Below are 72,089 nucleotides of genomic sequence, written 5' to 3' on the forward strand. Positions count from 1 at the left end.
GTAGAGGATGCATCTACTTAAGGATTGTTATACTAAGAACAAGAAAGGGTACATCTCTTGTGGATCAGTTAAAGTGGAGGGTACATCCACTTGGTTATTCAAAGAGAACAAGGGAGGTTACATCTCTTGTGGATCCTTGGCTTGTAAAGGATTTTACAAGTTTGAAAGAAATCTCAAGAACCGCAGGTTACTTGGGGACTGGATGTAGGCACGGTTTGTGGCCGAACCAATATAAATCTTGTATTTTTCTTCTTCTTCCCTACACTCTTTAATTTCCGTTGTGTATTTTTAATTGTTGCTTTTACTGTTGGTTAAGTTATTGTTTCTATTCTTTACTTTCTTAACTTAGTAGTAAAAGCCTAATTGAATCTAGTAATATTAAGAAGGATAATTTTTAATTAGTCAAGACACATTAATAATTAATTCAACCCCCCTTCTTAATTATTCCAAGGCCACTTGATCCAACAGATGCCCCACACCTAAGGCATTTGGACATTTCATTGAATTCATGCCTGTACAGTATGCAATCATTTGGGCAAGCATGAATCTTCTGATACTCCATTCCCATCGGACACAATATCTTATTGGCCTGATAGTAACTTTTAGGCAACGTCTTTTCCTCTGGAAGCAGATCATGCACTACTTGAAGCAGTGAACTAAAGCTTTTGTCACTCCACCCATATCTGGACTTGACATTAACCAAACTTAACACCACCGACAACAACGTCAAGGAATTCTTGCACCTCGTATACAAAGGCTTCTGTGAATCACTTTGCAATCCTTCATACATAGGGGCATGTGCTTGCTGAAAAGACTCTTGTCCAAGGTCACAAATCATATCCTCCAAGCGATCTCCCATTTCTACATCAAACGATTCAGATTGGGACCCACTCTGCATGTTTGTCAATTCACCATGTCATATCCACGTCGAGTAATTCTTCTTAATCCCATCACACAATAGATGTTCCCGTATGTCGTCCAGTATTTGTCGTCTTCCGTTCAAACAATTGATACAAGGACAATAATATTTTCCATATTTATCCGGTCGACTTCTTTCTGAAGCAAATTGCAAGAACTACTTGACGCCTTCCTCATATTCTAGGCTGATGCGACTTTCATTCATCCAACTTCGATCCATCTAAGTAATAACTCCATGATACTCACAAAGTTATTCGATGCATGAAAATCTCACTTTTTTATTAAGGTGTGGCACTATCCCATTCAGGAAGACCGTCTTTTATGGTAGCTTCATACGTTAGGGTTAATTCTATTTTGTTAAATTTGACAAAATTTTGGCAGCATTTCGCATTGGTCTCCAAGTACACGGCATGAAATCGGTGAAATTAATTTCTCGATAGTCAAGTATGCACTCAGAGAACAACTAGAAATGCATTGTACCAAAATTTCATCAAATTAAACAAAATAATTTTAACCTTAGCGCATGAATCTACCATAAAAATATCAGTCTCCTTAAACTGTCCAAACAGACAATTCAAGATTGAATACAATGATTAATGCAAACTGTCCGCAAGAATCATTGCATTCAGTCTCAAACGGGAATCTAAGATTATCTCATCATGAACACAATTTGTATATCATATATCAATTGTCTTTAATGGCAGTGAACAAGTAATAAAAACATTAATTGGTAACAAACATTTGTACCTGTGATGATGAGCAACACGGTTCAAAATGAAATGAACAATCTAACAAATAACTTAATGACCACCTACATCAATCATCAAACAGATATCAATATGTGACAATGAGTAGGCTTAAAGTATGACAGATATCAATTGATGTCGTCAATGTCTCAAAACCATAGGTCTAACTAGCATACATAGTAGTATGGACAGTCCTACAATGTGAATAAGTCAAACAATTTCAAAATTTGATTGTTGTAAGTAGTTCTTCAAGATAATCTTCAATTCTTAGGACCCCTCCCTCTTTGTTGGTTTCTAGGTATTAGACTCCTAGGAATTATTATGATTGGGCTATTGATTATAGGGCACTGCAAACCAAGATGTGTGTTTGATTTTCAAGCAAGTTAATGTGTCATGATTTTGAAGCAAGTTAATGTCTCATCATTTTCAAGCAAGTTAAAATTTCTAGTGCTTCATCAAATGATTATAGCTATTTACTTTTTCTAAAATTTGTTGCAAGATCAAGTTTTCATGACCTGCCAGGATTATATATTTGCTTTCTTTGCTGTAGTTTTCTAGGCAGTCAGCTAGTTTATATATTTGCTTCCTTGGATGACAGGAACAACTGTAAACCCACTAATTCGAGCTACATATTCATCACAAGCTGCAAAGCAGAAACTCACTCTGCAAACCAGAACATTTGAAGTGGTATCCTACTAAGCTTGGATGAAGGTAGAAGCTAATTGACTATATTTTTGTTTAGATGCAGATGATTTATCTAATGCTCCTTATGCTTTCAATAGAACTCAGATTATGAGAAAGAGATAGAAATAATTTAGACTATGACTAAAGAGGAGTATTTGGCCACTTTAAGGAGGTAAATACTTGTGATTTACCTTGAGAAGGGGTAGAGAAGTAACTGCAGTTGTATATTTTATAAGACATAGCAATAGTACTATAGTAGTGTTTGCAGTAGATAAAGTTGTATAGAATTTGATATTATATATGATTTTTTTACTTTGGTTATTTTGAAATTGATTTTACAGAAAGAGCAGTGGATATTATAAGACACAGCTTGCATGCTTGGGACATGCATGCAAGCTGTGTCTTCTCACTAGCTACCTAGGTTTACAATATAGCTATCTAGCTAGCTAGTAAACTTCACAATCTAGCTGTCAACATTGTAATTGGTGCTAAGCTCACAATTCCAGTGTTACGTGCTTGTCCAATTCGAAATCAGACAACAAGAGGGATCACCTCTTTGCTGGTTTAGTTGGTGAAGTATGGTGACACTATTAAGTCCATAAGAAGCTTATAAGAATTGGCAAAGGAAAAAAAGTAATGATAATTTTGTTATTGCATTTCACACCTCAACTTGATATTTTATTCTCATACTCATTCTACATTAACTAACATTCATTCATTTTCTATATGGGACCTATAATTTCTTTTTTGTTCCTGTGCTCTTGTGTGTAGAAGAATGTCTTGCAGTGAGCTCTCAATTTTTGTTGGTTATACAATTGCCTTAAATTGGTTATACAATTTTTATTGGGACTGTTTCTAGCATAACTGATAAGAGGTTCAATCTCCATGTCGTTGAGGAACATAGAAGTTAGAACACATGACATGAATAAAGATTAAGAGCCATGTTAAATAAAGGAAGAACTTGGTTCAGGTTTAGCATTTTAAATATGGCAATGTTAGAAACTGGTTCAGGTTCAGGTTCAGCTCAATGTTGCATGTTGTTATTGATGAACAGAAAGAATGCATAATTTGAGTTGTGACTGTTTGGAACATGCAGAATAGCAAATGAAAGATATAAGGCACAATTTGAAAGTTCTTGAGGAAGAAAATGAATCTTTAAAAGTGAAACTTTGGCAGGCTTCAAAAGAGGTTCACCTAGCTCACAATAGAATCCAAGATGCACATAAATTCGATCTAACCATGATTTTTTTTGGGCCATGATAAAGAGGTTGATAAAGATGCACCAGTAGAAGTTGATACTGGTTCTGGCAGTCATTCTGGTACTTAGGATATTATTAAATGTAATGATGAACATGTTGGAAAGTTAGTATCAAATGACCTGGTAGATGATAGTCAACAAACCTCTGCCCTTGAAGATTCTTGTAAGAAAAGTGAACTAACTGAACCTCAAACAACAACTTCCAATGAGGAGGACCAAAGTCGTTCTACTTTGAGTAAAAGACTAAGAGCTAACAACTGTGCTTCAAATTTGTTTGGCTTATTCTATGCAATTATTGTTTGGCACTAATAAATCATTTATTTACTTTTCTTAAAATATGCAGGGTTTGAGGCTTCACTTTGTGGTCATCAACTTAAAGCGGATATGGGTTTGGTTGCTGCTGCCGAGGTTTTGAAGAACATCGGATATCTGCAGAAGAATTTAGAAGTTCTGCATTATCCATAATTAAGAATGAAAATCTTGTTATGAAGTTCAGAGAGAGGTATCTACTGTGGGAAAAGGTTGCTCCTCTTGTACTTGGAATAACTGTATTTGGTTTAGACTTACCTGTTGCGCCCAAAGATACAATTCTAGTGGGACTGGATGATGCAGTGAAGGCCAAGAATGATGCTCCTGGACTAGCTTCATCTGAACGCAGATGGAGACTTTGGCCTATGCCTTTTCGAAGAGTCAAGAAAATTGATCACACTGATAGTGTATCAAGTGAGGAGGTATTTGTAGATTCTGAGTATCATTGCCAAACTTCTGTTGTCAAGCCATCTCCAACATCTGCTATGCCCATTTCCAAATTCATTACTATTTCACAAGTAACCACTACCATTGGATTTGCTTCTCCAAACAAGGCTAATTCCTATAGTGTTCATGGAAGTGCATTAGGTGCTAAAGAAGTGGATGCTACAAGGAAGAATCTTGGATGGTCATACGAGCCTTTCCATGTGCCAGAAGATGTCAAGAAGTATGGATGGGGAGTTAGAGATATCTCTGTTTCCTCTTAGTCTGCTGAGATTTTCATGATCTAGAATGAAACTTTCTTTATTTTTCCTTAGGCATTGGAGTCGCCATACCCCTGAGGGAGCTAAATTTGAAGTTGAGTGGAATGCCAAGTTTGTGGAATATGAGAAGAAATACAGTGAGGAAGCTGCAAAGCTGAAGGCTACTATTACTGGAGAATTACTAGCTGGTTGGGAGAAAGCACTTCCGGTGAGTAAACTAACAAACTTCTAGGTTTCTCCTAATATTTATTTTGAGTTATATCTCCTTAGTAGTTGAATGATGTGTAATCCAATTTTACTGAATAGTGGTGATTCGTTTCCATGGTTTGTTATAATCATTAACTTTCCTAATTACAGTTAAAATTCATATTAAGTACATTGCATCTTCACTCATCATCTATCTTTTTGCTTCATGCATGTATAGCCTTCAAACTTTTAAGATAAATAAAACTTGACTTCCATCATTTGTTTCTGGATTATTGACTACCCTTCTAATTAAATTTCAACTTTCAGACATACACTCCAGAAAGCCCTACAGATGCTACAAGAAATCTGTTTCAGCAAAATCTAAATGCCCTTTGTCTTCACTGACTACATGAGAGCTGCCATAAGGATTTCTGCACTGTGTGAAGCTGGAGTTATTTATGTGATGACTCATGATTCGATTGGACTTCGAGAGGATGGACCAACTCATCAGCCAATAGAGCATTTGGCAAGCTTCGTTCTACTAATGGTAACGAAACTGCTAGATCATACAAAGTTGCTATGGTTAACAGGAAGAGACCCTCAATTGTTGCACTTTGTAGGCAAAAGTTGACCTAACTTCCAGGAACTTCTATTGAGGGAGTTGAAAAGGGTGGCTACATCATTTTAGACAACTCATCAGGTAACAAGCCTGATGTTATTTTGATTGGAACTGGTTCGGAGTTGGAAATTGCTGCTGCTGCTAAGGATCTAAGGAAGGAAGGAAAAGTTGTTACAGTTTTTTCTTTTGTTAGCTGGGAACTTTTTGATGAGCAATCAGATGAATAGAACGAGAGTGTTCTACCTGCTTCAATAACAGCTAGAGTTAGCATTGAGGTAGGATCAACATTTGGTTGGCACAACATTGTTGGAAGCAAAGGAAAGGCCATAGGCATTGATCGATTTGGAGCAAGTGCTCCAGCAGGAAAAATATACGAGTTTGGTATCACCAAGGAAGCTATTATTGCTGCTGCCAAAGAACTTTCGTAGATATATTTGTTGAGTTTCTTTTATCTCATCTAGAACTTGTGGTTTTCACTGGTAGCTTTGGGTTACTATTACATGACTTGTTTTTTGAGATATCACTTTAGCAACAATAAGGAAGATTAGATTATTCTTGCATATGATTGTCAGAGGAACCACTTACATTAAAGGATGAGTTGAATTAATGAAGTTGTATGAATTTGTAGCAACTATTAGAGATGAAGGAAAGAAGAATGACAAAAAACTTGAATGGATTTCTTAATTGAACAATTAAGGTTTAGAAATGCCCAATGGGCACCGCTATGTGACAAAACTCCATATTACTTCTAAAATATAGAACAATCAATCTGTAAATAAACTAGTGACTATTTATGGAAAGAATGAAACCTACAACATATTTCAGAGATTGAAAATGGAGCTACGGGAAATTGGGATATTAAAATACGCAAGCACAACATATTTCATTACCTTGGAGCTGACCAACCCACCTTCACCCTCAATTTCTCTAAAGGTGATTTGATTCATTACAAAGTATGTACATTTCTTGATCCTTGATTACATACCTTATACATTAAGCCTAACTACAGATTTCGTTGGCACTTACAAGTTCTAGTCAAATCATTGCTCAATATTATTCTTAGTTACAAGATAACAATGCCTACTTCAAATTCAACTTAGGTTGCTATAAAGAGGAAGGAAAAAGAAATATCAACATCCACTTAATAAATGAAATAACACTATGCACAAACCAAATTACTTAACATCCCAAAACTTGTGTAGGTGAGTACCTTATGAAGAGGCCAACTAGCTTGTGACAGCTAATAACCCAGAATTGAAGAAATTTCTGCATATATAATTCAAGAAATTTTGTGTCAGCAGTGTATGTTGTGTGAATAAAGCTTCAAATAAGGTAATGAGGTTGACAATCAAGCTTCATATGGTTCTAGTCACATCATTGCTCAATATTATTCTTAGTTACAAGATAGCAATGCCTACTTGAAATTCAACTTATGTTGCTATAAACAGGAACAAAAAAGTAAAATGAACATCCACTTAATAAATGAAATAACACTATGCACAAACCAAATAACTTAACATGCCAAAACTTGTGTAGGTGAGTACCTTATGAAGAGGCCAACTAGCTTGTGACAGCTAATAAGCTAGATCGAATTGAAGAAATTTATGCATATATAATTCAAGAAAAAGATCAAAGCCTGTGAGGTTCTGAATTCCCTATTTCCACCTTGAGGGCAAGGTGGAATTTCAAAGGGGAACAATTGTTAGGATGTAAGGACAACTGTTAGTTAGTTAGTCTATAAGTTATTTAGTGAGAATAGTTAGTTAGTTAGTCAGTATTGGAGTTTGGCTAGATAAATAAGGAAATCAGATTGAGGAGGGTATTCGACAAATCAGATTAGGGAGTGGGAGGAAAGATCCTTATTCAATTCTCCACTTTGTGTTCAATTTTCAATGGTAAAATTCTACTCTTTTTTATTCTTTCCACCTAGGTTCCATCTTATTTTCTGAGTTCCTACCAGGTAGTGATGTGTTATGCCTATACTTTGCCCTGTTACTAATACTATAACAAATCGAACATGCGTGGTAGTCATGATAATAACAAATACTCTCATTGTCCAAGACCCCAAGAAGTAAGCCTACATGAATTCACATTCATTTAAATTGGGTCTCCTTTGAGGTATGTTACAGACCTGGAGTATTAGTAACACAACTTTTCCTATTCATACACTTACATATAAGAAAAGAAAAATGCCTAAAATTAATTCTAAATTTAAATACAAAATATTGGCATGCTTGCTAGACTAGAGCATCGAAGATTTCAGCAAATAAAAAATTAGTCTTTATATCCTCTTGCTTCCTATTCGAAGTGGCTTAGTTTACAATTCTCAATACCCTCCAAATCATGATGACTACAAATAAACCCTTTCTTTTCCTTGTTCCTCTAATTATAAATATTGCTTTAAGTAGAGACATGGTTCTAATCTCTTAGATAGACTATCACATCCTAAGCCTAGGAGTACCACCAAAGACAAACTTTAAGGCAATCCTTACTTCTCATATAGTTTTTATTTCATTTTTAGTGAATTCAATTTATAGTAACAACTAACAAGGTTTCAGGTTAAGCAATCCAAAACAAAATGGGATAAAATGGACTGATATAAATAAAAACAATTGATTTATGACTGGATTAATTGTTGTTACATTGAAACTGGGATCTTCTTGTAATCTTCAGTATCTAACTATACATCCCATGTGGTGGCATCAAAGTCTCTGCAACTGGCAGAAACAAGCATCTTCTTCTAACACTTAGTAGCAGCCACAAAACAAATTTCCAGCCTTTCTTTTAAATACAACAAAAAACATTTAAAAAAAGGATATCTATATATGTATTTTCAAGTGTATTTAAACCACTCATTTCTCACATTTAGGTTGGCATACAAAACAGAATCGACCAATATTTCATTCAAAACCAGTATATAAAGACATAATAAGAGACAACGAAAGGAGAATAAAGATCGAATGCTATCCCTTCAAAGTAAAATCTGAGAATTGTTATAGCTATCAAAAGTTGAAGACAAAACTTACAGAATCAAAAGTGCCAAAGAAAGCAACCTACGAAATAACGAACTCAGGAACCTGCGAACCCACCAACTCATTAACTCGCGAACCCACCAACTCACGAACACACGAACCCACTAACTAGGAGCCAAGACAATGTCTAAAACCTACGAAACAAAGAACTCACCAACCCAAAGTTAACAGTCTATAGGGATAAGGTTAAAGCAACATGAAGGTTTGCCCACGTACCTAAATCACAGTAGTCACGAATGGAACTCGTCGAGCCTATGTGAACCCAAACACGAACCTCAATGGCAGCTTGAGTGAGGAGGACAGACAGGTCTTTTGAGCCTGAGCGATGAGGAAGAAAGGGAGAAGGAATGGTAGCTTGAGTGAAGAGGAATTATAGAAGCAAAGCTTCATGATGAATCAAAGGTGATTCAAAGATGTTTTGATGATAACAAAGACGATAACAAAAGATGATGACAAAGGTGATGACAAAAGGCTCAAAGGTCAATCAAAGGATGAGTTCAAGATGTTCAAGAAGGAATCAAAGAACAACTCAAGTGAATCAAAGATCAATCAAAGAACAACTCAAGTGAATCAAGAACATTTCAAGAGTTCAAGATAAGAATCAAGAAGAATTCAAGACTCAAGAAGAAAGTTTAGAGTTAAGAATCAAGATTCAAGGTTCAAGATCTCAAGAATCAAGATCAAGATTCAAGACTCAAGATTCAAGAATCAAGAGAAGGCTTAATCAAGATAAGTATGAAAAGGTTTTTCTCAAAAATTGAATAGCACATGGTTTTTCTCAAAACATGTTTACCAAAGAGTTTTACTCTCTGGTAATCGATTACCAGATTGTTGTAATCAATTACCAGTAGCAAAATGGATTCGAAAAAGTTTTCAAGTTGAATTTACAACGTTCCAATTAATTTCAAAAGTTGTAATCGATTACAATGTTTTGGTAATCGATTACCAGTGCCTTTGAACGTTGAAATTCAAATTCAAATGTGAAGAGTCACATCCTTTCACACAAAAGCTTTGTGTAATCGATTACACTGATTTGGTAATCGATTACCAGTGTTTGTTTCTGAATAAATCAGAAGATGTAACTCTTCAAATGGTTTTTGACTTTTTCAAATTGGTTTTAAGTTTTTCTAAAAGTTATAACTCTTCTAAATGGTCTTCTTGACCAGACATGAAGAGTCTATAAAAGCAAGGCTTTGTTTTTCTTTTTCAATTAATTCATTCATACTTTTACATTCATTCAATCAATCCTTTGCAAGCTTTGAATCTCTTTGAACTTCATCTTCTTCTTTGTACTAAAACCTTTCTGAAGTTTTCTAGTTTTCTAAACCTTGAAAACTTGTGCTATTCATCCTCTTCATTCTCTTCTCCCTTTGCCGAAAAGAATTCGCCAAGGACTAACCGCCTGAATTCTTTTTGTGTCTCTCTTCTCCCTTTTCCAAAAGAACAAAGGACTAACCGTCTGAATTCTTTTGTGTCTCCCTTCTCCCTTGTCAAAGAATTCAAAACAACACAGTCTGAGAATTCTTTTGATTCTTCCATTTCCCTAATACAAAAGTGTTCAAAGGACTAACCGTCTGAGAATTATTTTGTATCCCCATTCACAAAGTATCAAAGATTTAACAGCCTAAGATCTTTGTCTTAACACATTGGAGGGTACATCCTTTGTGGTACAAGTAGAGGGTACATCTACTTGGGTTTGACTGAGAACAAGAGAGGGTACATCTCTTGTGGATCAGTTCTAGTGGAGGGTACATCCACTAGGTTCAAAGAGAACAAGGGAGGGTACATCCCTTGTGGATCTTTGCTTGTAAAAGAATTTTTACAAGGTTGAAAGAAATCTCAAGGACCGCAGGTCGCTTGGGGACTGGATGTAGGCACAGGTTGTTGCCGAACCAGTATAAAAACTCTTGTGTGTTTGTTTTCTTCTTCCCTACTCTTTTACTTTCCGCTGTGCATTTAATTTCCTCTTTTACTTTCTGTTAAGTTTCTCTTCTACTCCTCATTCTCTTAACAATTTAGTAAAAGCCTTAGAAGAGTAATTTTTAATTAGTAAAGGTTTAGGAATAATTAATTCAACCCCCCCCCCCTTCTTAATTCTTTTGAGGCCACTCGATCCAACAGGAATGACAGGTCTTTCTAGCCTGAGCGATGAGGAAGAAAGGGAGAAGGGTTTTGGTAACTGATCGCGTGGTGGGAAAGCAGATTTTGGGGTTTTAAGTTATGAATAAGACAACATCGGTTTCTTAAACAAAACCGATGTTAACTTTACAATGTTAACATCATTTTTTCAAAATCCGATGTTAACTTTCTACAGTTAACATCGATTTTTCAATAACCGATGTTAAGATATTAAAGTTAACATCGGGTTTTAGAAAAACCGATTTAACATCAACTTGTTAACATTGGTTGTTTAAAAACCGATGTTAATTAAGTCAACTTATTTACCAAAATGCCACCATGCTTTTATTTACATCGGTTTTCCGAAAAACCGATGTTAAGCTTGCGATGTTAAATCAATAAATTGTAGTAATGAATCTTCATACGATTCGATAAATCCTAGAAGAATTGTTTTACAAAGAAGATCTCAGACACAATAAATGAGGTCTTAAATGATATCACTCATGTCATATCAAATCATGACTCCATTTGCCTATCATCTAAAATATCAGAGCATATTTGATTTTTAACGCATGATTTGAAAAAAAAAATCAGATACGAAATATCAAACACATAACACAACTTTTAACTTTTATGTTTATTTACATCTTATCAAAATAATTAAGAGTCATGATTTATCTTTAAAACACAAATATCTTTTTTACTCAACAAAATTATACCATGACACTCTTCAAATTAGACATTTGAAAACCAATCTGCTTAGTCCTCAGTCCTCTCTTCTCACTCCCAATCACCAATTGTAATCTGAAAAACTAAAATGTAGCCCTCATCATTGTTTTTCTGATGATAAGACAAAAATATATATCATTATACAGAGTATATATGGGGTATTCTTACATCAAGCATCACAGTATATGACCAAATTTCAGCCTCCCCTTGCTAACTGTTATAAAGGTATGAAAAATAATGCACATGTAACCACCATTCGTTCTATATATGATGATAACATATGCTCTGATTTCCCTTTTACCTATGATATTAAAGTCCTAATCTTAATCCAAAACTCATATATGCTTGCAAATTAAACTATCTGTAATTTTTTGTTGTTATCAATCTACAACTTCGTTTTTACACCAGAAAATAGAAATGCCATGTCAATGTCAAACACAACTGAGAGTTTCATTTTCACATTTTCTTCTTCCTTTTGGATGTTCTTGGTTCGATTGGAAATTGAAATGAACCCGTTCCAGAAACGCCTAGGAGACCATGTCCTTGTTTAAGCAATTAAAAACATAAATGGAGAGTTTTTTTCATTGACTAGTCAACTCAAGTTCTGGGTGATCACGTTACCCTAATTTGTTGTTCCCCATTTTGTGTTCCCATTATTTTATATTGTCCTATATAAATAATAATAGACTTAAATATATTTTTTTTATTTTTAATAAATATTTGAATTTATGTTTTTTCAGTAATAATTTTTTTTCATTAAAATTTTAATAAAATAATACTTTTATTTTTTATCCTTGATATTTTATTTTATTATATGATAAATTAGTAAATTTTATGTTTATTTTCTAATAAATTAAAGAATTTTGTTTTAATCTTGACTAATAATAAATGAAAAAAAAATTATCAAGTAACAGATACAAAATTTACTAAATTATGAGAGACTAAAAAAGTGTCAAAAATAAAAAATAAAAAAATTATTTTATTAAGGATTCAACATAAAAAATTATTAGAAAATAAAAATAAAAATAAAATATTTATTAAAAATATAAAATATAATTAAGCCTAAATAATATCTATAAAGATCTTGGATGAAACTTTTCATTGCTGCTAATGCTGGTTAATCATTTGCTTATTTTAATAAGCAGTGACCTCACTCGCAGCTCACACAAAATTGTACATTGGTATTATTGGAAAGAGTCGTTTAAGATTTTGTTAAATAGGTTGCAACTAGCTCTTGTATCAAAAGGGCTACACCCTCAAAATTAATTAAAATATCCCAAGAATATAATAGTAATTTTTTTTTGCACTATGGCATTGTTGGAAATCTTTAGATAACATGGTATTGCGTGTAGAGACTGGCACAGACTGAGAAGGTCGAAAACAAAAGAACAAGGCTTTCTTTCTCTCTCTCTCTTTCTTGTTCATTTTCTCTCACTTGAAACATGCACACGGTGCTCTGAAAGTTCTAACCCCAAAGTTGGGAACACACTGGGACGATATTATAGCATATCTCTAGAAAGGTGATTCTTCTCACTCTCTCTCTCCAACACACTATTTAAATACAACTATAGCCCTCTTCTTTCTCCCATGCAACTTGTCTTAATTTCTTTCTCGATCCCCAACATCACTAGCTAGCTCCTTTTGTACACACTCTACAACCCCACCTAGCTACATCACTTAATTAGTTTTCCCATATCTATAACCAATTTCAAATTCTCACCCTTAACTAGCTAACTATATTTCATAACTGATTATTACCAACTCACTACATATTATTGGCTAGGATTCACCATTAGACTTAAAAGTAGTTGATTTATTATATATATAAGATGTCTAGCAGGAGGTCACGGTCAAGGCAAACAAGTAGTTCAAGGAATATCACCGATGATCAGATCAATGATCTTGTCTCCAAGTTGCAACAGCTTCTTCCAGAGATTCGCGATAGGCGCTCTGACAAGGTTCCTCCTACATACATACATTTTAACTTCCTTTTTTTTTTTCTGAATTATCCGGCCACAAGATTCTGCCTCTCTTTCTGTGTTTAAGCACACATTCACACGTACCTAACTCTAATTTTTCTTTAATTTATCTCTATAAATTAGTATACTATGATGCACAGATATGAGTGCAATTTGCAACTGATAGTTTGTCTACTTTAAAGAATAAGAGAATCGGTGTTACCATGTTACTAGTTTTAATTTTGTTTTCATTATGGTTTCAAATTGTGAATGCGGTTGTAGTTGTGAGCATTAGGGCTGTTGCGGTTCTTATTGCGGTTATTGCAGTGTGAATCTATTTTATGTTAGCACTAAATATAATTCATGGTCAATGACTCATTTTAAAGTTTAAACATTCTATACAATCTATATCTCTAGTTCTTCCCCTCTAATTTCACCTCTACTAGCTCAATTCTATTTTACTATGTATCTAACCCTTCAAAATTCTCTAAGAAACTACAAAATGAAGATAGGGAAAAAATGAAAACCTAATTGTACGAGAACTATGAAGTATGTCGCGGCCTGATGCGGTCCGATGCAGCTGTTTCACCCGATGTGTTCCGGCAGTTGCAGCGTTGCGTTGTGGATCTTTCTGTAATTTTCAAAAACAATGCAATGGGGTAGTGATGCTGTTGTAGACACTACCACAAAAGCAATATTGCTGCCGCATCAGTGATGCAATCAGCACTTTGAAACTATGTTTTACTTTTTTTTATTGCCAAAAGTGGAAGGGATTTGAATCCGGTACTTCCTCCTCCTTCTCCTCCTTTCATCCTTAAGCTCTTCCTTCTCCACCGTAAGTGAATCTTATATCTCTTTCATTTCACTGTGTTGCAAGTTAGCTGATAAAATAAATGTTGCAAGTTAATTGCAAGAGCTAGTTTTGTCATTTTGATAAATACAAGCGGTAATTATTTTTTAGCCCTTTAATGGGTGTCTCTTACAATTTTTTATTTGAATTTTACACAATTTCAACAAAGTAAAGTTACCCACAACTTATATACAATACTTTGGTCATAGGTCGACCTGAGGTCTCTAGCATACCAAACATATTCTTACCTAGATTTTCTTAATTACGAAAGAAATAGTGCGATAATTGCCAACCTGAATACTTCTTGAACTTTTGAAATACTTCTTTCTTTACATTTTGCTAATATTTGAACCCGTTTCTAGTTTTTCTTACTTGCGAACCTGTCCGGATAAGTTGTTATCTATCTAAGGTTAATAAAAGTTAAACAGAAAAAAAAAATCTATCATAAAATGTTACTATATATGTAGTGAATTTTGATATATATGGCAGAACTCTATTAATTAAGTGAATTTTGAATGCATTATGCAGGTTTCAGCTTCCAAGGTGTTGCAAGAGACATGCAACTATATTAGAAGCTTACACAGGGAAGTGGATGACCTAAGCGAGCGTTTATCTGAGCTCTTGGCTACAACTGACACAGCACAAGCTGCAATAATTAGAAATCTACTAATGCAATAGATCGGTGCAGTAGTTAATTTATCGCATAATTCATAGTTAGCACTTCAGTACTTGTGAACCGATCCAGTCAGTAGTCGCGTATTTCTTATTCTCTTTTTGTTTCACTTTTTTTTTTCTGGTTTTTGTCCACTAATATGCATGATTACTGCTTTTGCAAAGCCCATTTTCCTAAGATATTAAATAAAAGTCTGAGTTTGCGCTTTGCTAAATATAAATTTTCTCTTTCTAAGCCCACGCAGATATTAGATGGACAACTTAATTTTTTAATTTTTCTTAAATTTGACGCTATCGTTTTTAATTATTTACCATGGGAAAATGCTCCTATAATTTGGACAGCAATATATATAGCCTCGTGTGCGGAAATGGATATAACTAGCTTGCAAGAGGAATGCTAGAAAAATCTAAGATGATATCCAATAAACTCTAACTATTCATAAAAAGAGTTTTAATTAGAAAAAGAATTTTAAAGAGAGTATCCCTAGTATTCCGTCAGTTCTAATGCTACTAACTAAATAATAATGTGGTAATTAATTATAAGTTGTTAGTCGGAGTTATATTAAATTTAGTCTTTTTAAGTAAAGTTTTATGGTTCAAGTTATAAATAAAAAATAGTAATTAAAAAGAGTGATCCCCATAAAGATAGTCATTCATATTATTTGATTACGATTAGTCATCAATAAAGTTGATAGATATATATTTTATACTCATATCATGATAAAAAAATAAAATAATGATGTAGTTATTAGAATCTAAACTCTTAAATGCTGAAATGGATAAAAATCACCATAGAAAATTCATTTACTCTAAAATCATATCAGACATCCCGTAACCAATAGACCTTGTTCCAAATTTTATCTCGGCTGAAGTATATGAAATAATAAATATATTATATTAGTTTAAAATAATCATATCAGATTAAGGAGTAAGTATATATATTAAAGGGAGTAATTATGTATTAAAGGATTTCTATCAATATTGCTTTTAACTTCTTAAGTGACATACTCAAGACTCTAAGTCACTGGAAACAAATTATACAAATTAAATCAGGGGTTTATATATATAACACGGAAGAAATAAAATACAAAAAATATAAATTTTACATAAAAAAATTGTAAGGAAAAAAATTCACTTGTAGATTTTTAAAATTAAGGGAATGCAAGTACACCCCTGTCCTTTGTGTAGTGCCAATCCTTCTTATCATTTTTCTATAAACACATAACAGAAAAACTCAAATTAAACTCCTCTTATAATTAATGATTTAGACAACTTAACTTTTGAAGTTAAGTTGAACTTACTTTGATGTCAATTCTAAATATAAATTATAAGGACAAAAGATATATTTAAGTCTAACCTTATAGAAAACAACAAAAAAATCAACCATTATGTCATTCTTGGTTGATATTGTAATTAACAATATTTCTTGTGTATCATCACATTATGACTTATTAACTTTTTTATTAAATTAAAAAATTTATAAATTAAAAAATTTATTGAATATATAAATATTTTTAATTTTATTTTATACAATTTTACATATCTTAATTTTGAATAATTTACATATTTTATTTTAATAATATGAATTTATTTTAATATATAAACTATTTTTATTCTAATTATATAAATGAATATAACTACATGAATTAATATGTAAATTATTTTAATTAATTATTTATTTTAATTTATGTAAATTGCTTTCATTTTAATTATACAAATTAATAAAATTTTAATTTATAACTATCTAGATAACTTACATAATGATATTTTCATTTTAACTATAAAAATTGACTTATATGCCAATTTATTTATATAAATTATTTTATGTAATTTATACAAATTACCTAAAAAAATTAATATGCAAAATAGTTTATTCTAATTATTTAAATTAATAAAATTTAGTATTTAATTTTTTAGATAATTTACACTAATATAAATTTAAGCATTTTGTATAAATTACATAAGATAATTTTATAAAAAAATTATGTATTAGTTTACTTAATTTATTTTTAAGATTATTCATCAAAAATTATTTTAATTTATAAATTTTATAATTAGATAAAGAAATTATTAACTCATGATGTGATAATACATGAGAAATATGAGAAGTATTGTTTATAATATTGATCAAGGATAAAATCACTTAATAGTTTGTTTCTACTAAGACATGTTATTTTTTATCCATTTAACTTCTTATTACATAAGTATCATCTCAACAGTGTGCAAAAATGTTATGTCAACATTAATATATTATATCAGAATCAATGTTTGATCATAGATAAGGATCAAAATCACTGATTTTGAAAAATAAAAGGACTAAAAATTTCAATTTAAAAATAAATGACCAAAATTACGGATTAAATATTATATTCTTAAAAGCATTCTCATTCTAAAGAAGATAAAACAGTTTTCCAAATTTCTATTTATTAAATTTAAATTGAACAAAAGTGTATTTTAGCCTTAAATTTAAAGGTCTTGGTTTTTTCGTGGTGTTTCCTTTTAGACCGTCTAGCAACTGTTGTTCAACTTATCATTCCAAATCCCACTCGCTCTTGCCCATTTTATAAGGATTCTCTTGAGGACAGAAATCATACGTTTCTATCTTGCTTGTTCGATCATCTTCTATTTGGAGAGAAGTGTTCAGGTGGCTGGGAATTTATATTGTTTTACCACAGCATGTAGGCCATCTATATAATCAGATAGGGCATTCTATTAGGGGAGCAAAAATTAAGAGACTCAAGAAGGTATTTTGGCATGCAACTTGCTGGAGTCTATGGAATGCCAGAAATAATGTGATCTTCAACAATGCAGAACCGAAACCTGGAGGGATATTAATTAGCTTCTAGTAAATCTTTCACTTGGCAATGGATTGCATATAAAAGGGGTTTCGTTGAAGACCTTCAGTTCTCATCATGTTGTTTGAATCCATTGGGATGTTTATGATGGTCATATTTTGTGTTTCCTCGTTGATAGGATTCTACGTTCCTGGAAGTTTTATTTTTTGGTTGATTAAAGGGGCATATGAGATAGGATAGAGCATGCATGGTGCCTTAATGTGCATCCTTCTCTGTGGGTTTTGATGTATATCCTTCCTTCTTGTTAATATAATTATATCTTATTTGCCTTGAAAAAAAAAAGTAGTTTTTAATTGCTAGCATATGTCTAACCATATTGAATTAACCTACATCTAAAAAATGTGAAAATTATAGAAATATTCTCCAAGAGTTAGGGTCGGTTAATACTGCAATTAATATTTAATCTATTTATTTTTTATTAGTTTTTGAAAATAAAGGAAAATGTAAAAATTCTAAAAAAATGGGTAGTTACAACCACCATTATTTATTATTATGTATATAAATTATTTAATCCAAAAAATAAATAAATAAATAAAACTTAAAAAAACCCTAAAAAATGTTAGAGGCAATTTAAACCGCCATTAAACAAAATAATCCACAACAAGAATTTTAAATTTATGTCAGTTTGTAATAGGGTTGTTCACATGTAAGAATCACCAATGAATCCAAATTGACTTAAATCGACCCAAACAGTTTGAGTTAGATATTTAGTGTATTTAGATCAAACTTAAACCAACCCATTCAAATTCGTTGACTTTGGGGTTGGGATATGGATTTTGATTATTGAACCTGTTGATCTATTCATCTGACCCATGAATCTGTTGTTTAATAAATTATTATTATTAATATTATTATTATTAATATTATTATTATTATTATTATTATTATTATTATTATTATATGATACTTTTAAATTAAAAAATCGATGTGGTTTGATGATTTGATGAAAGATTGAAAGCTTTAAAATGAATATTGCAACTTGCAATTAAAATGGATGTAGTTGACACTACAAGAAAAAACATTTTCTACTACAGCAAAACAATGACGATTCTTCAAGAGCCGTCTTAATATGTAAGGCAGTGACAATTTTGTAAATATGGGGTCTTAGAAATTACCCTTCCACGACGGTTTTACAAAATCATCTTAAAAGATTGTCATTCTAAGACGGTTTTTACAAAACCGTCTTAGAAGTGAGTATGTTTTTAAATTTTATATCTCCCTCTTGCTCGCTTAAATGTTTGCTCTCCCTCTCATTCTCTCTCTCTCTCACTCTCTGTAAGCGAGAGCCACAGAGACCTCTCACTCTCACTCTTTCCCTTTCACTGGTTGTGGTTATTAGTGTTGCACAATCACAACCAGGTATTCAGATCCCTCTTTCCCTTTTAGATCTGAACATGCATCGTCTCTCCCATGGCTTCAAAGCACATCCTTAAGGAGCTCAAGGACTTGCAGAAAGACCCACCAACTTCTTGCAGGTACCCCTTTTCTAGTCATTATGGTACTTCCCTATCAAGTTTTATTCTTTCCACTTCCAATCCCTAATCTATGTGTGTGATTTGTCTCCTTGTTCTATTGGTGTGCTTCTCTCTTTTACATTTCTTCTCTATTTATTTTATTACTAATTTTTTGTTTTACCTTCTTTGATCTCACACTAATTAAGGTCAAGTGGAAGACGAATTTTATAATACACAAAATTATTTTTGTGCAGTCAAATGTTATTTTTTTTTTCTTTTTATGGTAAGCTTTTCAATGATTTCAAATATATTTTGAAGCAGGTCAAGTTCAAGGTACAAGGAATATGTGACTAGCTTGTTCACTGGTGTTGTCGTAGTAGCCACTACCACCCTTTGACACCGCCAAGGTTTGATTTTTATCAACTTTTAGGGAACCATTTGGTCTTAATTAGAGCCTCCTTTGGATACATTATTTGATAATTATTTTGTTTCTATGTGTTACTGTTTACCCCTTTGTTCAGTGTTTTTGTTGTTCTGTCCCGTGCTTTTTTAGGGATCTTAAAAATAGTGCTTTTGGGTACTTTGGGATGTAGGGTTGAAAATTAAAATGGTGGGTGGGATGCTCTAATTTCAATTGTCCATTGTTCTGAACTAGTGTGAAACAATTTTGGGTCTCAAATTTTCATTGGGTTTGTTTTTCATTTCTATTTTTTGAGTTGACACTTAACGTGATTAGTGTTATATAGTTTTGTTATTGTTCATGGGTTTATTGGTTGGTAGAGCAGCTAAAGATAGTGTGTGGAATTGTGTTGAGCTTGTCAGTATTACTTAACTAGCTTAATGGCCAAGTTCTACTGTTCGTGTCCTTTTAACTAAAAAATAACAATTGCTGGTTTTGAGGATATATCAACCCTAAGAGATGATAGTATAAAGGCCACGCCTTTTGAGGTTATATCAACCCTAAGAGATGTTCTTAAAACAGGGTCCCTTTGGAGAGATCACGTGCAAACATACACTAAGGTTTGGAACCTTCTTTGTATGCGTTTATTAGTGAACCTGTTGTTATCTTCATTGTTAGTGAACCTGTTGTTATTCTTGGATTTGGACAAATGTGAAATTAATATCTACTAAGCTTTGTTAGCACTAAGTCCAGTTGCACTTGTCATAGTAGCAGCAGCACTGCTGGTTTAGTTCCTTATACAACTGGGCCTTATCAACGTGTGTCGTATAGTTCCCATCAATCTTCGCAAATGAATTAGATAACAGATAAGCAAGAAAATTTAAATTCTGGGAGGAGTGCAAATCCCTCTGAGGCTGTAAGGAATGTGAGTACTTCTACAAGAATTATATTAGAAATTAGAATACAAGTTTTCTACAAGAATTATATAAAATATATTTAGGACCAAAGTCAAGTTGTAACTTGAGTTTTGACATTCCTTCAAAGCTAGAAATAATAGAGAGGAAGAAGAAAAAGTCTAGGCATTTTAATTTAGTGTGAACCAGCCAACCTTCAACCCAAGATTCTCTAGTTGAACCATGTATCTAATTTTAATTTTATTTGGTTTAATTATTCTCAACAATGAATAAATATGATCAAAATAATCCTAAAAGTCTTGCTAATTCAATTTTTAATTTGTTTTCCAAAATGTTCTCAAAGTCACCCTGTATATATAAAAAAAGTAACAAGGTATCTAATCCCAAAATCCCATCATGGTGTACTGGTGTAGGTGAATCATTTCCTTGGATAAACTGAAAAGAAGATCAAGCATTATTGAGGGTATGCTTTAATTGCAAACTTTGTTGTGCTTGTACTTGGATGTGACAAGCAAGTTTAGCTTCATCATGTGTTGCTGCTTCTACCAAATTCTCTTTAATTTTAATTTTAATTGTTGGTGAAAGAAAGCTAAGAGATCTTCAGAGTTGTTGATCTAGTTTTCCTTCAGGAGAAAATGGGACTGCAATTGATTTTCTTGCTAATTGAGTTGCATTTAGTTTTCTGCACTCAGCAGATCCATGAATATGCATGTGTGAGCATAATTCAGGTGTTCTGAATTAGTTTTTGAATGTTGGATATTGTTTGAGTGTTGTATCTGGTTATATATGTGGCTCAAAATTTGTTATGGTTCACATGTTCTATGTCTTTGGGTGTCTATAATCTTTCTTTTCTTGGAGAAGTAAATATTTACATGCCTTGGAGTGAGAGAAGTTTCGATGGAAAAAGTTCAATCATCATAAAATGGCTAGGAGTGCTTTCAAATGTAAAGATATTGACAATTGGTTTGTGTGCCATTCAAATAATATTACATGTAAGTTAAAATATAGTATGTTTTTGCCTTTCTCTTTTTATGTGCATAACATGTTTGCATTCATGTGACAAGTTCTGCTGATACCCAATATTGCATTTCAAAACATTCATTTAAAAAATGTCTCTATTTCACTTTATTTGTGTAGGATCTCTTAAATCCCATTTGAACCAGACCTCAACCTCTAAAGTCTGTTAGATTGGAGTCGTTGAAAGTGAAATTGGGGCAACCCTTTATCTACCAAAAACACATATGATAAGAAAGTAACCAGAGCAGTGGAGTACTTGCTTCAAAACTCTCCAATGCCCAGATTTGATATAATAAGAAGTGCTTAAATGATATCCATGCTTAACTCTTTAGGTAGAGTTTTACGCAATATCCAATTTTTGTCTATTTTATGCTTCCTTTCTTTTTGTCTTAAACACTTTTTTTTAGAACTACTTGTAGGTTGCTGCTATATTCTAAGTGCCTTGTTCATAAGGATGTTATAGATTTATTTTATTTGGCTTTGACAAAAAGAAAATTTTAAACTTAAAGAAAGTTATGCTCTCCAAATATAAATTATATTTTATTCTTGTAACTGCATACTGGTAAACTGTGCTTAGTTTTAAAATCAATATATACATATTAAACCTATGTATAAAAATATTGTTTATATATATACATATGTAAACAAAGCTCTTTAAAGGTTGAGACCATATTCCCACCAGCCACCAACCCTCTATTAGTCAAAACTATTGTTGATATGAAATGGAAAATGTATTTAGCTGATGAGCAATATTATTCCGCAAGTATGCATTCCATTCTTTATAGTATTAGTCTACTCTATATTATTCAATGGTCTATAGTTAACAAATGTTACATAAAAAAGTTAATGAACAATTATCTTCTCACTCTAAAAATGCCTTGAATGTGATTATTATTATTATTATATTCATCTTACATAGCTATTTTAAATTGAAAAAGGTGAAATTGCTCAGCGTATTTCCACTGAGGTAGTGGGGAACAATGATAGCATGAGTTAATCTTGACCATACATTATACAACCATATACCGATGGTTAAGATTATTTTGCTCTAATTTCCTTTCACAAAAATTTTGCTCTTTTTTTTTTCCATTTCAAATCTTAAATGTGTTAATTAAATTTCACTCTTATATGTATTTGCTTGGTCTTGGATTGTTCAGTTATAAATATTTATTTTTTTCATTGGTGATAAATAATATGTAACAATATATGTATTTGAGTTTTTTCATTTGATTTTGGGTCAATAAGCAAAGTTTTGTAACATACTTCTTGGCAATGAGAGTGATTCTTAATTACACACACACATATATATATATATATATGTAATTATCTGCAATTGAAAAGAATTTATTTTGTACTTTTGCTTCACCTAGTTGTTTTAGTTTGACGTATATCTTCTATTTTTATTACTTGAATTTTGCAAGAGAAGTTTACTACATCAACACCAACACTTTTATTTAATCTTGAAATAGACACACTATGGTATATGTTGTACTTTTTTTTCCTAATTGAGTTTTCAAGCATGCCTAATTGCTTAACTATTCCATATACTCATGCTTGATAGAATAATGATTGAATTTACAATGTTGATTTAGGCCTTCTGGGCTTCCTAGCCAAAGATTTGCACTATTGCTTTCTTCCTCAATTCACTCCAGTGTTCTACATACGAATCAGAGAGTATTCAAATGTATCTCTTCTTTATTGAATGTTCTCCAGATATTGATCATTTTATACAATAATAAACATTGATTCTTTCCTTTTTTGTCTTAAAGACAGTTGCAGTAGCACCTTATAATATGCCTGTGAACACTACAAATCATATTTACTAGCATATAATCACTGATATAATAATAGGCAAGAAGATATATAAATAAAGGAAGAAGAAAAGGAAACAAATTGCTTTATAAAATAATTTATGAAGCAAAAGAAAAAAATAGACAGATGAATTGAATATGTTGTATGTATTTTTTTTAATTTTTTTTTAAAAAAAGACATTCTAAGACAGTTATCTGAAAAATCGTATTAGAATGTCTACATTCTAAGACAGTTTTTTGGAAAACCGTCTTAGAATCCTAAAATCATTTTATTTTTTTTGTTAAAAAAATATTCTAAGACGCCTCTCTAAAAAAACCATCTTAGATTATAAGTATTCTAAGATGGTTTTTTGGAAAACCGTCTTAGAATCCTAAGATTATTGTAATTTTTTTTGTTTAAAAAATTATATTAGAATTGTCTTAGAATGTGATCATTCTAAGATGGTTATTTTCTTGAGAACTGTCTTAAAATATGTAGATTTTCTAAGATGATTTTCTAAAAATCGTCATAGAAAGTTTTGGCTTTCTACGACATTGACTACAAAGACAGTTCAAAATCGTCTTTAAAAGTGTCTTAGAACCGATGTAAAATCATTTTTTTTGCAGTAGTGTGAGGGTGGACACGCACAGGGCAGAACCAAAAATTTTTGTTAGGGGGGCAAAATTTTAAAGCATGAATCAATAATGATATATATTTTTTATATAAATTAATTCATGTATCAAATTAAAAGCAATTTAAAACCCAACATATCAATGGAAAAATGTATTTGAAAGCAATTAAAATTGTACCAAAAAATTAGAGTAAATACTCTTTTTCGTCCTTGAATTTGTTAAACGTTGACAATTAGGTCCCTAAAAGATTAAAAAAAAAATTATCCTCGAATGTGTGAAAAAATGCGACAAATCCATCCTACTGTTAAGTCTCATTTGTTAACTCAAATGGTCGTGCCTACATGGCACCTCTGGTAATGATGTGGCAACTAATGGTTCCCACATGTCATCCACGTGTTTGCCATGTGTCATCTATGTGACTGCCACATGTAAAAAAATTGACTTTTTAATTAGGCCTCTGATAGAGGTCATACCCGAATCAAATAAACATTAAAAATACAGTATCTAGAAAGTGATCCTAGGTCGTCACCCAATGAGCAATGGTCAACCAAATGTTCATAATAGATAGTAATAAAACAGTAACGAATTGGGGGGGGGGTTGTTTGTCTTTGTAAATTAAACAGCAAGCAACAAAATATCATAATTAAAACACGTTGTTTCCCCTTGATTCACAAGCAAGCCTCTTATCCTAGGTTACGAGAAATTATCCTTTATCAGTTCAACCACTTAATCCAACCCTAAATTAAATTACTAAGCGAAATTTAACATAAGGCATTCATTATGTGATTAAGCAACACATACACCAATTAATCATGAACAATCATTAAGCATGAACGTAAATTAAGCGCAGAGACAATTAATCAAGCACTAAGCATGCATGAATTAATAGCAACAAATACAGAGTAATAATAAAACCTCAAATATAGCTGTGCTTGATCCTCAAGAGAAAACAACGCTGGAGACTTAAGCCTTCCATTAATCACTAGAAAACGAAGAAAACTAGAATTACTCTTCCAAAACGAAAAAGAGACTAAAACGAATTGAGAGTAGCACTCTAAAACTAAAACGAATAAGAGAGAGAGAGAGCCCTAAAACTAGAACCTTGGTGCTGTTATATAGTTCTCAGCCCCAAAGCTTACAAATCTGTTTTAAGTTCAAGCCCATAAATAAAATAAAATCTAGATAAGATAAGATAAGATAAAATCTAGATGAAATAATATCTAGATGAAATAAAATCTAGATAAGATAAGATAAGATAAGATCTAGATGAAATAATATCTAGATGAGATAAAATCTAGATATGATAAGATAAAATCTAGATGAAATAATATCTAGATGAGATAAAATCTAGATAAGATAAGATTTGGTAGAATAAAATAATCTGCTCTCTTCAAGTCCAAGCCCAATTCTAAATTCAAGCCCAATTGCTTATAATTCTCCTGAAATTAAATTAAAAACACAAAATTAGTCCAATAGGCCCAAATGATAAAACTGCATAATTAATTTGACAATTAAGGCTAATCAGTAATTAAAATGGTGACAAAAAGGGTTAAGAAATAGGAGAAAATGATGACACATCAAATCCCCTCACGCTTAGCTTTTTGCACTCTTGGGCAAAATATAAAAAAAAAACAAAGCAAGGGACAAATCCAGGGACATTAAAGAGAAACAGACACAACGACAATTGCATATTTCTCAATGAATCTCAAGGAATGAATAGAATGGGTAACATCCAACACGTAAAGAGTTAAAGAATCAAGGCCGTCATGAAAAACATCCAAGCATCTCAAACATGGCAAGATAGTCAATCAGCTCAAGAATGAAAAGTGATAAAGCCTCACAAGATATGCACTCTATCTCTCAAGTGTCTAGACTACTGTTTACTCTCAAATCACCCATGAAAACAAACACCACATAGACTTGGCAAGACTCTAAAATTGACAACCACATCACAAACACATGTTCATGAGGATCAAAAGGTCTTTTAAGGTTGTAATGGGGCCAAGGACAAGGTAGATGAAAGTATGAGATAGTAGCTAAAACCCAAAGGAATAGAGGAGCAATGGGGAATAAGTGGGAAGTAAGAAAAAGTAGTAAACCCCAAAACCAAAATTAAAAAGTAAACCCAAAACAAAATCAACCAAGCCCTTAAACCAATCCAAGTCTTCAAACCAAGACCTCATTTATTCAACTTCATTCTTTTTCTATTTTTTTGATTTTTTTTTATTTTTTTTGAACGTGAACAGTAGCAATTGTAAGCATTTGAAAAATAAAGCAACGATTAGGTAATATATGTATATACATCAAGCATGGCCAAAATAAATCATCAAGCATGGCCAACAAAATACCCCCCTCACACTTATTCCCAAAACAATTCCAAAGCTCCAAAATTCCTTAAGGGTAGGGTGAAATCATGGTTTTTCACTTAAGGCTTGTAATGAGCTCAAAACAAAGAAAGGGGAACGTGGGCTCAAAGGGGCTATCAAAGGAATTAATTCAGGGTAGGCTCATTTGGCTAGAGGCTTATAAGAATAAAATGCCTAAATCATCTCCCAACATGCATGTGAAGCAAGAAGTATCAACAAGAGTCAAGCCAAGGCTATTGTGCAAGCAATCAATGGGGCAAAACACACCGAATAAAATAGATGATGATGGTTCAAATTCTCACCAAGGGTAAATTGTTGGATCGAGTGGCCTCAGAATAATTAAGAAGGGGGGGTTGAATTAATTATTCCTAAACCTTTATTAATTAAAAAATTACTCTTCTAAGGCTTTTACTAAATTGTTAAGAGAATGAGGAGTAGAAAAGAAACTTAACAGAAAGTAAAAGCGGAAATTAAATGCACAGCGGAAAGTAAAAGAGTAGGAAAGAAGGAAACAAACACACAAGAGTTTTTATACTGGTTCGGCAACAACCCGTGCCTACATTTAGTCCCCAAGCGACCTGCGGTGCTTGAGATTTCTTTCAACCTTGTAAAAATCCTATTACAAGCAAAGATCCACAAGGGATGTACCCTCCCTTGTTCTCTTTGAAACCCTAGTGGATGTACCCTCCACTAGAACTGATCCACAAGAGATGTACCCTCTCTTGTTCTCAGTCAAACCCAAGTAGATGTACCTTCTACTTGTACCACAAAGGATGTACCCTCCAATGTGTTAAGACAAAGATCTCATGTTGTTAAACCTTTGATACTTTGTGAGTGGGGATACAAAAGAATTCTTAGTCGGTTAGTCCTTTGAACACTTTTGTATAAGGGAATGGGAAGAATCAAAGGAATTCTTAGACTGTGTCGTTTTGAATTCTTTGACAAGGGAGAAGGGAGACACAAAAGAATTCAGGCGGTTAGTCCTTTGTTCTTTTGGAAAAGGGAGAAGAGAGACACAAAAAGAATTCAGGCAGTTAGTCCTTGACGAATTCTTTTTGACAAAGGGAGAAGAGAATGAAAAGATGAATAACACAAGTTTTCAAGGTTTAGAAAACCAGAAAACTTCAGAAAGCTTTTGGTACAAAAGAAGAAGAAGAAGTTCAAAAAGATTCAAGGCTTGTAAAGGATTGTATGAAATAAGTGTAAAAGTGTATTGAAAAGCAAATCAAAGCCTTGCTTTTATAGACTCTTCATGTCTGGCCAAGAGGACCATTTAGAAGAGTTACAACTTTTAGAAAAACTTAAAACCAATTTGAAAAAGTCAAAAACCTTTTGAAGAGTTACATCTTTTGATTTATTCAGAAACAGTTAGTGGTAATCGATTACCAAATAAGTGTAATCGATTACACAAAGCTTTTATGTGAAAGGATGTGACTCTTCACATTTGAATTTGAATTTCAACGTTCAAAGGGACTGGTAATCGATTACCAAAACATTGTAATCAATTACAGCATTTTGAAATTAATTGGAACATTGTAAATTCAATTTGAAAACTTTTTCAAAACAATTTTGCTACTGGTAATCGATTACAACAATCTGGTAATTGATTACCAGAGAGTAAAAACTCTTTAGTAAACATGTTTTGAGAAAAATCATGTGCTACTCAGTTTTTGAGAAAAACTTTTCATACTTATCTTGATTAAGCCTTCTCTTGATTCTTGAATCTTGAGTATTGAATCTTGATCTTGATTCTTGAGATCTTGAACCTTGAATCTTGACTCTTGACTCTAAACTTTTTTCTTGAGTCTTGAATTCTTCTTGATTCTCAACTTGAACTCTTGAATTGTTCTTGATTTACTTGAGTTGTTCTTTGATTGATCTTTGAGCTTTTTGTCATCACCTTTGTCATCATCTTTTGTTATGATCATTGTTATCATCAAAACACCTTTGAATCACTTTTGATTCACCATGAAGCTTTGCTTCTACATAAATCTATCACTTTCAATTCGAACCTTCATAACTAACTTGACATGTAGAGAAAAACAAGGGTTTCAATTCACAAAATGCCAAGAAACTCCTATTTCAAAAATAATTACCCATTACCTATACATAACCCAAAATTCAAAGAGGAACATGCAATGTTGTACACAAACATAAAACCAAAATAACAAAATTAACCTAGAACCTAATAAACTTAAACTAGAAAACCTAATAGAATTAAACTAGAATACCCAACAAAATTAAAGAACAATCTTCTCCCCCCCCCCCTCACACTTAAACAACACATTGTCCTCAATGTAGCACAATCATAAGATCAATAAAAATCAAAGCAATCAATAAAATTTGGACAAGTGCAATAAAAGTAAAGAAAGAGACAGAAGAAAGAAAACTGCCTAAGTCATGGCGGAAAAGAAGTAGGGTGAAGTAAGAAGATCTTTTGAGCAAGGACAACCCCCAATGCGTAATTGGATGCATCGTACATTAGCTCAAATGGGGCTGTCCAATCAGGTGCCTGAATGATAGGGGTGATAGTCACTGCACGCTTGAGGCAATCAAAGCCTCCTTGCACCGGTCATCAAAATCAAACTCCACCTCCTTTTGCAGCAGATTGGATAGTGGAAGGGCCACTCTGCTAAAATCCTTGATAAAGCACCTATAAAATCCTTCATGACCAAGAAAAGAACGAACCTCTCGCACGCAAGAGGGGTAAGGCAATTGTGAAATAACATCTATTTTTCCAGGGTCTACCTTTATGCCCCTACTAGAAATGATATGCCCTAAAACTATACCTTGTTCTACCATGAAGTGACATTTTTCAAAATTCAGCACAAGGTTAGTTTCAATGCATCTATTAAGAACTCTATCCAGACTATCCAAACATGTATCAAAAGAGGATCCATAAACAATAAAATCATCCATAAACACCTCTACGCAACTCTCTAAAAAATCACTGAAAATGCTAAGCATACACTGCTGGAAGGAGCCAGGGACGTTGCATAGGCCAAAAGGCATCCTCCTATAGGCAAAAGTGCCAAAGGGACAGGTGAATGTGGTCTTTTCTTGATCCTCAGGAGCAATATGAATTTGTAGATAACCAGAAAAACCATCAAGAAAACAGTAATGGGACTTACCTGCCAAGCGCTCAAGCATTTGATCAATGAAAGACAAGGGAAAATGATCTTTTCTGGTTACCTGGTTCAGCCTCCTATAATCAATGCAGACTCGCCAGCTGTTCTGCATTCTTGTTGGGATAAGCTCATCCTTTTCATTCTTGACCACTGTGAGGTCTGCCTTCTTAGGAACCACTTGGACTGGACTCACCCATTGGCTGTCAGAAATGGGGTAGATGATTTCAGCTTGTAAGAGCTTGGTCACTTCCTTTTTCACCACATCTAGAATGACAGGGTTGAGTCGCCGCTGTGGTTGCCTCACTGGCTTAGCTCCATCCTCTAAAAGTATCATATGCATGCATGTAGATGGGCTAATACCAGGAATGTCTGCTAAAGTCCATCCAATGGCTTTCTTATGCTTCTTGAGAACTAGCAACAACTTCTCTTCTTGCTTAACATCAAGGGAGGCAGAGATGATCACTGGAAATTTTTTCTTGTCCTCCAAGTAAGCATATTTGAGGTTTGTTGGTAAGGGCTTCAACTCTGGTGTGGGTGGTGGCTGAACAGTAGGGGGAACCATGGTAGGAGAAGAAGAAGGTTCCTCAGTCTGTACCTCATAAAGCAAGTCAAAAGTATATGTACTTCCTGCAACATGGTTAGTGCATTCTGACTCTAAAAAATCAACATCAAGAGGTACAACACCTAGAAAATCAGAACCAGACTCAAATTCAGATTCATTCTCAGCATCAAAATCAGACACATGATCAAATTCAAACTCAGATTCAAATTCAATGCATAAGGAATGACAAGTATGCAGATCAGATAAAAATGGATGTTTCCTACCATAAAGAACATAATCAAAATCAAACATATAATTATTAATAATCTGATCAATTAGCTCAGCACAAAAAATAGAATGATCCTCAGATGGATGTTTCATGGCATCAAGAATGTTAAAATGAACAACAATATCACCAAATTCCATAGACAATGTGCCAGCATAAACATCTATCTTGGTTCGGGCTGTTTTCATAAAAGGCATGCCTAAAATAATTGGAACTGAACCATGGGAAAATCCCTCTTCCATATTAAGAACATAAAAATCAACAGGAAAAATAAGTTCACCAACCCGAACCAGCACATCCTCTATGAAACCTACGGGGTAAGCAACACTTCTATTTGCCAAATGAATCACCACATCTGTAGATTGTAAAGGTCCAAGAGGTAAAGAATTGAAAATGGACAGAGGCATGACACTAACTGATGCTCCTAGATCTAGCATGACATTCTCAAATTTATTGTTCCCAATAATGCAAGGTATACAGAAAGTACCTGGGTCCTTACATTTCTCAGGAATGTGAAGAACAGATTTACCTATCAATGTTGACACATTTCTGCCCATGCTAATCCGTTCATTGCCTTTGAGCTTCCTTTTGTGGGTGCTCAACTCCTTTAGAAACTTGGCATATCTTCGAATATGCTTGATGGCATCTAGCAGAGGTATGTTCACCTCTACTTTCCTGAAGGTCTCCAAGATCTCCTTTTCCGCTTCTTCCATCTTTTTGTTTGGAATTGCTCTAGGTGGGAATGGAAGAGGGATAGGAGGCTGCTGTAAGTCAGAATTACTAGAAGAAGGTCCACCTGCATGAAAATTTTTGTTAGGAAGCTTTCTCTTTTGTGCAACTATCTCATCCTCTTTTTCAGGTGTAGAATGAAGCTTGACAGGTTCAGGTGCAGGTGCTGCTACTGGTGGAGGCACTTGAATTTGGTTGCCAGACCTCAAGGTGATGGCATTCACATTTTTTGGATTCTGCACAGTTTGTGAAGGCAATTTGTTAGAATTTTGGGACTGAGCTTGGTTCAACTGAGTAGCCATCTGCCCCATCTGATTTGTCAGACTCTGAATGGAAGCTCTTGTCTCTTGCTGAAATTGCATATTCTGGATGGTCATTTGCCTCACAAACTCTTCTAAGGAAGGTTGAGGAGGAACATATGGCTTGTTGTCTTTGTTGTTGTTGTAGTTGCATTGGAGGAGGAACATATGGCTTGCTTGGACCAGCGACATTCTGAAAATGAGGGATAGACTATTGTTGTTGTGGAGGGCTTGTCCATCTCAGATTTGGATGATTCCTCCAACTTGGATTGTATCTGTTGCTTGAAAGGTCATAATTATTTTGTTGTTGTTGGTTTTGCTGCTGTGGAGGTCTATTATAAACGTTTGCAGCATAAGCTTCAGGTTGCTCATTGACTCCAGATTGCTGCATAGAAGGACAAAGATCTGAATGGTGATCTATAGAAGAACATAGACCACAGACTCTTGCAACAGGTGTAGATTTCTGATTCATGGCAAGCTGAGTTACTAGGTTGACCAAGGCATCAAGTTTTCTTTCAAGCTTTTTATTTTCAGTAGATGAAGATGAATCCATGGCCACCTCATGGACTCCTCTAAGAACAATAATATCATTTCTTGCATTGAATTGTTGGGAGTTGGAAGCCATCTTCTCAATCAAATTCCTAGCCTCAGTAGGGGTCATATCACCAAGAGCTCCACCACTGGCAGCATCAATCATACTCCTCTCCATGTTGCTAAGTCCCTCATAGAAATATTGAAGAAGAAGTTGCTCAGAAATCTGGTGGTGAGGGCAGCTTGCACATAATTTTTTGAATCTTTTCCAGTACTCATACAAGCTTTCTCCACTAAGTTGCCTGATGCCTGAAATGTCTTTTCTGATGGTAGTGGTCCTAGATGCAGGGAAGAATTTCTCCAAGAACACCCTCTTAAGGTCATCCCAGCTGAAAATAGACCTGGGAGCAAGGTAGTATAGCCAATCTTTTGCCACTCCCTCCAGAGAATGAGGAAAAGCCTTTAGAAAAATATGATCTTCTTGGACATCTGGGGGCTTCATGGTGGAACAAACAATATGGAACTCCTTAAGATGCTTATGAGGATCTTCACCTGCAAGACCATGGAACTTGGGCAGCAAATGTATTAGTCCAATCTTGAGAACATATGGAACACCCTAATCAGGATATTGAATGCGCAAGTTTTCATAAGTGAAATCAGGTGCAGCCATCTCCCTAAGAGTCCTCTCACAAGGTGGAGGTTGAGCCATGTTCTCAGTATAAAAATTAGTAGTGGAATGTTCAAAATCAAAATCACCCTCAACAGAATGCTCACAATGCACAAAATGACCAGGATGCACATTATGTCTAACTAATCTATGAAAGGTTCTATCTATTTCAGGATCAAAGGGTTGTAAATCACCTGGATTGCCCCTAGTCATGCACTATATGCAGCAAATAATGTATTTCTCAACAAGCACCTAACAAGAGGGTAAAACTACAGCTATATTCAAACGATATCAAAATGAGCTGAAATTTTGTGAGGAACACCCTAAAATCATGAAAAGATAGCAAAAAAAAGTTCAAACAAAAATTCAAAGTCTAACTATGAAAGCTACCTAAGCAAAGTTTAGAAAAATAGAACAATAAAACTTGAAAAATAAAAAAAATAGTAAACAAGAGATTTTGGCTAGTTAGAGACCTCAACCAAGCTCTGTTGGGTTGTTGTGAAATGGGAAATTTTTTTCTGCCCCAAATACATATATAATAATAGTTATTCTGATACCCGGAGCAAAAGTTATGGCCGTTTGAAGTTTTGCTAAACACAAGTTCTCAAATTTTTTTGAATCTCTCAAATCCAGCCACACCAAGTGTTCCTGGTATTTTTCACACAAAATATGAATCAAAAGAACCTATCACACAAAAATTAAGCCAAAAATAACAACCCTAACCATCAAAACAAAAATCGCCAATTAAATTGTAAATAGTCGTCGCTAATTCAGTCGCTAATGTAATGCTGTGTGAACAGTAACACAGAATCAGTCTCTAATTTCGTCGATAAGCATTATTCACAGTAAAACATAAAACTGAAACAAGGGAAACACTGAACAAGGGATACTACTAAATTGTAAAACAGGACATCAAATAAAACAGAACAACGCACTAACACAACATACTAATACCACACTAACACGACACAAACACACTAAACAAAAGAAGTAAACGTAAAACAACTAAACATAAAACACGAATCACTAGCTATTATGAACCTTTGGACCACTGCTCCCCGGCAACGGCGCCAAATTTGATCGAGGCCGTACCCGAATCAAATAAACATTAAAAATGCAGTATCTAGGAAGTGATCCTAGATCGTCTCCCAACGAGCAATGGTCAACCAAACGTTCATAACAGATATTAATAAAACAGTAACGAATTAGGGGGGTTTGTTTATCTTTGTAAATTAAACAGCGAGCAACAAAATATCAGAATTAAAACACATTGTTTCCCCTTGATTCACAAGCAAGTCTCTTATCCTAGGTTACGAGAAATTATCCTTTATCAGTTCAACCACTTAATCCAACCCTAAATTAAATTACTAAGGGAAATTTAACATAAGGCATTCATTATGTGATTAAGTAACACATACACCAATTAATCATGAATGATCATTAAGCATGAACGTAAATTAAGCGCAGAGACAATTAATCAAGCACTAAGCATGCATGGATAATAGCAACAAATACAGAGTAATTGGTGAAAAGGAAAAACTAATCAGAATTCAATAGTAATAATAAAACCTCAAAGAGAGTTGTGCTTGATCCTTAAGAGAAAACAACGCTAGAGACTTAGCCTTCCATTAATAAGTAGAAAACGAAGAAAACTAGAATTACTCTTCCAAAACGAAAAAGAGACTAAAATGAATTGAGAGTAGCACTCTAAAACTAAAACAAAAGAGAGAGAGGGAGAGAGAAAGAGAGAGAGAGAGAGAGAGAGAGAGTCTAGATAAGCTAAGATAAGACAAAATCTAGATGAAATAATATCTAGATGAAATAAAATCTAGATAAGATAAGATAAGATTTAGATGAAATAATATCTAGATGAGATAAAATCTAGATAAGATAAGATTTGGTAGAATAAAATAGTCTGCTCTCTTCAAGTCCAAACCCAATTCTGGATTCAAGCCCAATTGCTTATAATTCTCTTGAAATTAAATTAAAAACACAAAATTAGTCCAATAGGCCCAAATGATAAAACTGCATAATTAATTTGACAATTAAGGCTAATCAGTAATTAAAATGGTGACAAAAAGGGTTAAGAAATAAGAGAAAATGATGACACATCAACCTCTAAACTTGTCAACTTGTTGTTATTTTAATCTTTGAACTTAATCATTTACTAACATTTTGGTCCTTGAACTTAACACATTGTCATTTTAGTCCTTGAAAGCACTTTCGAAATTTTAATTAAGTCTCTTGTTGCATGAAATTATTAGCATAGACATTACCATATTTTTTCACTTCTATTCTTTCTACAGTTCTACCATTTAAATTATACTATAAATAGAAAACTAATTTATGAGTGATTACATCGCAATAGTAATTGCTAAATATAAGACATTACTAACAAGATTTTATAAGGTTCCAAACTAGATCTTCTATCCAAATCAAGTTATTATCTTATATGTTATTAATATGTATAGAATGTTAGATTAATTATTATTTTTTTGGAAGGCAAAAGAGAGGAAATATATATTGATAAGGAAGAAGTATATAAAAGGAGTAACCTGCACAAGGTGTAAAGTATAAGGCATATAAAATAGCCTCCACAAAAGCTTCATTTTCTAATTACAAAATGAACAAAAAAAATCATCATCAAAATAGCCCTCCAATGAAGACATGCATTATAAAATGCAGTCTAAAGAATTAATGCACCTAGAAGAGAACATTGTCTCTATCTTGATGCACTTTTTGTAAACCAGCCATTACCATAAAAGAGACTTGATGTGTGCCATGAGAGCCATAATTTATGGTCTTCCATTTCAAAAAATGATCAAGTTGTGCAACCTCCAAATGCACCATCAAACAACTTGACAGAGTAAATACCTATACTTTTCGTGTTTGGAGCCTCTGAGACAGTCCCCCAGCTGAATAAACAATTGTTTGGCTTGGGCTTGTAGAACAAAATAATAGCCTGACCATTGTAGGATCGCTTGCTATACCGAGGATGTGAATGAACATAGGAGAGAAACAAATGGTTTGAATCCTCTTGATGTTCATTGCAAAACACATAAGACTGTTGCAAGTTTGCAATTTTGATTCCCCTCCTATGAAGCTACAAGTGGGTAGGAAGCCTATCGCGAAGTAATCTCCATGAGAAAGCAATAACTTTTGAAGGGGCAAGACACTCACTACTAGAAAAAAAGGGTTCTACAACGCACATACGACGTCGGTCACTAGAAACCATCTTAGAATGATAGGTAGTGGCATTTTTGTAATTATCATTTTGTAAACAATGACGGTGGAACAAAACCCATCTTGAATTAGAACATACAACAATGACGCTTAGTATCATCGTCATAAAAATGATAAATCCACTACATTTTCTACTAACACCATCGTGGAATTCAAATCCAATTAAATTAATGAAATCGTGCCTCTAGCTTAAGTCAGTCAGACAACATCCCTGTCACCGCGCCATAGCTAACATATACATTCATGAACTTCCATTCCTTCCCAAAACTGACCTCACGTCTCCAACACTCACTCTCTGTCGTAAACATTTCTTCCGAAATCAGGCTATCAAACAATGTCCTGTGTTGCCATTTGGTTTAGCGTGACTATTGAAGGTTTGTTTTTAGGGTCTCTAAGTTTAAAGCTTTGTGGGGTTCTATGGGTTATGAAATGTTGGGAGCTAAATACACCATTTGAATGGGCTTGTTTAATGTATTCCCATTTTGTATTTTGAACTAATTCATGGTATTTTAGCCCTAGGTTTGCAAAATGTGCAGTTGGTGTCGCGGTTTATACTTTGTTCATTCCTAGCTGGAGCTCCTACTATTCATTCCTTAGACAGGTAACATTATGAATTTGGATAGCACTGTGCTCTTGTTCCTATTGGTGCATAAGACTTGATTTATACTCTGTTAAGTATTCTTAGTTGTTTTTTGCCACTAGCGTTCATGCCTCAACAACCCGTGTCTCTTAATCTGATAATAGTGAAAGTCCATGGAGAATTAATTCAAGTGCCTCTAATCACATTGCTAGTAATAGTTCTTTATTCTTCTCCACATCTTCTCCAAAATGTACACCTAATAAAATGAATGTTGCCTTAATCTATTGATGATCAAGTTTCCTATTCCCTTTTATTTGCTAAAGAACCATTGTTTCATGTTGCCTGTGGTTTTGGATGCACTTGTTTGGTTCATGAGGTTTCTCCAATTTTAGATAAGCTTATTGTTCAAATGTATTCTTGGATTTTCTAGACTTCAAAAAGGATATAGTTGTGATTCTCTAGCCAATAAACATGCATGTCTGCAGATGTCACATTCTTGAAAACACTATTTTCTTTCTCTTCTTTTAACGAGTCCAACTCTTATAATCCAGTATTGTTTCTTGTATAGGGATAATCTAGGATGGCAAAAAGTCATAATTGAATCGTTCAATTAAGGGAGAATAACACATTTGATAGGTTCAAAAAATGTTTTTCACGCACTTGATCATCTAGGATGGCAACAAGTCATAATTGATAGGTTCAAAAAAGGGAAGAAAAACAACAGATGTTAATTAGGACTATTTCCATGAAATCGACTCATTACACCTATGACTTTAACAATGATGATTATAAAAGGTGCATGCATGTTTCATGTGAGTCTAGTTTCCTACTAATGCAATAATGCAAACAAGTATACATTTCGACTAAAATGCTACCATGAAGTATACATTTCGACTAAAATGCTACCATGAAATGTTTATAAGCCAATTAAGAAAATACAAGCTCACCAATTGCATCAACAGTGGTTTTCCCATTGGAAAACCTTCCAAAAGGTCCACCAGGGAAGTCAATCCCATAAGGCAAGTAATCAGCCCTAGCCAAAGATTGGAGCTGGTTGTTGTTCCCATTATCAACCAAAGAATCACCAAAAATGAAGTACCATGGAACTTGGAGCACACCTTCAATACCACTCCACAAGCCAAGAGAAACAACAACAACTATGACTGCCAACATGCTTATTGTGAGATCCAAAGCTACCATTGGAGCAAGAAACGGTGTGGCTTGTTAGGGAGGGAGTGAATAATCTAGGTAGCTATGGAATATAGGGGCATGTGTGTGTGATTGAATGTGGAGGGTGTGGTACAAGTATATATATAGTAGAGAGATAAGGCTCTATAGTACTCTATAGTGTAGCTTTTACGGTTGGGAGTGTTGGTTAGTTTCATTAAATGGACGCGGATATAATATATATGAGATTGAATGAAATGGCTCCATTACCAATTCCACTATACTACCCCTACCTCATTGATGAAATCTGAACACTAATGTGATCCAACTTTAATGTTGAGTTGTATCTTGCAGGGACAAAAATTTGAACATTACACCGACTCATTAATTAAACACTTAGGCATGGAACGACACTTTTATGTTTTTGTTTTGAGTTTAGATTTAGGAATGTTAAATTTTCATGTTTAATTAGTATGAAAATTTTTAAAATTATGTTCAGGAATTTAACAATTGTGGAATGTAGGCGTAGTGGTACTTAGGAGTTCTTTCCCTTGAGAAGAAAAATGTTGGTTTCCGATTGATTCATGTTATTAATGTTGATCCAAATGGAGAAGTTAATCTTCTTTATGTTAGACTAGTTGCCGCAGGGTATACCCAAATCTATGGTCTTGACTATGGTGATACTTTTTATGCTGTGGCAAAAAAATGCTTTTGTAAGTCTTTTTGTTGCCATGGATGCTATTAGTCATTGGCCACTACATTAGTTTGGCATAAAAAATTGTATTTCTTCAAGGAGAGGTAGAAGAATTTTATATGGAACTATCAACTGACTTTGTTGTTTAGGGGGACTTTGGATTGGTTTGCAAACTTTGATGTTCTCTTTATGGGGTCAAATAGTCCTCGTGAGTTTGGTTTGGGAAGTTCAATTCTGTTGTTCAAAATGTTGGACTAAAACACTATGAAGCATATAATTGAATCTTCTATTTCCTTACATCTCCCTAACAAATGTGTTTGTCTGGTAGTTTATGTTGATGAGTGATGACATAGTTATCACATGTAATGACCATATAGAAAATTCTTAGCTGAAAGAACACTTATTCGACCACTTGCAGACCAAATATCTTAGAAAATTAAGCACATTTCCATGGTATTAAGTGACTCAACCAAAGGATGGAATCGTCCTTTCACAAAAGAATGTAAGCATTAGACATACTTAAAGAAGCAGGTATGTTAAAAAATTAAGAAATTAAGATTATTGACCCATTGATAGTCCTATGGATCCAAATCATGCATCCTGTCTAATCAAGAGCCTTATTCAGATCTTGAGATATCCAACATTGATTAGAAAGCTCATCTATCTCAAAATTACTAGACATAGCATTTATTTTGCATTTGGAGTAATTAGTCAATATATGCCATCTACTGTGAAATGCAAAATATAAAACTGGCAACAACCACTTGTGAGCTTATTTGGATCAAAGAATTCCTTTAAGGATTCAAGTTTTGTGACATCTAGTAGAGGAAGCAATACTGTGATTATGAAGCAGTCCTTCATGGTGCATGCAATGTATCATGAAAGAACCAAATATAAAAATTCATCATCTTTTTTCTTTGAGAAAAAGGTTTTGTCTGAAGAAATAATTAATGAATCTGTTAATTGTAATGATCAACTTGTAGACATGTTGACAATCTTGAGGACCTCAAATTCATTGTATTTCTTCTAAGCTTTCAAAGATGCTACAGCTTGGGGGGAGTGTTGGAAACTACAAAAAACCTATTGGAACTTGCTGTAGTTAAAGCTTATTTTCATGTATTTTTTAGATTCATGTATAGTGCTTTAATTCATGTACTTAGTTCAAATCTTTTGAGTCTCAATGCCAAAATCTCAAGTTTCTTAGTTCAAATCTTTAAATCCTAAAATCTCAACTTCTCTATCATTATGAATTTTGTATTTCCATTACATCAATAGTTTTGACTGCATTTGATAATTTATTTATATTTGCATATTTTATAAAGGATTAAATGCTCTGTTGTAAGACACCATACTATTTTACAAACCACACTGCCACAGACTTCAAGGTTTACACTTTTTTGCCTTATTTCTAGTATTCAATTCTTAACAATTGGTTTTGGTTGTAGGTCCTAGTTTTGAAACTCAGACTTAGGAAATTAAGTCTTCATTAATGACTAGTGTACTTCAGTGGATAGTTTTGTGTACAAAGAATACTGCCCTAATCACACTCCTTGTTGTCGTTTGTCAATATCTTTCCAGGTATGCATTTGTATGTCCCACACTTGTGATTAATACATGCATGTTCATATATGCCTATTGTTTTATTTAACTAGTTATCATGGTACATTGCGAGTGAACCTTAGTTTCCCATTTGAGATTCAATATAATGATTAATATGGACAGTTTGCATTAATCGATGTATTGAATCTTGAATTGTCTGTTTGGACAGTTTGGGAAGACTCATTTTTTATAGTTGATTCATACATATGGGTTAATTTTCTTTTGTAAAATTTGACAAAATTTTGGTATATTGCATTTCAATTTGTTCTCCGAGTGCATACGTAAATGTGGTGGATGATGTAAATGAAATAATATCAGGTGACCAATGTTTGAACATAGTTATACTACAGTTGTGGATGATGTAAGTAAATTTCATATAATTGACTATTAATTTTCTATATTTTTTATGATATACATTCATGTTTTCATATCCATTTGAAATGCTCAAAATAGGTTTACAAATGAGTGGAGTTCTACCTTGGGTCATGGTTCAGTGTACGGATTTCTTGAGCCTCAGTCCATACACAATGTAAAGGATAGACGTGCTGAATGTCAACATTACATTCAAACATGGGTCAAGGAATCCCAACGAGAGGTCTACCTAGGAGCTTACTTGAACCAGTAAGTGAAATTTATGAAATCCTTGTTAACAAATGTTTGCATTATATGTACCTAATTATTGTTGAATTCAGGGCCCATTGGCAGCTGGTTGTGTTGTGTCCTAGAAATAATGTTGTCCTGTGATTCTATTTGTTGCGTAAAAAGGCTGATGTTCATATGAAAGCTGCAATTAACAATTTAAGTTTGGTATTATAACTCATTGAATCAATTGCAAATGTGCATAGGTAAATACTTATATCCATAGTCATTCATTGATGTTTTTTCCTAACCAGTGCAATGAAGAGATTGAAGACTAATTTGGACGGTAAACATGATCAGCCTGCACCTCAGTGGCTTGAAGTCAAGGTTATTCATTTATTAAATGCTTATTTTTGTCTAGGCATGTTTTGTAACTTGTTAATTGTTAGATTCAACTATTAATTTTTTATATTCAATGTAGAGCCATGTTCAAAGCGGAAGCTATGAGTGTGGCTACTATGTCATGCATTGGATGTGGAACATAGTCAGTGGGGTTTTGAAGAAATTGGAGCGAGGTATATTTACTTTAAGAATGTTCAATTATTAGTCGACCATCAGTTCAATCTCTCATTTTACATGTAGGTCACTAATTTGTATCTGTTATATTTTGTAGTGGTTTGTTGATGGCATGTTGTTAGACATGGAGACCATAACAACAATTCGGAAGAAATGGGCGGCTTATTTTTTAAAACTTAAAAACATATGATGTACAAATGTGTAGATGTGATAGAACGAACCACTATTGTGTATTTGATTTGTACTTTGAACATTCTCTCACAACTTTGTACACTTATTGACAATTATTTGAGAATATATGTACATATTTGTTAATTTTATTTACTCTACACCAAAGCCCTTGAACATTGCATTGTATTCACAATGTCTAGTTGCGTTGACAGGATTAGTGTTTTTTGTGTGACCAAGCTTTTGATTTTACAGGTCATTCTGAAGATGAGTATTTCGATAGTGCTGATGATAGGGTCATTCACCTTTGCCAATATGAGGTTTGGCAACTAGGCTAGTCATGTATGTTGATATGAAGGTTTTATTTCGCAATTGTGTTTATTATCAAATTTGAAATTCAATATAACTATTAATTGTTTCTTAACATTCATGTCGTTGCTGCGTCAAAATAACAAATCTCAAAGGGAGGATAGAGCCATGTCTAAGTGTTTCTAACATCAGCAAGTGCGTTAATATTGGAAATAGGTACATGTCCTGCATAACTGCTTCTTTATTCCAAGTTCAACTGGTGCTGTGAAGGTACAACATGGATGGACACAGATTTTATGCTTACTATTTTCAGTGTTGGTATATGAGATTGGGTTTGTTGCATGAAATCACAAGCTGTTGGGAAAGTTCTTCCTGAGCTAAATGGGAAATTCATTGGGATACACTAATGTGTAACGACTCCCAATGTTTTTGTGGTGGACTTGAGTTGTCAGCTTAAGAAGAATACTTCCTATGAAGATGTTAAAGCAACAACAAAGTATGTCTATTGCTGTTTTTTTTTTGCTCTACTTTGTTGTGATTGTTATGTATGAACCTTTTGCTTTATTTCTATGACTTTGCTACTGAAAAATATGAAGGTATGCCTTAGAGGGACCACTGAAAGGAATCCTTAGGAACACCGACGAGGATGTTGTCTCTAATGACTTTGTTGGTGATTAAAGGTACATTATGTTCTTCTATATTACCTTCAAAGCTTTGCTGAATTACTTTCCTGGTTGGAAAGTCAGACACTATAGAACCTGAGATACCCAGTTTGGTTGACACATTTACTCCTGTGTTTAAAACATTTATAATTTGCACAGAAGAAAATTGAACCTTAATTTCTCATTCCCTAGTTACAATTTTACTCATTTGGATGTATTATTATTTAAGTAAATGACTTGTTCAAAATGAATTCTTTTCTCCAGGTCAAGTATCTTTAATGCCAAGGTTGGCATTGCACTAAGTGCTTCCTTTGTTAAGCTAGTTTTGTGGTATGACAATGAGTAGGGATAAACTAATTTGTGCATTTTGTGTATGTAGAGTGCAGAAATTTATGTCCATGCGGACCTTTAGTTGATATTTTGAATGGTTTTTGTTGCAGCAACCGAGTATTTGACCTTATAGAGCACATGGCATTGGTGGGAGCTCAAAATTGAACACCATTAGTGTATGTTGTCTTGCAATTGTTGTTGAATAGGGTTTAATCTTGGTAGAATGGTTTAGGTTTAGATGTCTATCTTAACCTATACCAATGCAATTTATCTATTTTAAAGATGCTTGGCACCCAAAATTGAGTTTATCTTCTTAATACATCTTTGCCATTTCCTTCTCAAAGCACAATAATGGTTTGCTGAAGAAAACCTTCTACCTATTTGTGTTATATTGAATGCACATGAATGAAATAGCCGCCTTAATTTTCCAACACAACTGATGACCCAATTAACTTTAACTTCAACTTCCCCTTATAGAAGCAGAGCAACTTCACTACTATCAATTCACAGGATGACCCAATTAACTTTAACCTCAACCATCCCTACATCTAGTTGTCTGCCTACTCAGCTCCTTTATCGCTGACTCATATTATAGGTAGTGCATTACTTCTACATCTAGGTGGTGGTAGTTTCTGTACTGCACATGCTTGAAATATAAGCCCATAAATTTGAAAGTGTGTGCCTCTATATTTGATCCATCTATTTAATGGTTTTTAGGAAAGTAAACATTATGAATTGTTTTATTTGGTTCGTGCATCCTTCTCGCAATTGTGCTTAATGGAAGTAGCTTAAATTCATTTTTTTGTCTTATAAATACTCTCTTCATATATATAAATATAATATATGTAGACTGTTACTTTCTTAAGATAATTCATAACCTTTCTTCTAAATTTGGCTCATTCTCTAAATTCAAGTTTTATTAATTTTTGTAACTTTCCTGCTTAGTTTTCTACAAATGTGGTGAGATTTCACTTTTTCTTTTTTGGATTTTCATTTTTTGATCAGGTTGGTGTTGATAACATGCGTATAATCGTAGATGCTGTGAAACAACAACCCTCAGGTTTACTAGTAGAGGAACAAATAAGCAATGCAATCGCTAGAAGTTGGACCTTTGATAACACTAGCCAGCTTATCAGAGATTCTAGCATTTGTTGTAGGATCATTTGTTTCTATGCCAGCATTCCGCATTTTCTCCATGATTGTAGGTTAAAGAATTTTTTCCTCTCACCTTGTACTTTGGACAAAAAGAAAACTGAATTGACATCATGTATACACAAAAAGGAGGGTAAAAGATACAACTTCTTTAAAAAGTGATTTTAAGATTTCTTAACTCCTGAATTTTCTTTTTTATAGCTTTGGTGGTTCTACTAGACTTCCTTCTACAGATTACTGCTTTTGTAGCATTGGTTACATTAGAATTTATGAGGGCCAAGGATAATAGGATTAACTACTTTCCATGCGTGAAGTTGAATCCGCCCTCTACGGAGCATAATGAAGGTACGTGCGAGTTATGCCATGAATACTTTGGTTTTCTGCTAAACCTGCATATTACAGTTTAGGCTTTTGGGTATAGTAGGGTTTCAAATTGGTATAGCCTTTATGACCATGTTGTCAATAAGTTGATCATTTATGCTCTTATTCTTATGCATCTATGATGGGCCTTTTTACTTTATCGACACTTGAAGCCCAAATATCTTTTGCATGAGGAGTTTACTTGGACTTATAAATCATTCTTGTTACTCTATCTAATAAGTTAAACCTTAAGCTTTTAGTATTGAGTTGGTCTTTGACATGATATCAAAGGCTCCGTTTAGTGGTTACAAATATGATCCTTGTTGTCCTTTTTTGTCTTGGTGAGATTTAATTTCAGCACTAGGCATGATTGTTATGTAATTTGTGAATGCTTCAACTTGAAAGGAGTCTCACATAATGAAACATCAAACATGTTAAGGATATAAGTCACTCTTAATTCTCCACCTTGTAGATAAAACTTTTACTTTTAAATTGATGCTCAATAATTGTTTATATATATAACATTTTCCATTCAAGAATAATCACTCCTTGTTTTTAATTTTTGTTGGTACTTTGTATTTTAAACTTTTTTTTTCTCTCCTTATATATGGTTCTAATCGTATCCTAATCAAAGTGTAGGTATTAGGCAACAAAGAGATGGATTACTATTGACACGACATATAAAGGTAAAGTTATATTTAGTTCATGACTTCATTATGCGTAAACTATTTTTTTTTATTGTATTACCCATGTTTTATGAATTCAATTTTGTGGTTTTCGTATTCTATTTGGTGGTCATAGGCAAAATTTTCTCTAGATAACACCATAGACCTTTTACTTTTTTAGATTACCCATGTATTTTCTCTATATTCTTAGCTCAACCCTCTTAAAATTAATAAGACTGGACATTTGTGGGTAACCTAACATCAATAGTACATAGGCTTTGATAGTTGATTGCTGAATGTGAAGATTGATACGTTGTTGTTGAGATTAGAGGCATAAGTGATCGGTTTTGCAAAAAGGATGTTAGGCCTGCATAATCTAAGTCGGTTTTTAATAAATAAAAAAACGATTTTGAATACCACCATTCTAAGACGGTCCCTACATGAAAACTTTCCTAGAATAGTCGCATTCAAAGACGATGTTTAACTGAAAACCATCTTTGAATGAGACGATTCTAAGACGGTCCCTATATGAGAATCGTCATAGAATGGTGTAATTCAAAGACGGTTTTTAACTAAAGATCGTCTTTCAAATAGACAATTCTAAGACGGTTTTCATATACACAATGTCGTAAAATAGTCTGATTCAAATACGGTCTTTTTGTTAAAAACCATCGTTGAATGAGACGATTCTAAGACGGTCCCTATATGAAAACTATTGTAGAATAGTTTCTTTCAAAGATGGTGTTTAATTGAAAACCATCTTTGAAAAAGATGATTCTAAGATGGTTTGTCACATAACGACCATCTTAGAATTGATGCTTTTTGAAGTCGGGTATTAGGGGACCGTCGTGGAAAGTCAACACTTTTCACGACGTTGCTTTCGAAGACTGTCAACAACTGTCATGGAAGGCTTCAAAGGACTGTCGTAGAAGCCTATTTTCTAGTAGTGACTTCCAAAGTTTTTTGAAAACATAGTCATCATGAGACAAAGAATTGCTTCCAATTGGATAAGATATAAGTAACTTACATGTAGAGGCAACAGAGAAGGAACCAATAGTAGATGCCTTCCATCTCCTTAAATCAACAACATGAATCTTCAATGGTGGAAGTTGAAAGAGAGAAATCAGATCTTGACTCAGTTCTTCCTCCCAGGAAAATAAGTTACGTGCATCCATCGTCAGCTCCACTCCCAAGAGCTATCAGACCAAAAAGCCTTTTCACTCATTGAAATGTCTTCATCCTCTACTATTTGGAACAACTGAGAGAACAAATGTGAGAGGCATGAATCTCCAAGCCAAATGACGGACCAAAATTTATTATGGGATCCTTGTCGACATTTTGAATAATGTTATAAGCAAACCAATTTTGTGGGCAGGATAGGATAGAGTCCAACTTTGAGATATCCTGCCACCATAGGGAGGTCTTCAAGCGTGGTGTTAAAAGGACCAAATTAGAGAAAGAACATCCATATCTGAATCAAATAAAAAGGGACCAAACTACTAAACTATCTTGAAGAAATCTTCACATCCACTTAGATAAAAGGCTGATATTAAAAAGGTGGAGATTTTTAATCCCAAGGCTTCCCTTTTCTTTGGGTGAGCATACCCTCTCCCAACTAATCCAGACAATATTTGAAGTATCTACTGACCACCCCATAAAAAATTCCTTTGGATTCCAATGAGCTTGTTGAGAACCTTCTTTAGGGCTCAAAAGAAGGAAAATAAGTAAAGAGACTGCTTAGAAAATAAATGATTAAGGCAACACATGTAACATTCCAAAAATTCAATTATAGGAATTTAGAAAATATTACTATTAGAGAAAATAGCAATGATAGCTTAGTGAGAAAGTACTTAAACTATTAGAGATATAATAGATTAGAACTATAGGGGAAATGAGAAAATGAGGAAGAGAACTCATTTTTAGTGAAGATTGTAGAAAGTCTACAAAGTTAACCATAGACCAATAGCGTCAATGGAAAGGGATTGACTATGGCCAACTTATCAATGGCATATTGGTAAATATGGTCAGAACTCATTTAAAAAAGGATTTATTAAATAGAAAGACTTAGTTATAGTTGGCATTAATAGTTAGAAGTGAGTTAGGACTAGGACAAAGTGCCATAAAGCTTAATTAGGAGATTTAGGATTCAATTAGGACACCTAACCTAATTGGGGCTTAACCCAAATTGATTAAGACCCATTATAAGAGGCAATACAACCCTGGAAGACCTACGGGTGTGCGCCTTTTTAAATAAGGAGGAGGGGAGAAGAGCTCAATTTTTCTCTTGCTTAGAGGCTTCATTATGTGCTTTGAAGGGGATTTTTGTGAAGATTAGAGGTAAATCCTAGAGGAAACCTTTAGATTTTTAGTTTTTCTTTCCATTTCAAAGTTCAAATTTTCACTCTCTTCTCTCAATCATCTATTAGATGTGCCAAGACTCATTGGTTGGAAGCAAGAGTGTTAATGCCTTTTCTCTTTGGATTTTTGAAAATCAACACAAGGTATGGGGGTTTTCTTCTCTTTCCCGTGCTTTTTATGTGTTGATGGTGTTGGACTCCATGTTAGGAGTCATAAATGAGTTTAAAGTCTTACAAAATTGATTAAGTGGTTGAGTGTCGACATGAATGAAGAACACAAGTTATTTGATGTTTTATTGCACTAATGTACTTCACGAAAATGAATGCTGCAAATTTTAGGGTTCATATATGATGAAAATAAATTATGTTCTGATATTAGACATTTGAGGCTTATGTTTTAATGTATGAAATCTAAATTTCAGATAAGAAATTAATTTACTATAAATTTTTTAAATAACCCTTGTGTTGAATGCCCTGTTATGACCTTTGTTGCTTAAATTTGTGGTCACTCATATTTTAATTCATTTAGTAAGTCAGGAAAATAATTTAAGTAAAAGGAAGCATGTGCAGGGGACTCTATTATTTTTCTGCTGAAACATGTTTAGGTAAAATGGTTAGTTCTCTCTATGTGGTTATTATCTAGTAGTGTGTAAACCCAATTTCGAAAATATGCTTAAAAACCTTTCTGTGTTGATAAATTTCATGAGATTCCATGGAGAAATGAATAAGTTATTGATTTTATAAAACATGGTACAAAAATGTGAGAAAAATAGGATATATGGTGTTATTGATTTAATTTTAATTGATTATAATTCTATTTGTGCATTGTAATGCTATTATATGATTTACATCCATAATACTTCTTGATTAAGGTTAAGGGACATTCAAATTGTAAATAGAAGTCATTATGGAATTTTATGAAAGAGAATGATAAATTATGGTTAACGATGAATGATTATTTATTACTTGAAGTACTTGATTTTATAACTTATGACTTATAGTATAGATGTGAATTAATAAATGAATCATGTGGTCTTGTAATTGTGGAGACATGATGTGGTGCATGTTCTATGAATAATATGTTGATTAATCTTATGATTTCATTGTGTGAAAGTATGACATATTGCATGTATGATTGGTAGAATAGAGGAAAATGTTTTATTATACAGTTTTAAGGCATGGTGTATGAATCTTGTGAATATTATGATGTTATCTTATCATCCTAGTGTTATGATGAGATGAATTCAATGATTCTAATATGGATGTTGTATGACATATACCATGTTTGTGTTAGGAAGGCTAAGGCCTCTATGCAAAACTATCATGTATATTGTTATATCCAATACTGATTTTATATGGTGTATGTTGTATGATGGAATTTGAGGGTTGTGACCAACCCATAAACATTAAATAAAAGAAGAGTGTGACTAAGGAGAGTTATGGAAAAGGAAAGCGATAGCTATTTTTATCAGAAGCAATATTGTAGTTAAGTAGAAATGAACATTGAAGGGACTACGGAGACCAAACAACCTAGTTTGGAAACTAAGCAAGATCATGCAAAAAGTGTTATAACAACTAAGGAGTGTGGGCGTCACTAAGAGAAATGGAAACCAAACTTAAAGCAAGCGAAGCAATTACCAAGACCGAAGTCAAAGCAATATGGAAGTGATTCCTAATATGCAAAAATGTATATGAATAGTGATGATATGATAAGATCCCTTATTTATTAATATTAGTATTGTGAGGATGAGGAACTTGGAGAAGAGTGAATAATCTCATAAGACATGAATGACTTGTTGATGTGATAGTTATGTGGTAGGAAGCACGAAGACATTAAGTACTTCGTATGGTTCTTTGAACAATGATTGTGCACTTGAAGTGAAATTGTGTGTGATGAGACAAGTAATGGTTGAAATCATTACTTGGTGTGGTTGATCAATATTATGAAAACTTGTGGAACCTATCTCATTACAACATGAGTGGGATATAGAGCAAGTGTAGACACCAACTATGGAAGGACTCGGTTCTCAGCATAAGATGGAAGATAATGGTGTACGACGATGCATGGAGATAGCACGACTATTTGTGCATCGAGTTTGGTCTAAATGGCTTATGTCCCATGGGGATGTATTTTGCAAGGATAGTGTGACAATGGTCTTTATGATGATTAAGTTGGATGGGGAAGCCATCAATAGGAGTTTCAAACTCAAGAGGCCTAGGGCTTGTGCTTCTCCACCAAAAATATTCATGAAGAAGAGGAATTCCTAAATGCAATCCTAGTGAGGAGTGATGACAAGAGAGTGTTTGAACCTATAAGTGAGTGGATGACTACAGTTTGTACCTAAGGTATGGAGGTGATGACCATAATGGTCCTTGGGGATCAGAAATGACATTAAGTTGTGATACCTCAACGAGGATGGGGAACTCCTGTAGCCGACTTGGTAATCCCAACAATCACCGAGAGCATAATCAAGTTATGGTGAGAGTAACTGTCCATAATACCAAGGTAAAGATATGAATTCCTATGACGCCACTGTTAGTCGTCATTTACGACTAACTTTTGTATTGAATAGTTATATGATATTAGCACTTTCCCTCAATTTATGGTTCTTTTTGTAGTATTTGTACATATTTTCATGTTTAGTTTGACTTTGCTCAGCAGATACTCCTATTTTTGTGAATTAATGTGAATCAACTTCAGTTTCAGGCTAAAAGTAGAAGAAGGTGAAGCAAGTGGTGTCTTGCTAAGAGAGGCATATGCGCTTAGCAAGTAACATCCGCTAAGCGAGGCACTCAGCCCGCTTAGCGTGTGGGGAAACCCTAGAAAAGGATCTGTCTAAGATGTTCACGCCCAACGCGCCGCAAGCTCGCCTAGGGAGTCATTTGTCCCTTCTCATGCTCAGCGTGCCCAGCTCGCTAAGCGAAAATTCACTAACTTGCGCTTAGCGAGAAAATGGCGCTAAGCGAGCCTTCAGAATCTGAAATGTCAAGGAGCTTTTAAAACACTGAAAATGGTGTAAAAATAGGAGGACATCAGATACACACATAGAGGAAACAAAGAGACACACCCAGAGATACGAAAAATAGAGCAGAGCTCCAGCCTTCAAGAGAGTTTAGGTTTTAGGAGTGATTTTAGGGTTCTAGGTGTGGAGGAGACATCCTCATCCATTTGTAACCTTAGTTTTCCTTCAAAAATCTTTCCTTTGTGCTAAAAGTTACTAACTGCAATGGAAGGTTAAACCTCTTGTTGGGGATTTCTGCTGAACACTTGATGTAATATTCTCTCACTATCTATTTTAAGTTTTTTTTTATGTGTTCATTGCTTCTATATGCACTTATTTCTTGCATGCTTGTGGCTTGATCACCCATTTGTATGTAAAGTTAGGATTATAAGTACTGGGAAGTGCTTTAAAACCTTAGAACTTGATAGAGCAGGCTAGAAAACTGTATGTCTCGAGACAAAGTGCAGTGATTTAGTTTATATTATGTTGTAATCTTAATGCAACTCGTTTAAACCAAGTTTATTGAGGGATCAAGGACGAAGTTTAAATAGAGTTAGGCCCATTCACTCAAGGGATCTTGGTTTAGGTAGTTGTTTTCAACATAAGAACACTAAAATAACATTAAATAGAGAAAAATATTTAGTAACATCAAAGTAGGTTCAGTAGAATGACCCAACGCTTTTACTTGACCGTTTTTACCTCTCACTGTTAGATACTTTAGTTTGTAGTTAATTAGAATTGTAGACAAAAACCCTTTTTATTATTTACTTGTTTTACACAAATGTTTACTTATTGAATGCATATTTTCTGAATGAAACAAGTTTCCTATGATTCGATACTCGGTTCTTACCATTTTATATTACTTGTGCGGCTCAGTATAGTTGTTGATTAGCATTCATGGATCATTATTCCCGAACAAGTTTTTTCTGCGAAACAAGTTTTTGGCGCTGTTGCTGGGGAACTTCTTTCCGTTTATAAAGAAGAGTTCAGTTTGTAGACATTTATTCTTTATTCTTTTATTGATTTTGTGAATAGTTAGTCAGAATTTATATTTCTCTTGATTTGGTTGACCGCTACTTTGTTAGTGTTCTTGTATGCGAGGTAACACTTCTGCAGGTGATTTAGCTCCATTGGATTTGGAGATAGAAGCCACTTGTAGGAGGAACAACGCAGAAAGAAGAAGAAAAATTTTACAGGACAAGACAGCACAACCAAGTCTGGAGGAAGCCCAATCATCTGAGTCATCTTCGATCTTTCCAGAGATAAGAGAATCTGAAGTAGGTGCATTAGAGGCTAACATTATGGCTGACGAGCAACCACACATACTCTTGAGGACTATTCTAGCTCCACCGTGCTGTAATTCTTCACAAGCATTGCGCAGTCGGATGTTCAAGCCCATAACATCACATATCCTCATTCCTTGATACAGCTAATTCAAGGAAATTTGTTTCATGGTTTGCCTAATGAAGACCCTTATGCACACTTGGCTACATATATAGAGATATGCAACACAATGAAAATTGTCGGTGTGCCTGAGGATGCAATAAGGCTAAGTTTGTTTTCATTCTCCTTATCTGGAGAAGCTAAGAGGTGGTTGCACTCATTTAAAGGAAATAGTTTGAAGACTTGGAATGAAGTGGTAGAGAAATTTTTGAAGAAATATTTTCTTGTGTTGGATCGAGTGGCCTCAGAATAATTAAGAAGGGGGGTTGAATTAATTATTCCTAAACCTTTACTAATTAAAAATTACTCTTCTAAGGCTTTTACTAAATTGTTAAGAGAATAAGGAGTAGAAGATAAACTTAACAGAAAGTAAAAGCGGAAATTAAATGCACAACGGAAAGTAAAAGAGTAGGGAAGAAGGAAACAAACACACAAGGATTTTTATACTGGTTCGGCAACAACCCATGCCTACATCCAGTCCCCAAGCGACCTGCGGTCCTTGAGATTTCTTTCAACCTTGTAAAAATCCTTTTACAAGCAAAGATCCACAAGGGATGTACCCTCCCTTGTTCTCTTTGAACCTAGTGGATGTACCCTCCACTAGAACTGATCCACAAGAGATGTACCCTCTCTTGTTCTCAGTCAAACCCAAGTAGATGTACCCTCTACTTGTACCACAAAGGATGTACCCTCCAATGTGTTAAGACAAAGATCTCAGGCGGTTAAACCTTTGATACTTTGTGAATGGGGATACAAAAGAATTCTCAGGCGGTTAGTCCTTTGAACACTTTTGTATTAGGGAAAGGGAAGAATCAAAAGAATTCTCATACTGTGTCGTTTTGAATTCTTTGACAAGGGTGAAGGGAGACACAAAAGAATTCAGGCGGTTAGTCCTTTGTTCTTTTGGAAAAGGGAGAAGAGAGACACAAAAAGGATTCAGGTAGTTAGTCCTTGGCGAATTCTTTTTGGCAAAGGGAGAAGAGAATGTAGAGGATGAATAACATAAGTTTTCAAGGTTTAGAAAAGCAGAAAACTTCAGAAAGCTTTTGGTACAAAGAAGAAGAAGAAGTTCAAACAGATTCAAGGCTTGTAAAGGATTGATTGAATAAGTGTAAAAGTGTATTGAAAAGCAAATCAAAGCCTTGCTTTTATAGACTCTTCATGTCTGGCCAAGAGGATCATTTAGAAGAGTTATAACTTTTAGAAAAACTTAAAACCAATTTGAAAAAGTCAAAAACCTTTTGAAGAGTTACATCTTTTGATTTATTCATAAACAAACACTGGTAATCGATTACCAAATTAGTGTAATCGATTACACAAAGCTTTTGTGTGAAAGGATGTGACTCTTCACATTTGAATTTGAATTTCAACGTTCAAAGGCACTGGTAATCGATTACCAAAACATTGTAATCGATTACAGCTTTTTGAAATTAATTAGAACGTTGTAAATTCAATTTGAAAACTTTTTCAAATCCATTTTGCTACTGGTAATCGATTACAACAATCTGGTAATCGATTACCAGAGAGTAAAAACTCTTTGGTAAACATGTTTTGAGAAAAACCATGTGCTATTCAATTTTTGAGAAAAACCTTTTCATACTTATCTTGATTAAGCCTTCTCTTGATTCTTGAATCTTGAGTCTTGAATCTTGATCTTGATTCTTGAGATCTTGAACCTTGAATCTTGATTCTTGACTCTAAACTTTCTTCTTGAGTCTTGAATTCTTCTTGATTCTTATCTTGAACTCTTGAATTGTTCTTGATTCACTTGAGTTGTTGTTCTTTGATTGATCTTTGAGCTTTTTGTCATCACCTTTGTCATCATCTTTTGTTATCATCATCGTTATCATCAAAACAAGTTTGAATCACCTTTGATTCACCATGAAGCTTTGCTTCTACATCCTGAGTCTAAGACAGCTGAAGGCAAGGCAGCTATCTCCTCATTCCATCAATTTCTGGATGAATCTTTGAGTGAAGCCTTGGAAAGATTTCGTAGCTTGTTGTGGAAAACACCCACTCATGGATTCTTTGTGCCAATTCAAATAAGTATCTTTATAGATGGATTGAGACCACAATCCAAGCAGTTATTGGATGCTTCTACTGGAGGGAAAATCAAATTGAAGACCCCTGAAAAAGCTATGGAGTTGATAGAAAACATGGCTGCAAGTGATCATGTTATTTTGCTTGATCGGACTCATATTCCTACAAAGAGAAGTCTGCTAGAGCTATCCTCCCAAGATGCATTGTTGGCACAGAACAAGTTGCTAGCTAAGCAGTTTGAAACTTTGACAGAAACACTTAGTAAGCTGCCAACTCAATTACAAGTGACTCAACCTTCACATTCAGTTGTTTTGCAGGTTAGAGGTTGTAGCATATATGGAGGAGCTCATGAATGTGATTGCTGTATACCTCTTGAAGAAACTGCACAAGAAGTGAATTACATGGGAAACCAGCATAGACCAAGTTTTAATGCAGGTGGATTTGCAGGTTTTCAGCAAGGTTCCAATTTTAATCCAAATCAAGGGTGTCATAACCCAATTTCGTCCGGGGACCATTTTTTTATGGCATGCTACCTTTGCTTGACCGCTTCGAGGAACTTGACACCCATCGTTAAGCAATTCGTGAAGTTCCGCGACATGTCGGGAGTCGAAAGGAAACATTATTGCGCAATCCGTAAAGTTCCATAACCTTCCAGAAGCCGAAGAGGGGATGGTTGCGTAATCCGTAAAGTTTTGTGATATTACAGAAAGAAAACAAGTATCGTTACGTAATTTGTGAAGTTCCGTAACGTTACGGAAAAAGAATTAGCAAAAAAAGGGGGAAATGGGGTGTATTTAGTAAACTGGGGGTGCAAATAGTAATTTTCAAATCTGGGCCCTTCAAGAGGTTTCTGGGCATTTTCTTGCTTAAGGTGGAAGCAACCTAGCTCGCCTAGGCGAGCTAGGTGGCAACCACCTCCCCCGTTTGGTTAAAAAATGGGCTTTCAGGGCTTCCGAGACACCCGTAATGCTTCCGTAAAATTCCCATAACCCTAAATTAGCATATTTCATTTAATATGGGTGAGAAGGAAGAGAAAAAAAGAAGAAAATCAAGTCCAGTAGGCTTCCGTAACTTTTCCGTAAATTACGAAAGAAGGGGGTGAACTTATCAAAATGGGGGTTGCAAATAGAAATTTTGAAATTTTGAATTGGGCCTTCCAGACTGTTTTTCAAATTTGGATTGCTTCTGAAGGAAGCAACCCAAATCGCCTGGGCGAGCTGAGCTCGCCTGGGCGACAACCTCGTCCCCCTTTTTTCCTATAAAAAGGCAAAAGGGGGTTGTTCTAAGGGTCCCTGATCCCCCTGGCTATGCTTTTCAACTGTTTTAGGTGAAAAAAATTGTTTCCGTGAAGAAAATCCAAGCCGAGGTGCTTCCGTAACGCTTTCGAGATGTTTCCGTAAGCAAATCCGTGAAGGTTTTCCTCCGTTCTTCATCCGTTCTTCGTTCTTCAACGGGTAAGTTTCCAAATCTGAGACTTTTTAATTCATTTCTTGTTTTTTGGCTTTCATTTTTATTTCGTTCAATTTCGGTTTCTTTTCTTCCGTTTTTAACGAGCTTTAACCGATCGTTTAAGCCGTTTTCTCACCTAATAAATGATAAAATGAATTTCAACCGATTATTTGTGTTGTAATCTCGTTTAATCACTGTTAAAGCAAAATCTAACCGATCGTTCACGCTGTAATCTCGGTTAAACAAAAAAAGCAAAATAATAATAAATAATCAAAATATCTTGAAAAATAATAATAAAATAATCAAAATATCTTTGAATAAAATAATAATAAAAAATAATCGGACGTTTTTCTTTGGAAGTTTTCTTGGATCAATTGACTAATAAACAAAGTGAAACTACGGCTAAAGTCATCTCACAAATCAAGCTTTGTCCCCAAAAATCACCAAAAAACCGTTTTAAGGTCCAACGCCTTAAACGGTCCTCTTTACTTTTATCGGTTAACATGGATCGTTCAAAAGCATAAAATCAACACATCACTTTACTGCCTTTTGCGAGAACCACGTAGGTCTGATTTCCTCTTCGATGGAGGATACGTAGGAGCAAAAGCCCCGCTTTTGTCGACCTTGTGAGATGGTTAGAGGTCCAATGCCTTAGCTTTCTCACCAAGTAAAATGGATCATTTTATGGTCCAACGCCTTAAATGACCACCTTCCAAGTAAAAAGAATCACTTGATTCGCCCCTTTTGAAAGAACTACGTAGGTCTGATTTCCTTATCACAATTGAGGAATACGTAGGAGCAAGGGAAACACCCTTGTCGACCACAAAATAATAAAAAATACAAAAAGCGTAAAAAGACATAAAAACGTAAGAAAGGGAAAATAAAATAATTTGAAGTCATATTTGCACACTTGATTAAAGGGTGTTGTCCCTTGTGACGGGCGTGTGGGGTGCTAATACCTTCCCCGTGCGTAAATACAACTCCCGAACCTTTCACACTTAAAGTTCGTAGACCACGTCTTTTCCGGTTTTTCCGACGTTTTCCTCGAATAAACGTTGGTGGCTGTCATACCCTAATTTTGTCCGGGGACCATCCATTGATGGCATGCAACCTTTGCTTGACCGCTTCAAGGTACTTGGCACCCATTGTTGCACAATACGTAAAGTTTCATAACGTGCCAGAAGTCAAAAGAAAGCATTGTTGCACGATCCGTGAAATTCCGTAACATGCCGGAAACCAAAAGAAAGCATTGTTACGCAATCCGTGAGGTTCCGTAACATTCCAAAAGCCAAAAAATGGATGATTACGTAATCTATAAGGTTTCGTAACATTACGGAAGGAAAACAAGCATTGTTACGGAATTTGTAAGTTTCCGTAACGTTACGGAAAAAGAATCAGCAAAAAAAGGCAAGGGGTTGTATTTAGTAAAAATGGGGGTGCAAATAGAAACCAGGCCCACTTGGGCCTTCCCGGATGTTCCTCCAGAAGGCGGTTGCTTCTGGAGGAAGCAAATGGGTAGCAAGCTTCTCCTTCCTTTTCCTATAAACAGGGGAAGGAGGGAAGAACAAAAAAGTTCAACCCTCCTGGTATCTGAGATTTACTTAAAATTAGTGAGAAAAATTGTTTCCATTAAGAAAATCCAAGTCGAGGCGCTTCCGTAACGCTTCTGTGACATTTTCGTGGGTGATTTCGCGAAGATTTTCAACCGTTCTTCGACGTTCTTCGTTGGTTCTTCGTTGTTCTTTGGTCTTCAAACGGTAAGTTCCCGAAATCGAACTTTTCAATTCATTCTATGTACCCTTAGTGGTCCTCATTTGTTTCGCGTGCTTTTCTTTTCATTTCATTTACTTTTCGTACCCCTTTTTGACGTGATTTAGTCATTTATTTAAGTCATTTTCTCGCCTAATCAAAAATAAGATAAATTTCCACCGATCATTCGTATTGTAACATCCTTTAATTTCTGTTAAAATGAATTCCGACCGTTCGGTCATGTCGTAACCACATTTAAAATCAAAAAGAGGCAAAATAATAATATAATAATCAAAAATATCTTTTGTAGACAAAGGATCAAGCTGAATGTTTTGATGATGCCAAAGGGTTACATGTTTCTCAAAGCTTTATTCAAGACAAAGAAATCAAAGATATTCAAGATGGATGATCAAGACAGCCTCTAAAGTCTTAGGAAGAGTATAGTTAATAGGAAGGGAATTCCAATTGAAGTAGCAAAAGGTTTGGCCAAGAAATTTAAGTTAAAAAGTCTTTTTCAAGAAATTTACTCTCTCGTAATTGATTACCAGAGGATGTAATCGATTACCAGTGGCCAAAACTGATTTACAACAGCTATTAAAATTTGAATTCAAAATTTGCACTGTGTAATTGATTACACATATATGGTAATCGATTACCAGCAGTTATTGAACGTTTTAATTCAAATTTTAAAGCTTGTAATCGATTACACAAATACTGTAATCGATTACCAGAGCATATTTTCAGAAAATATTCTTAACAGTCACATCTTTTTATTTGGTTCTTGAATGGCTATCAAAGGCCTATATACATGTGTCTTGAGACACGAATTTGCTAAGAGTTTTTAAGAACAAAAAGGTCTTATCCTCTTAAAAAGCAAAATCGTTTTATCCTCTTACAAATTCCTTGGCCAAAACACTTGTGATTCAATAAGAAATTATTTGAGTGCTCAAATTGTTCAATCTATCTCTTTGAAGAGAGATTTCTTCTTCTCTTCTTCTTTATTCTGAAAAGGGATTAAGAGACCGATGGTCTCTTGTTGTGAAAGAATTCTAAACACAAAGGAAGGATTGTCCTTGTGTGTTTAGAACTTATAAAAGGAATTTACAAGATAGTGGAACTCTCAAGCGGGTTGCTTGGGGACTGGACGTAGGCACAAGGGTGTGGCCAAACCAGTATAAATCTGAGTTTGCACTTTCTCTTCCCTTAAACTCCTTTATTTATTATTGTTTTATATTCATATTCAAATTGTTCTATTTGAATTAATATTTAAGAAATTCATTATTAAGGGAATTTATAACTTGAATAGAAAGTTAAATAGAATTTTTAATTGGGGAAATAATTTGTAATATCTTAATTCAACCCCCCCTTCTTAAGATATCTGAGGCCACTTGTCCAACAAGTGGTATCAGAGCTTCATTCTTGTATAAAGTTTAGAAGCTTCAAGAATTATGGCCTCATCAAACTACTTGTTTCCCGAGGGAAATTCTATAAATAGACCTCCCATCTTTAATGGAGTGGGTTACCACTACTGGAAAACCCGCATGCAAATCTTTATAAAGGCAATAGATTTAAATATTTGGGAAGCCATAGAACAAGGACCGTATGTTCCCTCTATAGTGGCCGGAAGTGCAACAATAGAAAAACCGAGAGCAGATTGGACTGAGGAAGAAAGAATATTAGTACAATATAATTTAAAGGCCAAAAATATTATTACATCTGCCCTAGGAATAGATGAATACTTTAGGGTTTCAAATTGTAAAAGTGCTAAGGATATGTGGGATACACTACAAGTAACACATGAAGGCACAACAGATGTTAAAAGATCTAGGATAAACACTTTAACTCGTGAATATGAAATGTTTAGGATGAATGTAAATGAAAGTATACAAGACATGCAAAAGAGGTTCACACACATAGTTAATCATCTTGCATCTCTAGGAAAAACTTTTCAAAATGAAGATCTAGTAAATAAAGTTTTAAGGTGTCTTAATAGAGAATGGCAACCAAAGATAACAACCATCACATAATCTCAAGATTTGTCTAGTATGTCTCTTGCTACGTTATTTGGAAAATTGTAGGAGCATGAAATGGAATTATTGAGATTAAATCAACATGAAGAAACTGATAAGAAGAAGAAGGGAATCGCTCTTAAAGCCTCATCTGCAATCCAAGAAGACAGTGATAAAGAAGATTCAATTGACTTGGATAATGATGAAGATATTAGTCTTTTTGTAAAAAGATTCAACAAGTTCTTGAGAGTCAGAGGAAATCAAAAGCGACCCAATTTTAAATCTAAATGAAGGACAGAAACTTCATCCTCTACTCTAAAATGCTTTGAGTGCAATCAACCTGGACATCTGAGGGTTGATTGTCCCATCTTCAAGAAAAAGATGGAGAAGTCTGAAAAGAAAAATATTAATGAAAAGAAATTGAAGAAAGCATACATTACATGGGATGAAAACGATATGGAATCTTCTGAAGATTCAGAAAATGAAGAAATAAACCTCTGCCTTATGGCTAAAAGTTATGAAAGTGATGAAGAGGTAACATCTTCAAACAACTTATCTATTTCTTTTGATGAATTGCAAGATGCATTTGCTGATCTGCATAAAGAGTCAATTAAACTTGCAAAGTTAGTTTCATCTTCAAAGAAAACAATTTCAAATTTAGAAAATGAAATTTCAAAATTAAACAAAGAATTAGATCATCTTAGAAATGAAGTCTCAATTTCTAAATCAAATGAAAAAGTTCATATCTCTACTATTTTTGACAAAAAAATGTCAGATTCTTGTAGTTGTTGTGAAAAGTATGAAAAAGAAATTAAAGAGTTGAAAAAATCACTTGCAAAATTTTCTTATAGTAAATATAATTTAGATGTCATATTAGGAAAACAAAGACATGCCTCCAATAAGGCTGGACTAGGATATAAATCTGAAAAACAACAAAAATTTCATAAAAACTTCTCTACTTCCACACAAAAATATAATTCTAGTTTTATCACATGTTTTTACTGTGGAAGAAAAGGGCATGGCACATCTACATTCTATTTTAGAAGAAATTGTAACAATATTAAAATGATTTGGGTCCCAAAAGGATCTGTTATTCATACTAACACACAAGGACCCAATAAAGTTTGGGTACCTAAGTTACAACCTTGATTTTATAGGAACCCTTGAGGAAAAAGTGGTACATAGATAGCGGATGCTCAAAACATATGACGGGAGACGAATCAAAATTCACACATATCTCTCCCAAGAAAAGCGGACATGTAACTTATGGTGACAACAACAAAGGTAGAATTCTTGGAGTTGGAAAAATAGGTACAAATTCTTCAACCTCCATTGAAAATGTTCTACTTGTTGAAGGTCTTAAACATAGTCTGCTTAGTGTGAGTCAATTATGTGACAAAGGCTATCTGGTATCATTTGATTCTCAAAAGTGTGTTATTGAACATAAACATGATACGAATATAAAGCATATAGGGTTTAGAGTCAACAATGTTTACATGATAGACTTAAGTCAAAAACTAGATAATAATCAATGTTTTCTTAGTAAAGATGATGATCCATGGTTGTGGCATAAATGGATTGCACATATAAACATGGAACACTTAAATAGATTAATATCAAAAGATTTAGTTGTTGGTTTGCCAAAACTAAGATTTGAAAAAGATAGGCTATGTGATGCATGTCAAAAGGGAAAACAAACTAGAGTTTCTTTCAAATCTAAAAACATTGTTTCAACTACTCAACCCTTACAATTACTACATATGGATTTGTTTGGTCCTTCCAGAATCATGAGTTTTGGAGGAAGTTACTATGCTCTTGTTATAGTTGATGATTATTCTAGATACACATGGACTCTTTTTATCACTCATAAGAATGATGCATTTCAAGCATTTAGAAAACTTGCAAAAATCATTCAAAATAAGAAAAATCTCAAGATTATATCTATTAGGAGTGATCATGGGGGTGAGTTTGAAAATAAAGAATTTGAATTATTTTGTGATAAGCATGGGATTGAGCACAACTTTTCTGCACCAAGAACCCCTCAACAAAATGGTGTTGTTGAAAGGAAAAATAGATCTTTGGAAGAGATTGTTAGAACTTTATTAAATGATACTCCTCTTCCAAAATACTTTTGGGCTGAAGCCGTTAACACTACATGCTACATTTTAAATAGGGCTTTAATAAGACCCATTTTAAAGAAAACTCCATATGAATTGTTCAATGGCAGAAAACCAAACATCTCACATCTTCATATCTTTGGTTGTAAATGTTTTGTATTGAATAATGGAAAAGATAACTTAGGAAAATTTGATGCTAAGTCAGATGAAGGTATTTTCCTTGGATATTCTCTGCATAGTAAAGCTTATAGAATATATAATAAAAGAACAATGACAATTGAAGAGTCTATACATGTTTCCTTTGATGAGTCTAATGCCATTCTTCCAAGGAAGGATTTTTTAGATGATATTTTAGATTCCTTAGAAGATACACATATTCATGGAAATGAATCTAAAGAAAAAGATGAAGGAAGCAATGAGGATTCTCAAGATAATGGAGTTAGAGGAAATAATGAACTTCCAAGAGAATGGAAAGCCTCAAGAGATCATCCCCTCGACAACATTATTGGTGATATATCAAAAGGGGTAACAACTAGACATTCTCTTAAAGATTTATGCAATAATATGGCTTTTGTATCTATGATTGAACCTAAAAATATAAAAGAAGCCATAGTAGATGATAACTGGATCATTGCCATGCAAGAAGAACTGAATCAATTTGAAAGAAACAATGTGTGGAAACTAGTAGAAAAACCTGAAAATTATCCTGTCATAGGAACAAAATGGGTTTTTAGAAATAAATTAGATGAACATGGCATAATTATTTGAAATAAGGCTAGGTTAGTAGCAAAAGGGTATAATCAAGAAGAGGGAATAGACTATGAAGAAACATATGCTCCAGTTGCAAGATTAGAAGCCATTAGAATGCTCTTAGCATATGCATCCATAATGAATTTTAAGCTCTATCAAATGGATGTTAAAAGTGATTTTCTAAATGGTTTAATTCAAGAAGAAGTATATGTTGAACAACCCCCTGGTTTTGAAATCCCGGATAAACCAAATCATGTTTATAAATTGCAAAAGGCTCTTTATGGTTTGAAACAAGCCCCTAGGGCGTGGTATGAACGTTTAAGTAATTTTCTCCTAGAAAAAGAATTTTCTAGAGGAAAAGTGGATACCACATTGTTCATAAAGAGAAAGCATAATGATATTTTGTTGGTTCAAATATATGTTGATGATATAATTTTTGGATCTACTAATGATTCATTGTGCAAGGAGTTTTCCCTTGATATGCAAAGTGAATTTGAAATGTCAATGATGGGAGAACTAAAGTACTTCCTGGGATTACAAATTAAGCAAACTCAAGAAGGTATATTCATCAATCAATCCAAGTACTGCAAGGAATTGATCAAAAGATTTGGGATGGAAAGTGCAAAACACATGGCTAGACCGATGAGCACTAGTTGTTACTTAGATAAAGATGAATCTGGTCAATCTATAGACATGAAACAATATCGAGGTATGATCGAATCTCTTCTCTATTTATCTGCCAGTAGACCTGATATTATGTTTAGTGTATGCATGTGTGCTAGGTTTCAATCCAACCCCAAACAATCACATTTGAGTGCAGTTAAGAGAATCATGAGATATCTATTAGGTACAATAAATTTAGGATTATGGTATCCTAAGAACTCAACATGTAACTTAATAGGATATTCTGATTCTGACTTTGCCGGATCTAAAACTGATAGAAAAAGCACAAGTGGAACTTGTCAATTTATTGGATCCGCTCTTGTCTCATGGCATAGTAAGAAACAAAACAGTGTTGCTTTATCCACTGCTGAAGCGGAATATATCTCTGCCGGCATTTGTTGTGCACAGATTTTATGGATGAAGCAACAATTATCTGATTATGGTATCCTTCTTGATCGAATACCTATTAGGTGTGATAACACTAGTGCCATTAATCTATCCAAAAACCCTGTACAACATTCTAGAACGAAACATATAGAAATAAGGCACCATTTTCTAAGAGACCATGTTCTAAAGGGAGATTGTTTGCTAGAGTTTGTTGATACAAAGAATCAGCTTGTTGATATCTTTACAAAACCTCTCCCAAAAGATATATTCTTTTCAATAAGAAGAGAATTAGGCCTTTTAGACCTTAGTGATTTGGATAGGTAATGTTTATGATTGATTGATTGTGTTTTGATTAAGTATGACGCTTGTTTATGATTAATTTATTTTACTTTTCTTGTTGATATAAGTAACTATTAAGATAGTATAAGTTTTTAGACTTAGAAATAAGTTTTCTGTTAGGAAAAGGCTATTGTTTTGTTCTGGTAATCGATTACATGAATACTGTAATCGATTACACTAGAACAGATGGCCTGTAATCGATTACAGTATTCATGTAATCGATTACCAGTAGGCTGCCTCCACCTGTAATCGATTACCATTACTTGTAATCGATTACAATGCGTCCTGCTCTATAAATATCACGTTTTCCAGAAACCCCTGCGCAGCCTCTTCCCTCTTGCGACGTTCCTCCATTCCCAAACCTCGAAACCTTCCTATCTTACTCATTTCTTCATCAAATCGACTCCCGTAACTTGCAATCTTCTTCTTTTTCAATTTTCTTTTGATTTCACCGATTGAAATCTGCAAAAACTCCTTCAAATGGCAGAATCGTCAAAGAAACATAAGGGTTCATCCGCCTCCGCTTCGGCTTCAAGAGCTCATCGTTCCGGAGCCACCAGCGCATCCACAGCACCAATTCCACCCTCCTTATCCTCTTCCACATTGTTTTCTTCCGAAGAATAGCAGAAACGGTATTCAAATCCTTTCTCATCTTGTTCCATTATCGACCCTAAGTTCATTGATATGGAATTCTTTTCTGCTGAAACCTTTGATTGCATTCAAGCATTTCAGAATTTAGGTCTCATACCTTTTATGTCATTACAATTGCCTGTTTATCCTGAATTGGTTAAAGCCTTTTATTGTAATCTTGAAATTCAGGACAACACTTTGATTTCTGAGGTTTTTGGGATAAAAATGGTCATTGACCAATCCCTTTTCCATGACTTAACCCAATTGTCCAGTGACGGTGTACCATTTGAAGGTACACTGAATGATGATTGGAAATTTGATTTCTCTGCACATGATGCCCGCCAGTTGGTTTGCACCAACCATGCGGATATGACCGGACGCCTTCTTGCCGGTTCATTGGCTTTTGAAAGCCGCATCCTTCATTATCTGATTATGCAGATTTTGCTTCCACGATCTTCCAATCTTGCCCAGGTTTCTGAGGAAGATCTTGTTATCATGTGGGCCTTTCATACCGGGCGTCAACTTGACTGGGCACATTTAGTCAGATATCGCATGCATAAGGCATTGCGATTAAATGCTCCATTGCCATATCCACATCTTGTCACTCTCTTTTTTCGCCATTTTCAAATTCCTCTTGATTCTGAACCTTATGTTCCAATCAAGAGATCCTTTTTAATTGGTGCTGCTATGATTGCTTCTTTTGGTTACCGCAAAGAGCATGATGGCTCTTGGGTCAAAAAGGGCGCTCAACCCGCTGATGAAGAAGGCAACCTACCAGTTGAAGATAATTCCACTCTTCTTCGAAGGCTTATGGACAAGTTTGATGGTCTTCAGACCTTTGTTGGTGACAAGTTTGATGCCATGGAATTGCAAGTCGACATGTGGTTCGATGCCATGGAATCAAGGATCACCAAAGTTGAAGAAGATGTCTCATTCATCCGTACTTGCTTTGATCCACCACCACCGCCTCCTTCATCATCTTAGCTTAAGTATTATGACTAAGTATTATTAGTGATTAAGTATTATTAGTACTTTGGTTTATCGCCGTGTATTTGGCTTTTTGTTGCTCTAGTTATCGTAATCTTGCACTATTATTAAGTATTATTATATTTCTCGACTTTGTTTTGGATTGGTCATGACAATGTATGGATTTATTTTGGTTTCTTGTTTGGCTCTGTTTGGATTTTGATTGTGTTGCTTAGTTCTTTTTTACGTTGCCAAAGGGGGAGAGAACTTGGGTTAGAAATCAATTAGAAATTTATCATTAAGTAAAGTTAGGCATAGATGCCAAAAGATAGGGGGAGTAAGGGTTGTGTGAACGTGCTATCATCTTGTATATAGCTTGTCTTGATTTTAGGGATTGTCATCATCAAAAAAGGGGAGATTGTAGACAAAGGATCAAGCTGAATGTTTTGATGATGCCAAAGGGTTACATGTTTCTCAAAGCTTTATTCAAGACAAAGAAATCAAAGATATTCAAGATGGATGATCAAGACAGCCTCTAATGTCTTAGGAAGAGTATAGTTAATAGGAAGGGAATTCCAATTGAAGTAGCAAAAGGTTTGGCCAAGAAATTTAAGTTAAAAAGTCTTTTTCAAGAAATTTAGTCTCTGGTAATCGATTACCAGAGGATGTAACCGATTACCAGTGGCCAAAACTGATTTACAACAGCTATTAAAATTTGAATTCAAAATTTGCACTGTGTAATCGATTACACATATATGGTAATCGATTACCAGCAGTTATTGAACGTTTTAATTCAAATTTTAAAGCTTGTAATTGATTACACAAATACTGTAATCGATTATCAGAGCATATTTTCAAAAAATATTCTCAACAGTCACATCTTTTTATTTGGTTCTTGAATGGCTACCAAAGGCCTATATATATGTGTCTTGAGACACGAATTTGCTAAGAGTTTTTAAGAACAAAAAGGTCTTATCGTCTTAAAAAGCAAAATCGTTTTATCCTGTTACAAATTCCTTGGCCAAAACACTTGTGATTCAATAAAAAATTATTTGAGTGCTCAAATTGTTCAATCTATCTCTTTGAAGAGAGATTTCTTCTTCTCTTCTTCTTTATTCTGAAAAGGGATTAAGAGACCGATGGTCTCTTGTTGTGAAAGAATTCTAAACACAAAGGAAGGATTGTCCTTGTGTGTTTAGAACTTGTAAAAGGAATTTACAAGATAGTGGAACTCTCAAGCGGGTTGCTTGGGGACTGGACATAGGCACAAGGGTATGGCCAAACCAGTATAAATTTGAGTTTTCACTTTCTCTTCCCTTAAACTCCTTTATTTATTATTGTTTTATATTCATATTCAAATTGTTCTATTTGAATTAATATTTAAGAAAATCATTATTAAGGGAATTTATAACTTGAATAGAAAGTTACATAGAATTTTTAATTGGGGAAATAATTTGTAATATCTTAATTCAACCCCCCCTTCTTAAGATATCTGAGGCCACTTGTCCAACATCTTTTAGTAAAATAAATCAAAAAAATCAATCGGACGTTTTCTTTGGGATTTCCCTTTCTTAATCAAATCGACTAATAACCAAAGTGAAACTAAGGCTAAAATCAATTCATAAACCAAACTTTTTGTCATCGCCTAAAAAAGCTTTTTTTTTAAAGGTCCAAACGCCCTGAAATGGTCTTTTCCGCTTTTATTGGTTAAACATAGATTTCTAAAAAAGGCCTAAAATCAACATGTAACTTTATTACCTCTTGCAAAAATAAAGAGATCATCAATGGTCCAACGCCTTAGTGTTTTCTCTCTTCTCAAAAAGAATCGAAAGATTGTTTAAAGGTCCAATGCCTTAAATGACCTTTCATTCAATAAAAACATACCTTGCAAAAAAGGATAAAAAAATAACTTAACCAAACGCTTTGTTCACAAAGAACTACGTAGGTCTGATTTCTTTATCACAATTGAGGAATACGTAGGAGCAAGGGAAACACCCTCGTCGACCACAAAAAGATAAAAATATAAAAAGGCATAAAAAGACATAAGAACGTAAAAGGGAACATAAAAATTGAAGTCATGTTTGCATATTTGATTAAAAGTTGTCGTCCCTTGTGACGGATGTGTGGGGTGCTAATACCTTCCCCGTGCGTAAATACAACTCCCGAACCTTTCACTTAAAATTTTTAGACCACGTCTTTTCCGGGTTTTCCGACGTTTTCCTCAAATAAACATTGTTGGCGACTCCGCGCATATTCCTTTCTTGGAAGACGCACCCGAGAGTCTCGCGTCGCCCTCTCGCCGAAGGGTAGGTTGCGACAGTGGTGACTCCGCGCATTTTCCTTTCTTGGAAGACGCACCCGAGAGTCTCGCGTCGCCCTCTCGCCGAAGGGTAGGTTGCGACAGTGGTGACTCCGCGCATTTTCCTTTCTTGGAAGATGCACTAGTGAGCCCTTGCGTCGCCCTCCCGCCAAAGGGTAGGTTGCGACAAAGGGCAGTGGAGATCTCACCCTGGAAACCAGTACAATAAAGACCAAGGTGGATCATCCAATGTGTTGGATCAAGTGGCCTCGGAATAATTAAGGAGGGGGAGTTGAATTAATTATTATCGTGTCTTGACTAATTAAAAATCTATCCTTCTTAATGTTACTAGATTTAATTAGGCTTTTACTACTAAGTCAAGAAAGTAAAGAACAAAAATAGAAACTTAACCAAAAGTAAAAGCGATAATTAAAAGTACACAGCGGAAATTAAAGAGTGTAGGGAAGAAGAAGACAAACACAAGAATTTTATACTGGTTCGGCAACAACCCGTGCTTACATCTAGTCCCCAAGCAACCTGCGGTTCTTGAGATTTCTTTCAACCTTGTAAAATCCTTTACAAGCCAAAGATCCACAAGGGATGTACCCTCCCTTGTTCTCTTTGAAAACCCAAGTGGATGTACCTCCACTTGAACTGATCCACAAGAGATGTACCCTCTCTTGTTCTTAGTATAACAATCCCCAAGTAGATGTACCCTCTACTTGTACCACAAAGGATGTACCCTCCAATGTGTTGGGACAAAGAATTCTCAAGCGGTTAGTCCTTTGAATCTTTATAAGGGGAAACAAAAGATATCTCAGGCAGTTAGTCCTTTGAAATCTTTTGCTTAAGGGAAAGGGAAGAATTAAAAGAATTCTTAGGCGGGGTCCTTTGAATTCTCTTGGAAAGGGAGAAGAGAGACACAAAAGAATTCAGGCGGTTAGTCCTTCGTTCTTTTGGCAAAGGGAGAAGAGAATGAAAAAGATGAATAGCACAAGTTTTTTATCAAAGAACTTTTCTTGAAAGAGAAAGTTTTGAACAAAAACATTTAGAAAGATGAAGAGAAAAATGAATCAGAAAATTCTGTAGAAAGAGTTGAAAAGATTGATTGAAGAATGTTGAAAGAAGATTGAAAGATAGATGATAGATCATATTTTATAAATTCATGCCATGGTCACATATTTATAATCTTTTGATAACTCAAGTCAAATCTTGTGACTCTTGGCAATTTCTTTAAAACTAGTCACTTAAAAAGTTGTGACTTTTGAAAGAATCTTCAGAAACAAGTCACTTGAAGAATTGTGACTTTTGGAAATGTATTTTTTGAAATCAGTCACTGGTAATCGATTACCATCAAGCTGTAATCGATTACACATCAACAGATGTGACTCTTCATGTTTAAATTTGAAAATAAAAATGTTTAGAAGCTCTGGTAATCGATTATAAGTATTGTGTAATCGATTACACAAGTTTAAAATGATTTGAAAATGTTTAAACACAAGTTGTGACTCTTGAAATTTGAAATCTAACGTTTTAAAACACTGGTAATTGATTACATGATTATGGTAATCGATTACAGCTTTGTAAATCAGTTTTTGAAAACAATGTTGGCTATTGGTAATCGATTACTACCTTCTGGTAATCGATTACCAGAGAGTAAAACTCTTTGGTAATAATTTTGTGAAAACTTCTTGTGCTACTCAATGTTTTGGAAAACTTTTTTAATACTTATCTTGATTTAGTCTTCTCTTGATTCTTAAATTTTGATTCTTGAAACTTGATTCTTGATTCTTGAAACTTGATTCTTGAATCTTTGGATTTTGCTTGATTCTTGATTCTTTGGCATCATCAAAATAACCTTGGAAAATATTGCTTCCACACAACGGGCCTCAAAACCAAGGGCCTAGCCTTTATGAATGAACAACCAAGCTGGAGGAGACTTTGGCTTAGTTCGTGCAGGTTACTATGTCCAATCGCAAGAGCACAAAGTCTACAATAAAGAACCTAGAGATTCAAGTAGGACAACTAGCCAAGCAAATAGTTGACAATTCTTCTGGAAGTTTCGGAGCTAATACTGAAAAGAATACAAAGCTGTCATGACTAGAGGCAAGAAGGCAATCATGATTGAAGGTAAAGGGAGGAATGTGAATGAGCAAGAGCTAGTCGCTGAAGAAGAAAAAGAGGAAGACGAAGATCAGTTGAGAGAGAAAAAAATAAATGATGGTGAGAAAGAAATAAGAGACGAGGAAGATGAAAAAGAAAAAGAAAAAAGAAGAAAAAATTGAAAAAAAGAAAGAAAAAAAAGGAAGAAAAGAAGACAAAGAGTGAGCTAGCCAAAGAAAGAAAGAAAAAGGTTGTTCCATGCTCAGGAAAGGAAGTGTCATATCCTTTGGTATCGTCCAAGAAAGACAAGGAATGACACTTTGCTCATTTTCTTGATATCTTCAAGAAATTGGAGATAACTATCCCTTTTGGAGAAGCCTTACAACAAATGCCACTCTACTCAAAGTTTCTGAAGGATATGCTAACCAAGAAGAGAAAATATATCCATAGTGATAATATTGTGGTGGAAGGAAATTGCAGTGTTGTGAGTCAAAGAATCCTTCCACCTAAATACAAGGATCCAGGGAGTGTCACAATCTCTTGCTCTTTTGGTGCAGTGTCAGTTGGAAAAGCTCTCATTGACTTGGGGGCCAGCATAAATTTGATGTCATTATCCATGTGTAGGAGGATTGGAGAATTGGAGATTATGCAAACTAGAATGACACTACAGCTGGTAGACATATCGATTACAAGGCCATATGGAGTGATTGAAAATGTTTTGGTCAAGGTGCAGCACTTTACCTTCCCTGCGGATTTTGTTGTCATGGACATTGAAGAGGATTATGAAATCCCTTTAATTTTGGGTCGTCCCTTCATGTTAACCGCCAATTGTTTGGTGCATATAGGGAAAGGTAAAATGGAAATGGGTGTAGATGATCAAAAGATCAAATTTGATTTGTTTGATGCAGAAAAGCACTTACTTGATCGGAACATCTGTTCTAAGATGGAGAAAATTAAGAAAGAGATGGTTCTGATGGCCAGAGCCAAGCTTGCTCCAGACCCATAAGGTAACATACGTCAAGCTAGTGACATTAAAGAAGTGCTTCCTGGGAGGCAACCCAGTTCTTTTTCTTTATTTTCATTAATCATTGCATATAGCTAGGTTTCAACTTGTTTGTGATTGCTAGAGTAAGTCATTATCATGTTTTGTATGATAATATGGGGTTGTTAAAGCTTCTTTGAAGCTGCGGATGAGGAATAACTCAGAAAATTTTTCAATCATCCACTTGCTCAGCATGCCCAGTGCGCTAAGCGAATCATTATGCATGCGCTGAGCGAGCCACAACTCGCGCTAAGCGCACCAACCCCTACCCATTGGCTAAAGGGGTCTCGCTAAGTGAGACCTGTGCCCTAAGCCCAAAAACCTCTCTAGAATTGCATTTAATGGAATTGGGCTAAGCAAGTCATCTCGCTAAGCACACAACATAGTCTCGCTAAGCGCATCCATTTGCTAAGCACAATTCTCCCTCTGTCTGGACCGTCATGTTAATTAGGCCCAGCGGGTCATACCCGCTAAGCCCAAATCTCTCTCAGGTTTGGAATTGTGCTAAGCGAGACCACCTCGCTAAGCGCACCCCACTACTACATCAAGAGGCATTAATTCGCTAAGTCGCCACATGTCCCACTAAGCAAAAGTTGCAGACCAATCAGAACTGCAGATCTCGTTAAGCGTGTACCTTTCATGCTAAGCCCAAATCCTTCTCGGGTTTTCTAATTTTTGAATTGGGCCAAGCGAGTCTATCCTGCTAAACGCATGAATTTAAAATCTGAAAATTCAAGCGTCACTGAGTGCTCGCTTAGCGAGTCACTCGCGCTGAGCGAGACAGTCAAAATTGCCAAAAATAAAACATTACTGCCTTAGGCAGTTACTTTTTGTGCACAATTCATATCCCTCTCCCTCATCATTGGCATTTCCTGTTAACATATGCACTGAGCTTCCTTGCATCCTCTGCTTCTTTGCTTTCAACTTGCCTATTCTTCTCAGCAATCCAAGTAAGTGCATCTTACTTTACTTTTTCTTTAATTTCTGTTCTTGAACCTTAGGGTAGAAGACCATTTTTGTTGGTTTTGTGAACTGTTAATTTTATGTTGTATGTTGTTGTTTGGTTAGTTATTAGAATGCATGTTACTAGGGCTTTTATTTTGTATACAATGTAGGTTATTTTGTTGCATTTTGCTTAGGTTTTTTAGGCCTAATAAGGGCCTATAGTTAGGGGCTGAAAAGCCCCAATTTTTTGGAATTTTTGATGTACTCGTTAAGCGAGTTCATCAAATTTGGATGAATTTATGGGTTTTCTAATGAACTCGCCAAGCCGGCATACCGCACTTAACTGGTCTTCTGTTGGTGGCTGAGCGAGTTAGTCTCGCTAAGTCACCATGCCTCTCATGATTCAATAAGCCTGGGCTGAGCGAGTCAGTCTTGCTAAGCCCAAGGCAATTATGTTTTTTGAATTTTTGTTCTTGCGCTAAGCAAGTCAGTCTCGCTAAGCGCAATTTCTTCTCTATTTTGGAATTTGGCTTAGCGAAATTATATTCCAGTGGTCAAGTTGGGCTAAGCGCCTGCTGGCGCTAAGCCTGTGTAGTGTGTCGCGCTAAGCGAGTCAATCTCACTAAGCGCAATTAGCTCTCTGTTAGAGAATAAGGCTTAGCGAGCCATGCTCGCTTAGCCATTATGTTGTGTCAACTAAGCGAGTGTGCCTCGCTTAGCCAGAGTCTTTGTTTTTGTGTTGTCACGGTAAGTGTTCCTTGCACGCTAAGCGTGTACTGTTATTTTCATAAGGCGCGCTAAGCGAGTCAGTCTCGCTAAGTGCCCAATCTGTTTTTCTATTTTATTTTTCTGCTTTCAGTTTGAAATAAAACCTGTCTAACTCAATCCCTATGATTCTTTTTTATGCAGATGGCCTCCAGGAAGAGGAAATCTACAGCCTCCTGGCCCTAGGAGCCCTATGACACTACTCGATTCATATCTGAGGGTGCCTAGGAGAGATATGCACATAACATTCACTCTAGGAACATCCTTCCGGAGAGGAACGTTACTTTATACATTTCATAGTACAATGAGTTCCGTCAGGAGCTCGAGCGGAGGCAGTGGCATAGAGCCTTGACCAGGCAGCTTGACGGTCACATTGATGTGGCCCTGGTCAAGGAGTTCTATGCAAATCTTTATGATTCAGAAGATAAATCCCCCAGGCAGTTCCGAGTGCGGGGGAAGTTGATAAAGTTTGATGTTGCCTCCTTTAACACCTTCCTGGAGACCCCCGTGGTTTTGGAGCCAGGGGAGCACCTCACCACCTACTCGAGATCACCCAG

At 34.6% G+C, this 72,089-nt stretch overlaps 2 protein-coding genes, 1 long non-coding RNA gene, 1 other non-coding gene and 1 pseudogene across 5 annotated transcripts; all 5 read left to right on the forward strand.

The window, feature by feature from the left end:
• The first annotated feature begins 3,334 nt into the window (after positions 1-3,334).
• Positions 3,335-6,051, forward strand: LOC114410824 (annotated as a pseudogene).
• Positions 6,052-12,672: 6,621 nt separating this feature from the next.
• LOC114409740 (transcription factor PRE3-like) lies at positions 12,673-15,000 on the forward strand. Its single transcript, XM_028373316.1, has 3 exons — positions 12,673-12,823; positions 13,133-13,261; positions 14,640-15,000. The coding sequence occupies exons 2-3, from the start codon at positions 13,133-13,135 to the stop codon at positions 14,787-14,789; spliced, it is 279 nt and encodes a 92-aa protein (XP_028229117.1). The 5' UTR covers positions 12,673-12,823; the 3' UTR covers positions 14,790-15,000.
• A 3,891-nt stretch (positions 15,001-18,891) lies between these two features.
• On the forward strand, positions 18,892-21,926 carry LOC114408193. 2 transcript variants are annotated; one of them, XR_003665847.1, is made up of 4 exons: positions 18,892-19,113; positions 19,414-19,499; positions 20,820-20,869; positions 21,544-21,926. It is a non-coding gene; the product is annotated as an uncharacterized LOC114408193 (long non-coding RNA). The 2 variants fall into 2 exon arrangements; XR_003665848.1 differs by lacking the exon at positions 20,820-20,869.
• A 10,024-nt stretch (positions 21,927-31,950) lies between these two features.
• On the forward strand, positions 31,951-32,057 carry LOC114410956. The gene has a single exon (XR_003666347.1). It is a non-coding gene; the product is annotated as a small nucleolar RNA R71 (small nucleolar RNA).
• Positions 32,058-69,168: 37,111 nt separating this feature from the next.
• Positions 69,169-69,786, forward strand: LOC114410825. The gene has a single exon (XM_028374745.1). It carries the CDS (start codon positions 69,169-69,171, stop codon positions 69,784-69,786), a length of 618 nt encoding a protein of 205 aa, XP_028230546.1.
• The last annotated feature ends 2,303 nt before the right edge of the window (positions 69,787-72,089 follow it).

The sequence above is a fragment of the Glycine soja genome, chromosome 4, assembly GCF_004193775.1.
Source record: "Glycine soja cultivar W05 chromosome 4, ASM419377v2, whole genome shotgun sequence".
Lineage (NCBI taxonomy): Eukaryota > Viridiplantae > Streptophyta > Magnoliopsida > Fabales > Fabaceae > Glycine > Glycine soja.

Coding starts and splice junctions, on each gene's coding strand:
- LOC114409740 (XM_028373316.1), top strand. CDS start 13,133: ATGTCTAGCAGGAGGTCACGGTCAAGGCAAACAAGTAGTTCAAGGAAT. Junction 13,262..14,639: donor GCGATAGGCGCTCTGACAAG/GTTCCTCCTACA, acceptor TGCATTATGCAG/GTTTCAGCTTCCAAGGTGTT.
- LOC114410825 (XM_028374745.1), top strand. CDS start 69,169: ATGCCACTCTACTCAAAGTTTCTGAAGGATATGCTAACCAAGAAGAGA.